Source organism: Haemaphysalis longicornis, unplaced genomic scaffold, assembly GCF_048455015.1.
Source record: "Haemaphysalis longicornis isolate Haplotype H1 unplaced genomic scaffold, Haemaphysalis longicornis Haplotype H1 scaffold_11, whole genome shotgun sequence".
NCBI lineage: Eukaryota > Metazoa > Arthropoda > Arachnida > Ixodida > Ixodidae > Haemaphysalis > Haemaphysalis longicornis.
The window spans coordinates 84,191,446-84,263,534 of NW_027526214.1; positions in this window are offsets into that span (position 1 = coordinate 84,191,446).

Sequence of the window (72,089 nt, forward strand, 5' to 3'; positions counted from 1 at the left end):
CAAAGGACCAGTTCAAGTATGATTATCAGATTGACAACATTGTTCATGGAAGACATTGTGGACGACAATGCCCGCACAACACTTAGGGAATGTGTAAAGATAATGGATTGTGCGATGTGGCTTTGAAGTATATTATTTACAACAAGAAGTAGTACTTAACCCTCTGCTGCAAGGATGATTGTATTACTGTTCAGAGTTCTAGTGACACCAAGGCCGTGCCCAATCACCGCGCAAGAAACAGTGGTGGCAGTTTTCAGAATTTAGAACATTGATACTTCTGTGCCAAATAAAGGAAGCGCTGCAGAATAACACATGTGGGAGCTCGGTTTTTATCTACATGTGTGAAAGATCTGTCGAATGATACAGGGTGGAGATGCCATGGTGCTGTAAAATCTGTTACATAGGTTTATATGGGTGTGTAGAAAGAAGGCCGAAAGCTCTGACGCTTCCTCTCTAAGTCTGTACGAAAAGGGCGCAGAGAACGAATGCCAATTTAAAAAAGTTCAGTCATAGACGTATCATAAAAAACTGATTTAAAAAGATGGTGAGGCATGGATGAAACTTTAAAAGCATAAAGGTGATCTGTGTATGCTCGCTGACGTTGTAGGTTCCACTTGTTGCACTCTACATACAGGCTTTCACCTGTACTACTCCGGATGGCGCCACACGCCAGGTGGAGCCCTGGACGGAGGACTGGGGCCATAATTTTGAGGGATGTTTTAGTGGTAGATCCATAGACAACGCTACCATAGTCCAATCGTGAACATATAAGGCTGGTAAAAACACCTAAAAGTTGTTGTTCAGCACAAAAAATGTGCGAGAAAACCTTCAGGATAATCAGTGTTTTAAACATTTATGTTTTAGTTTTATGTGTGGGATAAATGTGACCTCTTCATCAAAGATTATACCTAAAATCTTGTGTTCCTTCTTGACAGGAATAATGACACCGCGGACTCTAATGGCGGGATCCGGCGTAATGCCATGCCTCTTGGAAAACAAAACACAAGTGCACTTTCCTGGAATAAATTTAAAACCGTGGCTCTCTTCCTAGCCGGCTATCTTGTTCACACCAAGCTGGACTTGGCGCTCGCAGATGGACACGTTCCACGATTTGAAGGAGAGTTGAACATCGTCTACACAGATTGGAGAGGAAATCGATGGTGGCAGTGCCTTCAGAAAAGAATTCATTTTTGCAATAAACAAACTGCAACTCAAAACTCCACCCTGCGGCATGCCGTTTTCTTGCACATAAACCCTAGAAAGTGCAGTTCCAACTCGCACTCGAAACGTTCTTCCAGACAAGTAACTAACAAGCATGTTCATCATGTTACCCGACATGCCAAAGGACTTGAAATCGCTGAGGATGCCATACTGCCCAGCAGTGTCGTACGCCGTTTCTAAATCAAAGATTACTGTCTTACAGTACTGCTTGTGGAAGAAAGCTTCTTTTATATATGACTAACGCAACGAGTTGATCGTTGGTAAATCGCCCCGCCCTAAAGCCCGCGCCAGGCAGCTCTCGAGTAGACCGTTCTAATCTAGGAAGTACACGAGTCTCCTGTTTATTATCTTCTCGAAGAGCTTACACAGGCAGCTTGTCAGCGCAATGGGACGATAACTGGGGGGAGAGGAAGGGTCCTTCCTTTCCTTTAGCAAATCCACTACTATGGCCTTTCTCCAATAGCGTGGAATATGCCCCACAACCCATATTTTATTCTGTAGGTGTAACAGTGTTTCAAGAGTGTTGGTGTAGGTGCTATATCATGGTGTATGTAATCTTATCGGCACCTGTAGCTGAAGGTTTGCACGTGCTCAGGGCAGCCCTCAACTCAGATAGTGAATTCAGAGCTGTGAGAAGTTTTTGATTTTTTTTTGTTTTGTAAGGGCTTTCTTTCTGCAGATGTTTTGTGTTTTATGAAAGTGTTTGTGTAGTGTGCTGAACTGGACATGTGTTCAAGGTGTTGTGCAAGTGTGGTAGCCTGGTCTTGAAGTGTGTCCCCTGCTGTGATAACCAGGGGCAGGCTGTGTGTCTGTTGTCCTTTGAGCTGGCGTATACGTGTCGAGACTTTGGGTGTGTCCGTGTATGAATTATTGGATGTCAAAAAGTTGTGGCAACTGTCTCGATTTGCCTCACGGCGCACACGTTTTACGAATGCCTTGGCCCGTTTGAACAAAATAAGGTTACCCGACGTGGGTTACCGACGAAAGATACCCCACGCCTTGTTCTGGGCCTCTCGCGCCACCCTACAGTCCTCATTCCACCACGGCCTCCTCTGGTTGCACGGGACACTAAAGGCGTGGGTAATAGACTTTTCGGCAGCATCGAGGATGTTTGCCTTGAGAAGTTGGGTAGCTTCTTCAACGTGTAGGTGTCCTATGGTTGTGTAGTGTAGTTTTGATGTCTGTGTAAATGTGTTCCAGTTAGCTCGCGTTTCATTGAACTTAGTATGAGAAGATGAACTGCTTGGGCTTTTACCTAGATATATTAGTGAAGTGAGGAAGTAGTCACTGCACATATGAGTCAGTGCCCATACCCCAATCAAGACATGGAAAGAGAATTGCCGAACCGATAGCCAAGTCAAGATTTGAGTATGTATTGTGTCTTATGTTATGATATGCAGGCTGTTTCTTGTTGAAAAGGCATGCTCCAGAGGATGTCAAAAACTTCTCTATCAGGCGACCTCGGGCATCCGTGCGAGAATAGCCACGAAGATAATTGTGTGCACTGAAGTCGCCTGTTGGGATGTGTGGTTTAGGCTGGTTGTCGACCACCGCCTCAAAGTAAGAGCTCAGAAGTGCAAGATCACGAGAGATGTAGATGTGGCATATCGTTATCAACCTAATAAATAATATTACACGGACGCCTACAGCCTCAAGGACAGTGTTCAAAGTGGCAGGGTGGCATGCTAAGGATTTGCGGACGAATATAGCCACACCACAAGAAGAGTGTGCACAGCGAACCCTGTCCTTTCTCTATACCAGGTTACTATTCAAGAAATTTGTGTCCTTGGAATTCAGTATTGTTTCCCGGACACAAATAAACTTAGCTGATTGGCATGCAGAATCTCATGCACGTCGTCAAGATTATTCATAAGGCCTCTGCAGTTCCATTGAACTATCTTTTCTCTTCTCATTATGATCTTTTAGAGAAACTAGAGTGAATACTTACGTTAGGTTTTTCGAAGGTTGCACTCTTGGGAGATGCTTTTTTACCTTCTCTGGAGGTTTGGATTTAGGGACCCGCTCCTTCCACTGTAAAGCAGACAGGAAAGGTCCCACATCCTCCTCATCATCAGATTTGGAAGGAGAACCCATTGTGCTGGTCTCTCAGAAATCATCGAACCGGACCCCCAGGATTTTTAATAACTCTCATCAACCAAAAAAATTTCCTGCTTTGCTGTTCTTGGCCCATACTCGGCCGTGAGCCAAAAAAACAACCATCATCATTAGTCTTAAATTACACAAACCTGAAGTTGTTTATAGGTACAGTGTTCCGATCACAATCCCCTGACCTTTCAACATTACAATTTTTACAACATTTTATTCCTGAACACAGGAAGCGATCCAGTCACGATACAGTGACTTTAACCTCCCTAAAATAAACTCAGAAACTCTGATCGCTGAAATTCACTGTCGCCATGTGGACCTACTATTAGACACCATTTTTTTCTACGACCTCAAACAACTAGTACAGTCTCCGACATTTATTTATTTATTTATTTATTTATTTATTTATTTCAAGTACCTACATCGCCCATTGGGCATTGTTGTAGGGGGGTTACAGTAAAAAATAGAATACAAACAGCAAAATTATAACCGAACTAAAATCATGCATAACATTATACACGAGAAATCTAAATAGCCGCAGTACAGCATTGTAACAACAGCACAAAACACAAGATTATACAACGACAGCAGTAATTATACATATAAAAAATCAACAACCTCGAGAAGTACAAAGCCAACGTTAAATATATTGGCCATTTCAGTAACTCAAAATGCTGCTTCAATGGCTGTTAGGAAATTAGAATCAGAGAATATTAGTATTTTTAGCGCATTTCAGTCGCTAATAGAGTTTGGAAAAAAAAGAGTATTTAAGGACATTCAATTTACAGGTATATTCTCTAATTTTATATAAATGATTTTTCCCTTCGGACATATAACTAGGCGTCAATAAATACCGCTTTTTATTTATTCCAGTCGTACCTTGATATATATTATATAGAAATTTAAATTTTTTAAATTTCCGTCATCCACAAAGGTGGTTTCCATCCCAGGGCTTGAAGAATTCCAGAAGACCTTATTCTGAAATCGTAATTACCTGTTACAAGCCTGGCAGCCCTTTTTTGCACCCTCTCCAGCTTTTCTTTCAGAACATTCGTGAAAGGGTCCCAAGAAACACAACCATACTCTAGAATTGGGCGCACATTTGTAATATACAGGGTTTCCTTTAGTGTTTGCGGGGCGTCACTGAAATTGCTTTGGAAAAAATGAATTAGGGGTGAAGCCTTGGCTGTGGGTAAATCTACGTGACTGGTCCAATCTAGTGTTGCCCTGATTGTTACTACAAGATACTTTACTTGACTTACCTTTGGTACTACGCAGTAATGTAAGTAATAAGACCTGGATACTACCTTTTTTTGTTAGTAAATTGCACATGAAAACATTTAGTTAGGTTTAAACTCATTTGCCACTGAGCACACCAAAACACAATCTTATCGAGGTCAGACTGCAGTAATGTGGTGTCATCAACACACTTGACTGGGCAATACAAAACACAATCGCCAGCGTAAAGCCTCACTGTACATTTCAAACCCAGTGGAAAATCATTGATAAAAATAAAAAAAACAAGCATCCCCAGAACCGACCCATGTGGCACCCCGGAGAGTAAATCACCTGTTGATGATGATGATAATGGTTGCATTTTAATGGCGCAAGGCCAGCTGGGGCAAAGAGAGCCAAAAACAGATGGTTAGCTACAACAGATTCAATGTGTATACTAAAATTGAATAGCAACAGAGGTAAAAACAAAGACAATGGAGATGGCTGGTGTAGAGGGCCAGGTTGTGATTATGCATGATATGATATGAGTTTCAGAAATTGAACTTCTGATAGATACTTAAAAACACGTTTGACTGTAAACATTGGTTCATCGCCTCAGAAGTACGATGGGTGGAGTGGGATTTGTTGTCTGTAGATTTCCGGAAAGTGTTTGCGTCGTGTGGTGTGGAGTGCCTTGCATGTGATTAGTATGTGAACTACGGATAGGCCTTCTCCACACCTGCTGCACACGGGTCTCTGAGACCCAGTGAGCAAGTGTGAATGTGTTACGTAAGTGTGGCCTATCCGTAGCCTGGCTAAGGCTACTTCCGTGTGTCTGTCTTGTTTGTCTGTTATGTATCTACCTAGGTGTGGCTTTATAGTGTAGAGTTTGTTGTCTGTTTGTGTGTCCCATGTTTCCTGCCAAGATTTGCGCAAGGCTGTCCTTACCAGTGGCTTCAGGTCGAGGTAGGGAAAACACGGTACATCTATGCTACTGCGGAGAGCAGCCACAGCGGCACCCTGGTCAGCAATTGGTGAAGACACACCATTTATCACAACACATTGCTTACGTATCATGAGTTACGTAACATGAGTTACGGCCAATATTAATTCCACCATCGGTGTAATTTTTGTTTATTTTGAGGTCAAAACTTTCGACTGCTCAGTTGATATTCTTTCTGGCATAGCCGATGACAAAATTGTCATATATAAATGTAGCCTCAGGCGTATAAGCGACACAGTCGAACTGAAAACTTGGGAAACTATTCTCGAATTTATTAACGCCTAGGACGAAAGTATACAAGGTTTTCTTTAAAAAATGTTTGACTTAGTCACAGACACGTCCAACAGAGTTAATTACTCTGTAAAGATCTGTGCTAGTTCTTCACTAGAATGCATTAAAATATGTACCTCTTAAACGGAAAAAAAATATTCCAAGCCCCTCCATCACGGACGAGATACTACTACTTAAATCTAGAATAAAACGCCTTTCACGCACCACTTATGAAACCTTGTGTAACAGATTACACCACTTCGCCACGAACTAACAGCGAAAATGAAGATTTCTAGGTTCAATTTCTTTTATTTTAAAATGCATGATTTTCTTACCAAGGAGCCCAAAAAGTGGTGGATGCGCATCACCCCCAAAAGGAATCCTGTCACTAGTATAAAGATAGAAGGCAAGGAAGCTCCTGATTCCACCAAGATAGCTACAGCTTTTAGGGAACTTTTTTCGTCAGATTTTCTTTGCAGAAACAGCACAACTGAATCATTCCAAAAAAATGCTTTGATTTACCTGATATAAGAAATATTGAAGAAGGAATTTTTTCAGCTTTGCAAAATTTATACACTATGATGTCTGCTGGAACCTATGAAATCCCGAATGACTATCTTTTTCGGTACGCTGAATGGTCAGGCAATTTTTTAACAATATTTAGTGAAAGTTTAGACCGAACCGAAATACCGAAGGATTGGAAGAGGGCAAAGGCTAATCCCATCCACAAATCTGGTGACTAACTATCGCCATCCAATTATCTACCAATTATATTTGCTATGCACATGTAGCAAAGTACTGGAACACTTTATTTTGTGCCACATCAGCTCATTATTTAAGACTAACGACGTTTTTCTCAAGAGTTGGCATGGGTTCCGGCATAAACTATCAACGACGACACAGCTTATACACATAACTAATGAATTCTCCCCTTCCTATGATAATGGCGGAGAGATTAACGTTATTTTTCTTGATTTCCTGAAGGCCTTGAATCAGGTATCTCACGTTCATCTAGAAACTAAACTCCGCCAAATATTACGCAACACAAAAATAGCCCAGTTGCTGGATTGACATCTTTCGGAACGAAAGCAATTGGTTAGCATAGGCAACGTCATTTCCCAATTGACAGCAGTCCTCGCGGACGTGCCGCAGGGTCCTGTCCTTGGGCCGCTTCTATTTCTTTTTTTTAAATGATTTGTCGTTTGAATTTCCCGTGTGATACCACCTTTTTGCGGACGAATACGTAGTTTACCCTAATGTCCGATCACATGAGGATAGCCAACTGACAGATACTTATCTTGTCGGGGTTGAAAACTGAAGTACACGTTCGGAAATGACCCTAAACAGTTCAAAATACATTCAAATGACCATACACTATAAAAAGATCTCGCTACAGCATGTCTGAAGAAAAAATGACAACCCAATCAAAAAGGTTACTCAGTGAAAATACCTAGGACTTCTTATATCATCTAATCTATGTTGGAATGCCCTTATCAGCAACATGGTCTCGGCGGTATCACAACGGTATGGTTTGTAAAACAGCGATTAATGCCCTGCATTAGCAATAGAAAACATGTTGCCTACACACACGGTATGGCCATTATTGGAATATGCTTACACCAGCTTGCCCTCGCACACAAAAAATACACCGCTTGTATTGAGGGCGTTACGAACAAAGCGCTAAGGTTTATCTATCACGCTTACGAGAGGCACGTATCTATAAAATATTACGTAACAGGTCCGAGCTCAAACTCTTCTATCACGCCGCAAAGTTCACCGCTTCAAAACCCTGTTCAACATTGTCAATGGGCCCACTGGTCCACACTATGGTTACTATGTACAAAATAACAGTGTGCCGAAGACCCGAATGAAGCATGATAAGACAATTGTGGTTCCTCGGAGCAAAACAAACGCCCACTGTTTTTCTTTTTTTAAGTACCATAAGGGCCTGTAATGTTCTTCCATACGACGTAGTAAATGCGTCATCTTTGGATTCTTTTTCGCCGACGCTCGGCTCTAATCCTTGAACACCGAACTCAACCTGCATGTCTTATTTGAAACCCGACAACTGCTTCACTCTTGTTTTGTATATCTGATTGTGGTTGAGCCATTCAATATTATCAATTCCCACGTGTTTTTGGTTGTCTCTACTGTGTTTTTCTACGCCTGTATTTCTCCCCCTCATGTTTTCTTTGTTTTGCCGCCAGTGAAAGCAGTTATGGCCTTATATGACTTTATTGCATTTTTTTGTTCTGCAAAAGCTACAACGAGTGCTACGCCTTTCTTACACTTCTTTTAGTGTGTATTTTGTCACTTACATGCCCAATCGTACTGTCACGAACTTGTCTCTCACACATAAAAAATTGAATCAACTTGTTTTGTTTGGTTGTTTTTCTCGTTCTTTGAATAGGTTGCATATTTGTGTTATATGAGTGACTTATCTCATCTTCCTGTTCTATGCTCGGAGTTTGCGAAATCCACTTCACTGCTTTGTACAGTCCTGCCTTGGCAGGCAAAAGGCTGCGGGCAGTATTGACCAAAGAAATAGATAAAATAAAATAATTTTTGGGGCGCTTCCAAATGCTATTCTACTTTCGCAGGCAGCTGAGGTAATTTTTCTATTTCTGTGCAGTACCAGATTTTTTGCCACTCTGCAGGTGCGCTTTTTCTTTTGAGCTTATTTTTATTGGGTCACTGTACCAGGTACTTCCTATCATACAAAGGAGGCAAAGGAAGGGTACATGAATACTGATTAGGTTGAGTAGCTTTTGTTAGTACAACCACCATTTTTTGCATAAAAACCTTTTGTAAGTTTTTTGCTTTAGGTATTTCAAGAAAGTTTTATGTTCACGGGCAATAAAAGGTATGTCAGCTTTAATGTAGTTCCAAAATAATTTTATGGAATGCTGTGTGATTGGAAGAGGAATAGTCAAAGTGAATAGAGCAACAATGTGATAAATTACGCCGTAAACAGACGACTACAACTCAATATTTTCGGGGTGTGAAGTAAGGACCAAGTTAAGAGAGTGCATGGCACAGGCGAAAAAAATTATGCATTGCGTAACAAACAAGTTTGTGGCCAACTCAAGGAAGTCTTTTGACTGGCATCAGGATGGTGTTAGATTGACCCAATTAATATATGGAAAGTTTAAATCACCACGAAGAATCTTTCTTCGTGGTGAAATTAAGGTTACAACTAGAAGGCTAGAGTTGACTTTGTTGATAACGGTAGGGTCACAATTGTGCGGGCGATAAGAAGATATCAGTATGCGCGTGCATTACGGCGCAGATAAGTTCACAGACACAATTTTGTGCCTCCAATTGTTCCTGAGCTGATAGAACGAATTCTTTTTTTTTAATACTGGGCACCGCCAGGCGTTCGTTCATTCGTATTGCACCGTAAAACAGTTTAGGAGGAATTAGCTTGCAGTAGCTCAGTAGCTTTTATGTCCGAAGATAAGCAAGACTCAGTGAGACTGGCATGTCTGTGTTCTTGTCATCGAGAATGGATTCAACGGTATTTTTTTCGACATGTTACTCCGAACGTTAGGCAGTGCGAGTGTTATACGTGATTGAGTGGTGGATGATTGAGCGTTAGTAGTGGCTGCTCGGGAGAGGGAAGGGGATTCGGGCAAGCCTGACTTGATCGCTAGAGCGTAACTTCTAAGGCGGCGTCTTACTGTGCCACATGACAAAAGTGTCTATCATTCAACAGGAGCCTATTAAATCGTTCCTTAAACCTGGAGAAGTCGCTTTCTTTCGCATACGCGTACAACATTTTCTTGCAAGCCAGACACCAGACGAAAAATCGACACGGATAGAAATTGTTGAACCCTAGCATTTCTGCCCTGGCGACAGAATGATATATTTAACTTAAAACTGCGCAAGTTTTTTCATATTTCTGAGGTGGTTACCGTCCTTCAAACGGCTGAGCCTTTTTGCACACTCGACGTCCCCTTTTTGGATAGAGATTTGAAGTTTATCTGAGCGCTTTGAAATAACCCTTGATTGTTATACTTCCCAATTTCCTTCACGCGCACCTTAAATACCGAAAAAAAAAGGATCTTTGCGAAGGCGATTGTCAGAGTAGTCATATTTTTATGCAAGGTAATTTATTTTGGATGTGATTCTAAATATTTCAGGTTGGCTACTCGGTTCAGATATCAGGGAACGTGATTTGTGAGTTTCGGCTATTCTCTGAAGTTCGTCAACGTGACTTGTTGGGCCAGCAACCTAATTTTCTATGTTGGACTGTGGGGCACGGATTATATCGAGCTCGAACAAATTAGTGTCATCGCTACCAGTGGTAAGCTCGATGTCTCCAAAAAGCTCAATTGAAAAAAATTACGCGTTGAGACATAATAGAAAGAATTGCCGCGTTGGCTCAGTGGCTAAGGCGTTGTGCTGTTGAGCACGAGGTCACGGGTTCTATTCGCGGCCGTGGCGTGCTCGATCCCCAGGCGGTCAAAATATTACGCAACCCTCCACTACGGTGCGCCTCATCGCCTGCTTTGCGTGCGCGGGTTACGCCCTTCAATCAATCAGTCATAATGGACACCGGGAATGGCGAAATATTTTCCGAGAAGCATCAACGGTGACAGAGGGTCACGACACCACGAATTACAGTCACTAGAACGTCCGTATCTTGCACAAGGTAGGTCTGTAACATGCGGAAACAAAGCCGAGGTCATGGCCACGCTCGGTCTGGTGGCGTGACCCAAGTTGGTGCAAGAAGGAGGGCGCCTAAGTAGCGTGGCGAGACTATCGGAGGAAGTTGATCAATGTGGCCGGATGGGAAACAAGGTGGGGCAAGAAGTGGCGGGGGGTGCACTTCTTGTATCGTCAGAAGGTACGGAGAGCAGCCAGACGTAGTCCTCACAAATTTCGGTTACCTGTGATCCGGGACAGGGGTAGCGGAAGGCTTCGAGTCACAGACGAACGCTGCCGAGAAGACTGACGATAGAAGAACCTGCGCAAACAGACCCCGCGTCATGACCACAATCTTTGTGGTGCATGCGTTTCACTCTGTCGATATGTTTGATTCGGTCTAGACCTCAGCAATCAATTGGGCAGTGCGGAATCCGGGTATAGACTACCATTACGTAAGAATACTAGAGGATACCTATAATGGGTCCGTAGCTAGCCTCATACTCTGGAAGAAGAGTAGCAAAACGCCTAAAGAAAATGGTGTCAGACAAAACACAATCTCTCCAACGGTATTCATATCATGTTTACAAGTGTAATTCAGAACACTGAATAGGGAACCCGTGGTCCTAAGGGTTAATGGAGAACACCTCAGTAACCTAAGATTTGCTAATGACGTTGCCTTGGTAAGTATTTTGGGGCACAAGTTTAAGATCCTGATCACCGCACAAGACAAGCCGAGTAGAATCGTGCGCCTGAAATTTAATGTACAAAAAACTAAATTAACGCTCAATAGCCTTGGCAGAGCACAGCGGTTGTCGATTTGTGGGGAGGCAGAGGATGTTTGTAAGCGAATATATATATATGGCCAGGTAGTGACCCCTGACGCTAACCATGAGGCAGATATAAAAAAGGGTAAGAATATGGTGGAGTTTCTTCGGCGTGCATTTTCAGATAATAAATGGCAGCCTACCACTTCTACTGAAAAAGAAAGTGTATGATAACTGCACCTTACCGACGCCCACCCAAGGTGCAGAAATTGGAGGTTCTCTAAAAGGGTTCAACTTTAATTGAGGACGGCTGAGCGAGCAATGGAACGGAAGTTGATAGCTGTAAAATATTGGAAAATAAGAAAGCGCACTTGGTGAAGGCGCAAACACGTGTTGAGGACGTATTAGTTGAAATTAGGAAGAGATGGGTGTGGGCAGGGCATGTAGTGCAAACCGTTGTGCATTACGGTGAATAAGTGGATCCTTAGAAAAGGGCAGCATGGAAGCAGAAGGGAGGAACTTAAATGGGCAGATGAGAATACGAAGTTTGCGGGGATAACTTGGCCGAAGGAAGGAATAAAACTTTATTAAGGACGGACCGAAGCTGCGGGGGAAGGGGGATAATTGTTTCGGTCCTACGCTAACTTCGCCGAAGTTGGGGAACTATGGGAGAAGCCTTTGACCTGCAGTGGTCGTAGACAATTTGGGGATGATGATGATGATGATTTCTATCGTAACATTAAAAATATTTAGGTGCCAGTTTCTGGCCCGGGTAATGTGTGTAGTGAAAATATAAATTTAAGGGCACTGCTACCAACCTGGATTGCGTGATGATTGGCTCTACAAGCAATTTTACGAGGATGTTAAAAAAATATTTCTTTATTTATGCAGTTTCAAACGCACCCGCTAGCAATCATTCTTGCAAAGCTCCACATTAAATTTCCGCATATTACCCATACATCAGCAGAAATATTATTTGTGTTGCGGCGCAACTCTAATCAGACCACATCTCTTCTTTGCGGAAGAACGTTAAGCCCTGAAATAAAAGTTCCTGTACTTTGCTTACCCAGATGCGATTTGGGTAGCGTTTTGTAAAGAAACAGGCTTATACAAAGTAAACAGATATGTGTTTTCACAACAGCAAGTTGTACGCTTATATTGCTGCATCAATTCATATTCTCACAAAAAAATTCACGTGTTTATATTGATATATGTTTCATTTCTTCCACAAAAAATGTTAATTTAAACAAGATAAAAAACAACAGTAAACTTACCGCCGATGTAGTCTGTAAGTAAGAGAAACGAAGGAAAGATAGCAGCAAAAGTTATACAATTGGTGTAGCCCGCTAAGATATTATGCGTGCCAAAATTGACAAGCCGATTTTCTTCACATTATCCCTGTTTTAAAAACAGGAGTAGGATGAAGCCTGATTGGCAAAATATTATACATATGCTTAAATGAAGAGTGGTTACGCCTGTAAACGTAACATCATGCTTAAAATTTGGGAAATATCCTTCGTTATCACATATTTTTCTACCAAAAGTTGAAGGTCTCAAGTATTTCAAGTATGTGTGCTTATACAAAAAGCAGAAAAGAACAAGGGTTTCGTCCTATTTAATTCCACAGGAATGGATCGTGGATCGCAAATTGGAATTTTCTCTATAACAAAGTTGGGTGAGGTATTTAAAATATCTAAAATTCTAAATTTAAATTTCGTTGGTATTGATAACTTCAAATTTACTTTAAAATTTTACATAAAATTTCTCGGGTTTAAAATGACATGACAAGCTTTGCCAAGCTACTAAAAGTACGGCGGCAATAGTCTTTTCCGAATTATTTCCCTCTGCTTATTTTTCACATACCTTGGCAAAGTTGCGTGGCTTACTCTAACTCATTCCGAAATTTTTTTTAGAATCAACACTCACTCAAACTTAGACTCGATGCTGAGCCGCCCATCTGCGCTTACACAAACACACTCTCAGATTGAGGGCAAAACTTAGAACTCAATCGGACTCAAACTCGAAATGTATTAAAACACAAAATATACTCAAACTCAAAATGTACTGAAAACTCAAAATGTACTCAAACTCAAAATGGACCGAAAACTTAAAATGTACCCAAACTCAAAATGGACTCAATCCTCAAAATGTACACAATACTCAAAATGTACTGAAGCTCAAAATGAATTCAAACTCAAATTTGACTCAAAACCCAAAATGTACTCAAAACTCAAAATGTACTCAAAACTCGAAATGTACTCAAGCTCAAAACGTACTCAAACTCAAATGTTCTGGATTTTGAGTTTGACTGAAATGAATTCAGAATTCAAGTGGCCTCAAAACTCTCTCCTACTGGGAATTTACTCGTGCTCAGATGGGTGCCGATTTCATTACCATTCAGTGCTTTAAATTCACGTGTGGTAAAATAATACTGGAGCAAATTCGTGAGTTCAAACTCTTGCATTTGGCACGACATGACACCATAGCCCCTGTGAGGTCGGAAACAATTTTTGTTGCAGTTTTTATTACAAATATACCTGCTGCCCATGATGACTAGGGCTGGTCGCAAGCAGCCCCCGTGTTCGTGTTCATGACAGAGGTGGTCCAGGCTCGATGGTGTGCTGGGTCCCCGGTTCGAAACAAGCAAGATTAGGAGAAGATACGTGCGCTAACTGCTCTGTTCATTTATATTCGCGGATGTTTATAGTTCCTGTTCCACGCATTCTTGCTCTCCTTCCTGAAAAAAAAAAAACGCCTTGTGTCAAAGCGAACTGTCCCCGCGAATCTCTGAAGCACGAGGCATTCTTTGATATGCCTTTGGTTTTTAATGCGTAGCATTCTTTGCCGATTACCCCCCTTCTTGTACCCCCGCCATGTTCGGGTAACTCCCTCCATTTACACAAAAATGCAGATATCCCGGAAGTTCAAACTATAATCATTATAAAAGCGTAAATGTAGACAAATGATGAAACTAAATTAAAAAAAAAATAATAAGAATATATATCCAAAATGGCGAACCGTGTAACACGAGAGTTAAGGGTAGTCTCAGATTGGTTTAAAATTCAGAGATGTGCCACTAAAATTTGTGGTGTATCAAATTGAGGGTCTCGAAGAGGGAAATCATGGAGGACAAACAAAAAAATGCCTCGTTGTTTGCGGAGGCACTTGTATTAGTATTAGCACTTGTATTAGCTCTCGTAGCTCGGAAAAGCACCACGCTATCGTTGTAAGCAATTCCCAGAACAGTACCCAGATGTTAACTTCCAGCATGCCCGCATGTGAGTCTGCGAGTTCGTGTGCGTGTTCGAGTGCGTGTGCTCGTGCGTTTGCGTGTGTGTGTGTGTTGCGTCAGTCATCAGTTCTTTCATTGTGTTTGACATGTAGTCACTGGATAACTGCAGAGCCCGAGTTATTTCTTTTCCTTTAAATTGTTATTATGGGCTAGTTTGTATACCTTGCTCTGATTTCTTATTCTAATAAAATCTGTTGGAGCGCACACACAAGCTGCGCCTGCTTGTTTTTCTGAAATATTTTCCTTCTGTCACAATGTCTGTTTATGTCTTGGTGTCTCTGTTGCCTCTCTATCTCCTGCACTCTAGCAAGGAGTTAATGTCTCACATGTAATTGGCCAATTCCGGCTTCGAGTGCGCGTTGGTACACTGTGGGAAGGGAATTACGGACACGAAACGCCCGCCAGGCTTATTCATAAACAATTGTGAAAGTCGCATTTCTTGTAAGATCTGATGCCCCCTGTGAAATATGGTCGTCCACAATTTCAACGACAACAAATGTGTCGAATGATTTGCTTGTTTGTTGGGACACGGGAAAACAGAAGAAGTAACGTTTGAATGGCAGTTATTAGCAGAGAGTTCTTGAGCCAGGTGATTTAGGTTCACGAGCTTGGCATGGCTTTTGTTTTTACCCCATGCCATCCTGCCTCAATGATTCAGCAATTTGACACCAATATTTCATTACCGCATTGATGCACATCTCTAGACAAACCTTCGCATGTATATAATACAACTTCCTTACGGGTTGGCAAAGAATTTGGGTTAAACACGACCCAGCAATTGAAAATAGATACCTTTTGCTATATCCTGATACCTATAACCAGAAATCATTTTGTATTAGTCCCACGTGATCCCCCTCGACGAGACCTTTAATTTTATACCCCACACACCCTATCATGATCATACGGAATTCATACCAGTTTAACTAACCATGACTCTTATGACTGTAACCAGGACGCCTTATTTTAACGTCCGACGTAATTCCCCTTACTGAAACCATCAATTTGACACCCCACATGCATTAGTGGCGTCACCTTCAATTTAACAGAATCTAAGACTTATAATGACTATCGAATGATTAAAACCACGAAGCCTTTTTTGTTTGTAGCACGTGATTTTCCTCGTCAAGACCGCAAATTCAATACCCTACATGCCCTAGCGGGGTCACTTCGAATTTTGAGCCAATATAGGACTCACCATGGTTATCTCATGGTCATAACCAGTAAGCATTTTTGTAATCCTCCCACGTTATTCCGCTCATCAACTTCAAATATTTGATACCCATAACATTTTAACGGAGTCAATTTGATTGTTAAACCAATCAATGACTAACCATGGCTATCTCATTATGTAGCCGTACCTAATTTTGGTCCCGCGTGTTTTCTCCCATCGGAACCTCCAATTTGATGCCCCGCACACCCAGTGGCGTCATTGTGAATTTTATCCTAATTTATTACCCGCCATGACTTTGTCATTATATATACAGGAAGCACGTGACTACCGTCATTGAGACAATTGTTTAATATGCCACACGCCCTAGCGTCATGAACTTGACTTTTAACCAAATTTTTGACTAGCCATGACTACGTCATAATATTACCATTACGCATTTGTGTCCCGAATGATTAACCACATCGATACCTTGAATTTGATGACCGACATGCCCTCGCAGCGTCATTATTATTTTAACCCAATTTATGATTTATTATGACTGCCTGATGACTACAATGAGGAAGCATTTTTTTATTTACCTTGCGTGATTCCATTATTCCGGACCTTTCATTTGATACCTTGCATGCCTTAACATCATCAGTTGGACTGTTCACCCAATCTAATGCGGTCAATATTCACTCTAAAGGGGTGCTGCCCAGTCAATTCAGCTAATTCATTTGAAAGAGCAGAACAGACAGCTCCCGCCCCCTTTTACACCCGGCTCTCAGCTCTTCCTTTGTGACTAATATTATATGAAGCCGGCAGCCAGTTTCAGGCGAAAAACCAGCAAGCAAGCGCCGCGATGAGCTTTCCCTTCACCCTTTCTCACCCTCTGAATGGATTCATCAGAAGGAAAAGTTAAGACAACCATTTTTATGACCTCACCAGGCAATTATCACTCACGCGTGCAGACGCGAAAACTTTGTATGCAGCAAGCCCTTAGGGTAATGAAAGTTCAACAAGAAAATAAAAAAAATCACACACCCCCTCCCTCCCAACCGATCAAGCGGATCGCGATGGTGCCGTACTCGCAAGTAAGCTGAATTCCGAGCGCACAGCGACACATGAAACTTAGCAGCCAGCCATAGCTAGCTGCCAGGCTACTCATTTGTACTCAAACTAAAAAATGGAATAAAACTCAAATGTACTCTGAACTCAAAATGAACTCAAAACTAATACGTACTCAGAACTCAAAATGTACTCAAACTTAAAATGTACTCAACCTAAAATGTACTCAGAACTCAAAATGGACTCAAACTCAAAATGTGCTCAGAAGTCGAAATGGACTGAAACCCAAAATGTATTCAATACTCAAAACATACTCAAACTAAAAATGTACTCAGAACTCAAAATGGACTCAGACTTCCCTAGGTCTCAGACGTTTAGAAACTCAATCGGACTCAAACTCAGTCGGGCTCTGTCGGCTCAAACTCACTCAAGTTCAATTTAACATTGCCACACTAGCCTCGCGCTCACTTAAACACTAACTCACGCGTGAGTTTGAGTTTAAATGAGTATGAGTGAGTGAACTCATGAGTGAGTTCGCCGACCTTTGCTTTTTGACAATGGCATCAACGTAACAACGCCAACACGCTTCGCAAAACTTTTCGCCAACATTTGACGCCAATTTCAGAAAAAAAGACGGAACAGTTGAGACATGGGCCTCTGTATATGCAAATCTTAAACAAAGTTTGCTTGAGTGCGGACAATAAATGTTGCACAATAGGCAAATCATTTTGTGCGAACTTTTTATATAGGTGTCCATAAAAGAGTTATAAAAATACAGACAAAAAATTTTCAAGACTAAAAAAAATTCCAAGTATTCTAACGTCTGTCACCGTCACCACTTCCAGATCGGGTTCCTAAAAAGGAGATGAATGCTTTGCGACAAAGTTTTAACACCTCAGTGAGATAAAACTTTGCAAACAAAATTTATATCACAGAAAGGCACCCAGACGTAATCGATCTCTGTTCCGGTAATGTAATAAAAGATCCAGAAATTTCCTATATTTTTAAGCAAACTTGAAAAACAGGGAATATTGCGTTTCAAAATGCCCATGTCTATGCAGAACCATCATCTATACCAACGAATAATGCACTTTTGGTCGAACTTATTCTTGAAAGTATTGTGAAAATAGTCACGGCAACCAATGTGAATTTCGTCCCTCCTGTGGAAAATCTAGGTTTTTCTTAAAACCTAACCATGTAGCCAAATAATTGTCAAGCTCTATAAAAATATAAAATCATCCTGACCTAAATTGCCTGCACAAACAACGAACACCCTAATATAGCGGAAACAACAGAAATTGTGGTTTCGACAATCTGATTGGACGAACCCCGCATTTTTCCCCAATACGAATTTTTCACCGTGGCTATAGAATCCATTAATTTTGTGTTAGCAGAGACCGCCTTCTACCGCAATGATTGGAACACTCATATTATTCGATGCAAACGCTCACAAAGCTGCACTGTTCTCCCTCAGCATCAGGGGGTACATACGGGTTTTAGAATGAACTACCGGTTTTACACTTCAACAATGGCTATGTTCCTTTCTATACGGGTAATTTTAGATTGCACACAACGTTCTCAGTGGAACACAGTCTTGCGAATAAAGTTTTCTTCTATATTCAGGTACTTTATGAGATTGGTGTGACACATCTACTCGTTTACGAACGTTTTTTGCTGAAACCTAAAACCCTGGCTTCGGCCTATTTTGGGAAGAGATATTTCCCTGTTAAAACATTCTGCAAGCCCACATCGTGCGTAAGTCCTAAACCTATAGCAGGCGTGGGTCTGAAACTCTCCAGGTTTTTAAAGAAGTAGTTTCGTTTATAAACAACGAGTTTTTCTTGGAATAAAGTTACTAGGCCTTGTATTTTTGTAGGCAATCAAAAACGCTTATATCTTACGAATACATTTCTCGTGATGCAAAAATTTGTGCAAGCGTCTTGCATTATTTTTTTAAAGTAGGCTTTTAAAAACTGCAAAAACAAAGGAGGCGCATCATATTTTAACAAAACGTTTTTCGAAGGAAAATTCAATTCTCGTGCACTCTGCAAAGACGTGCTGAAGCCAAAGCTTGGCACATTTTAAAAGTAAAACGGGTTCAGATGTAATTTCGGGCTGAATATCATACTCTAATTACCCAAATAAAATATTGCCGCACAGTTTTTGTCGCAGACAAGAGGCTGTAAGTTTTCCTCCCATGCTGGACGCATCATGCTATTTATGTATCTAACGAACACAAACACTCGAACAGAGGATTGCAGTCCGGTCGTATTGGCGCGTGAGACGCCTATGACAAAATATCTACTAGAAAAGGGGTTATATCATGGGTAAGCACACGAACATTGATGCTCTATGCAAGTCTCCTCACAGCCCCGACGTGTGCACATGTAACACGCAACAGGTGCTTCGCGTGTACATGGGTACAAAAGACACCGATGAAATTGTGGGTTTGAAGCCCTTTCACCTAAAAACGAAATCCTACGAAAAAAACTTCACACCAGAAGCTCGTCAAAGTGCAAACATAACACGATGTTGGAGTTCATATGCCTTGGACTTGTTACCAACAGCCGAAGGCAATGAATGGATCCATTACTGTATACAAGTCGCCTTTTATGGGCTTTACGCTGTGCCACAAATCTGAACCACATTTCAAAATATCGCGCTCCTGGCTCTCTCCACCAATGCTTGGTAAACAAGAAGGGCCTCATAGAAGGTAACGAAAAGAAAACCTTAATGGACTATAATACCACACACCATTAAAACCCCATAAAAAATGGAGGACAAATAATTAACAATGAATGTGGATTAGTAAAACTTCTCAAACACAAGTATAGCAAAACCAATTAATCATTAATGGCAGTACACTTGTGTAAAAGCCGAAGACAGCTTTATTGGTGGATAACTTTACATTGCATTTACAAATTTACGGTGAAATAAATATCAGAGTAAATAAACCTCTCTTTACAAATTAATTTTCCATCTGCTAAATATCATACAAGTTTTAATGAAACATTTGCATACAGCCCCCTGCAAGCCACGTTACCATCCACAGATATGCAAGATTTGTAAGTGTAATGAAGATTGCTTGAAGTGCTCTCGCCGTCCAATCCCTCTTCTCCGACCGGTCAATCCCCGAATGAGGATGTAGCACGGATCAACGGCTGTCATCACCGGTGCGTGATCGCGCGGTTCGAGTCGAACCCTCTGGCTCGTTCACCTTGGACGGTTTCGCCTCTGAATCCCTGTCCAGTGGACTATGTCTTCCTTCCAATAAACCCCTTGGCAATTGGTGAAGGAGCCGGGGTTTGAGGTGAACCGTCGTACGGCCTGAAACTCCGCAGTCGGGAGCTACCAACGCCGGTCACCCCCATGGCCGCTGCCGACCAACCGCCTCCACATGTGCCATCGGTCATCTGCGCTGGGGCGCTTTGTCAGCGCGAACCGCCGTTTTTCAGCGGTAAAGGTGACTGGGACGTTGAAGATTGGTTGTCTTCTTACGAGCGAGTTAGCGGTTACAACAAGGGGGACGACGCTACCAAGCTGCAAAACGTCGCATTTTTCCGAAAAAAACCCGCGATCTTGTGGTATAACAACAACGCAGCGACCATGAAGACCTTGTCTGACTTCAAGAACAACTTAACTCTGGCTATGATCGACCCGCCGTACGGAAACTGCGCGCTGAACAACGCATCCGTACACGGGCGCCACAACCGGGTGAGAACTTCACCAGTTACATTGAAGACGTTGTGGATCTTTGTCTGCACGTCAACTCGTCCATGTCCGATGATGCCAAAATGAAACACATCATGAAAAGAGTGGACGACGACACCTTCCACATGCTTGTGTCCAAGGCCCCCCGATCTGTGACTGAAGTGATTGGCCTGTGCCAGAGTTTTGAGGAGCTGCGCCGGCAAATGGCCTTGGTTCGCCATTCATTGCCGACGACGGAATCTCTCTCGAGCCTCATGTTCTCTTCGAACGAATTGCAGCTCGATGCGAAAATCAAAACATTGGTCCGCGAGGAGGTAGCACGTCAGCTATCGCGGGTGCCATTTACTGAGCAGGCTTCGTCCAGCCTGCCGTCTACTCTGCAGGCGACCATCCGCGAACAGGTTGCCGAGGCCCTATACCTGCTAACGTCGCTACCGCAGCGGTCGCACCCCTGGCCGTTCCGCAGGTAGCAGCTACAGTCGCGGCGCCGCTCACAGCTACAGTCGCTGCAGATCCAGCAGTTATGCCAATCACGTGCGCTGACTGTATCGCGCAGCCAGTGCACCCGTCTTTCCGGACATTTCGGCCAGCGATACCAGCGGTGGCACCTCCCACTTTGCGGCCCGCTACCCAGTTTCCACCGACCAGACCACCAGCTGTGCCGTATGGGAATCCCTGGCGCACTCCCAACAACCGGCCTATATGTTTTTCTTGCTGCTGCCCCGGTCACGTTGCCCGTTACTTCCGCCGTGTCGCTTCATCCCCTCGTGTGCCCCAGACGTCTGCCTACGCCGCACGACTACCACGTCGTAACGTGTCCTCAGGAGCACCTCTAACCTCGTTTTTCGCCAACCGTGAGATCTTCGAAGGCCGCCGATCGCCGTCACCCCGTCGCCGCTTCCTGTCCCCCATGCGCCGCCACTCCACCCCCACTCCTGAGGTAAGCTGATTCGCGCAGTTCCTGAGGAACAAACTGCATATCCGTCGAAATACCGAAGGCCTCACGTACCTCCACAAAATGTAATTGACGTGTTAATAAATGGAGTCCCTGGGCTGACGCTTGTTGATACCGGAGCAGCCGTGTCGGTCATAAGTGCTAAACTATGTCGGTCGCTGAAGAAAGTCACGACTCCACTTCTGGGACTTTCTCTCCAAACGTCAAGCACAGAACACGTTGCACCTGTGGCTGCGTGTACTGCTCCAGTCACCATTCAAAATGTTCTCTACACGATTGAGTTCGCCGTCGTGCCCATGTGCTCACACGACGTTATTCTTGGGTGGGACGTTTTGTCGAACCAGAATGCCATAATTGACTGCGCCCGCGCCGAAGTCGAATTCTATTCGCAAAATAACGCTCCGACCCCAAACGATTCCTCTACTAACGGAAAAAAGCTGGCCGTGGACGAAGACGTGGATATCCCGCCGCAAAGCTCAGTTCTCGTCGCCCTTTCCGGCAGTACTCTGGCGGATTGACCTGTTCTATTTACGCCATCACACGTTCTCGTTGCTCGTAAGGGTTTGCCGCTCCCGTTGGCTGTGCGGACACTCTTTTGTGGCCGCACAGCGATGTTTCTTTGCAACAAGACAACCCGTCCATTCAGCTTGCTTCGTGGGGAAACTGTCGGCAATATTGAACCTGTCGACTCCGTCTTCAGCCTCGACGTTTCCGAGAACGCTCTTTCACAGCAGCTACATTCGCTGAACGCGATTGATCCCACCGATACGCCCACCTCTGGCGACATCTTCCAGAAGTCCATCGCTTCCGATTTAGACCCCCGGCCACGCAAAGACCTTCTGGCTCTTCTTAGAAAGTTTCAGTTTTCCTTTGACTGCAAGCAAGCTCCTTTGGGCAGAACATTTACGGTCGCCCATCACATTGACACAGGTACCCACATGCCGTTGCTACAGCGACAGTAAAGGGTGTCGGCATCGGAACGTGGCGTGATTAGTGAGCATGTTGATGATATGCTCCGACGTGGAGTCACCCGACCTTCTCAAAGCCCCTGGTCGTCGCCTGCGGTGCCAGTTTCGAAACAAGATGGGTCCCTCCGATTCTGTGTTGACTATCGCCACCTCAACAAGATCATAGATAATAGAGATTGCTTGAAGATAATAATAAGATAATAAGGCAAGATAATAGAGATTGCTTGAAGTGCTCTCGCCGTCCAATCCCTCTTCGCCGACCGGTCAATCCCGGAATGAGCATGTAGCACGGATCAACGCCTGTCATCACCGGTGCGTGATCGCGCGGCTCGAGTCGAATCCTCTGGCTGGTTCACCTTGGACGGTTTCGCCTCTGAATTCCTGTCCTGCGGACTCTGCCTTCCTTCCGATAAACCCCTTTGCATCAGCAATTAAATCTGCGGACGTCCAGAAGACATCCCCTTTATTGATATTATTATATATAAATCTTGCTACAAGAACAAACTTTCCTGAAACAAGGTTAATCTATTGTAAATAGAACAAGTCAAGGTTGTTTTAATAACTGTTTATTGCCTGTAACCTTACTGGTACATAGACTGGATATTTTAACGAGATATATTTCAAGGGTACCTATACAAGATATATATGTGTCTAGTGTATATCTTTTTCAAGATGATTGCCAAGAACATAATTTCTTCAACCTGTGTCTAGAGTGCATAACTATGATGTACTAGGAGGGACAATCATGCTAAAAATATACGCTTTTTAGACGTTTTATATAACCTAAGTTAGTTATGTTGGCAAGGCTGGAATGGTGTTCTGGGCACAAAATACATGGAGCTCTAGGCCAAGAGTGACATGGATCACGTGGACCCAGCGGAATCCTATCTTCGCTTTAGGTCTAGTTCAATCAACGTCTTTCCGTTAAAAACGTCTGAAATAGCACCCCGGAACGTCTAAACTCCAGCGTAGTTGTGGTCAGCGCTTGGCATCAGCGGGAACCAAAGAAATTCTCCGGAACAAAATCAAGTTGAGGAATAGCTAAAACACTAGGAAAGGGTGAGCAAATACAATCTCTGGGACGCAGCCGCGCAGTTAGCCTATGTAATGTTTCATTTCGCTGAAGCAGCATCTCACTTGTTCGAAAACGATGAAACAACCAACGCTACATGCGCAATTTTCGCTGAGGAGGTGAAGAAATGTTTGACAACCCTTTCCCCACAGCAAGAAGGGCGAACAGACGCTCGGGCAGCGTTCACCGGCGCCAGGCGAGATTTGTACGACATACATACAATATTACCCTAAACTCGGCCCCCTTGTAAACACGACCATGACTTAGGATGAGAAGGGGGCCCATTTGCTAAAAGGTATAGCAGTAGACGCTTACAACTTCTTGACTACAAAGGAAAGCCTACATTCCCCAACAGATGTGACCAACACCTGCACGCATATGAGACTGGGTCTCTTCGGTAGATTTGCCCCAAATTTGGCCGTATTTCAACTATAGCCACTGTTGCCACGTTGTAGACTGGTTGAACTGATGATATGTCATTATTGGATCGGAGTATGATATTAGAACAGCTAGGCCAAGAAACTGCAGTATTTGTCACAGATATCTTAGACATGTAATCAATTAACTTTGCGAATGCCCTACAGACATCCCACTTGATAAAAATAACATTTTTTCCACGTTGCCAAGGCTACGAAATTCCCATCCAAACAACGTCAAACCATGGTAGAAAGGATGTGACACGGTGGTTTATACACTGTTTATGAAATGCTACCTTATAGGTACAATGCATGAAAAATGTAGATGTGCGTATGCACGACAATAGTAACGTCGGTATTACATTCTGTTAATTTTTCTGGACGCACATAAATTCGTTCAATCTAGATCTAGATTACTGTATATGATGTTGCTTGAAGGGGAACGTATACAGTCAATCTTCGCTCCTTATAGGTTACATTTCACCTCAGCTAGTCAAGCTTTAAAGGCTGAGATGGCGTTGTTTGGATAAATATGAAATATTGCATTGCCGGTTTATTTCCATTGCTGGTGGCAAACTCTCACCTAATTTTTACAGTAACGAGTTTCATGTTCCTAATGGGATTCTGCTGTGTTAAGCAGTAACCGCCCTTGCTGCGCACTAAATTGTACGCCCTAATTTGCCGATGGCCACATCGTGACGATTGCATATAATGGACGAGTGTAAGCATGTTCTTCAAGATTTGACAATGCTGATATTTGCGTGGGCACTGGACGCCACTTACCAGCAGCGACCAATCAGAGCTGCTGCTGTAACACTTTCATTGCATTGCCAACGAGGCCGCCTATGTGCTGGCCCAAGTTCCCACAATGAGTAGCCGCAGCAAGCCACGTTACCCTTGTTGAGCGTTCCGTTCATTGTGATAATTCTGTAGAGTTTCTGTTAAGGCGAACGTTGTATTTGGATATGCACTTCCCATACCATAGTTGCAATCGACACTATCGAAGAATAAAAACGTGGCTGTAATCAAAATTTCGCAGCATAAGTAGGACAGATCTTATTGCCGTATCCCTGATATATATGGTGACGCTGCTACATTGCACTTCAAAACTAATCGTAAAGGGTATGTTATGAAATGAAGTGCATCTGCAAAATATTGCAATACAGTACATCTTGAAGGTGGAAGAGCTCACAAAAGCGGGGCGAAAGTAGAAAGAACAAAGACGACACGGCACTAACTCGTCTTTGTTCTTTCTACTTTCGTCCCTATTTTATGAGCGCTTCCATCTTCAAGATGAACAGCTACCAACTAGCCCAATTGTCCGTTCTACTGCAGTACATTGCAATACAGTGTTGAACGTTGTAAACAGCGTGGTAGTTTAGAAATTGGACCATTTCGAATTGGTAGACCTATCAGCGTAGAGCACGCTCAAGCACCTCCATGTAAGGGCCTTGTCAGGCTGTAGGGCCTCATCAGGCCTTTTGCCCTCCAAATTATGTGTATAAGTACTTTCACCTCCAAGTGCTTTCCCTCACCCACCCTGTAAACGTTGCAACGCGTGGTGCATACCTGTGTGGTTTACAACCGTTTTGTATCAGTCAGGACTGAGCCCGTCCCTGTCAATAATGCTTGAGTTGCAAAAAAATTCAATGGAACCACAAAACCCACTCACAGGTCAACACGAACATGTGTCCAAAAGCAAACGTGTCCTCAGAAATAGGCGCCTATAAGTACCATAGAGCCTGCACTGACCAGCGTTATCACCTTGGAGAATAAGGCACCCTCACCAGATTGTTTGGCTAATACAGAGATTGGGCCAGAAACACGGTTACACGAGCCCTTCCGTAAACGAAAGACCAAATATAATATTAAAAGAAAATATATGACATGGAAATCGCACTGTTTATTATAAAGTTATCAAATGGATAAAAAACAACACCAAAGTTCAGGTAATAAGTTTGGCACTGGCTTTACAGCGTAAAATAAATAAATATTGAATATAAAAAAATATTTTTTTTTCCAAGTTTCAAATGCAAAATGGGACATTGCATAACGTAACATGATACTAATTGGGCAAAAGGCACGGAAATCACCCTGATAATAACCAAGAACCATTATTTGAAATTTCAATATAAAAGACATTTGTTCATATCGTAAATAGAACGTAATAAATCAATGACTATAAAAGATATGTATCACGAGCTAATATATGCTCAGCTAAAAGTAAAACTACACACAAGCACTTTCAAATTTGGGAAAAATAATGGTTCTATCAGAAATTGCGTTAAGAGTTTAAAGAATGCTCTGCATCGTCGGAAGCGTGAGCAGAATATACACAATTATAACGGAAAGGTAAAAAGGGATTTGAAATTGTTGACAACTTCATCGCAGGGTGACTGCAGCCCATCTGGAGGTTTTGGAAGGTAATTCAAAAATATTACTAAGGTTTTTTTATCGAATAATGGTGTAAATAAAAGGAAAATCACCTTATTCTCGAAAGAGGCCAAATACAATAACCTCAAAGGCATGTCAATGTCAGTCACTCTTTAAAACCTATTACGTCTCCTTCACTGTGCTCCTTTATGGAGCTCAAGCCCGAAAACAGTGCAAGCGAAACGAATCTGTTTATGAATACGTGGGTCTTCCTAAGAAGCAATTTCCCAGCACTACAACCATGCACAAGCAGCCGCCAACATTTGCAGTCCCGGTCAAGATGAGCAGTCAAGATGCAGTCTGTTTATGAATACGTGGGTCTTCCATGCACAACCATGCACAAGCAGCCGCCAACATTTGCAGTCCCGGTCAAGATGAGCAGTCAAGATGCATTATGTTTATGAATACGTGGGTCTTCCTAAGAAGCAGTTTTCCAGCCACTACAACCATGCACAAGCAGCCGCCAACATTTGCAGTCCCGGTCAAGATGAGGCTGAGCAAGAAATACTGAGCTGGGATGCACGACCCCTTTAAACTTTTCTCTCACTGAGATTGCATGATGTCTTAAACAATGTTTTGAATCGCAAGGAACAAAAATTTGCTACATTTGTGCTCGTGGAACAAGTGTTGCAAAACTCTGTATTGCAGAGTTGTGCCAGTATCTGTGTTTGGCTGTTACAACTAAACCTCTCTAAATGGCCTGTAGTGTCAATCAATTATTCCGACTTTATATTGCATTAAAATATCAACGTCAAACTCTTGTATTCGTGATTTAGAACGCTGTAAAGTGGAATAAAAGATATAGAAACAACGAGGGTGGCCGATTTAGCCCAATTACAATTGTCAAAATTTTGCACGCATTTCGGTGTTGTATACCTTTGCCGAATTTTGTCCAGGCTTTAAAAGCAGCTTGATTTTTCCAAGGGGTTCCCTAAAAACACCATAAATTGGAGAACACGAGACAACAAATTGCGGTGAGGGGGCTCACTGGTTACCACACTACCAAAATAATACTCATAAGCAACTTGTCAAACTAGATGATATTTTTAACTGTTCGCTGTTGTTTGTAATGACTGCCACCAATTTAGACTGTGGACGAATTTTAACACTACCTCATAAAAGAAAAAAAGCTTCCTAAGGTCGGCAGCACAAGTAATATAGAGGCAATGGGTGTGGGAAACAAAAACTGATGTTTTAATACGGCTGAACCAAACAGTTTTTTTCTCTCAAGGTGTGCCGGCAAGCTGCAAATTGTAATTTCAATAGTTTAGAGTGCACAAGCAATATTTTTATGATTTGGTAAAAACCCTTCTGGTTTGGCAGAGCGGTAATGTGCATAAGCAGGATTCGTCTCTTTAATAATCCGCCTTTATTATACGTTTAACTACAACAAATGGCAATGCATAGTGATAGGGCAAAATATAAAATGTTGGTGCATTTATTGCAGTGGGGATTCACCTCGAGCCGCATTCTGGCCGGAGAATCGAGATATAAAATAATCGATTGCGTGTTTAAACATTGAATATGCAATGCAACATCGACACTTGGCTTTTTTCTTGCCTATATTTTAAATGCGGCTCAAGATGTAGGGTGAAACCCCATCCTACGGTTTAGCAGTACGGCATTTTAGCCACAAAGCAGCCATGGCACGTTCCCAAAGTCTAGACGCGTTAAACATTGAAAATATATACTAAATCCGGCGCTACATTACACAAATAAGAAATTAGAAAATAAATGAAGTTACAGGCAGACCTGTATTACTACTTAGGTTTGTTCCCAAGATTGCTATTCCTTGTGCAACCCTTCAAATATAATAGGGCAGCCTAAATATTTATAGGTCTATCAAATATCATTGGACCGTATGAAAGTACGACGGAGAATTAACGTCACTGTGTTATTATACCATCAACTGGTGAGTGTCTAGGGGCACTATTGATGACACTGGTGCCATATCGACTGCTGATGCTCTGGGTACAATCACTGCAGCTTGAGAATTTCTGAAATAAAACATTACTTTTTGTGGATGGTAATTAAAATATGCTGGACCTCATTTTCAATGTGTTGCTAATAGATCGAGCTAAACACGATACAAAAAAAAATACATAACATACCAGAAAAATTTAGACATACAAGATTTATTTATTCATTTAACACACCATAATATTGTTCAATTCATGCACCGTCACCTACAATACAAAAAGGCTGCTTTTCATTATGTCATCGGAGGAGGCGCGTTGCTCCAACATCATTGTCGCCACAAATGTAAGGCTTTTCACCAATCTTGAAGTTGAGGCCAGATGAAAAAAGACGAGGTAGATGCATGCTCCCTTCTTTCATGCGCATAAAGGCTCGCTAAGCATACCCTGTGTTGACTGAACCACCACACCTAAGATTCACACAATCTGACTTCGTCGAAACCCCGACATCTAGAGGTGGTTCAAGGACAAAACAAATGCTGAAAAATTAAGGACTTGAAAATCATACTTTAAATTTGGACGGTATTGAACGGGTCTAAAGAGGGTTCCAAACGAGGGTTCCAAACAGAGGGTTCGACTACTATCCAGGGAGTATTCTAGGTAAAGCTTCGTTTAAAAGCATTGAGCATTACCAAAGTTTATCGTTTAAAAAAAGGAACGTCAATCAGTCCTGGAGGATGTACCCTCTCACAGCACCTCCAGAAGGATTTAGGAGCTGTGACGTCTCCAGCCAAGAACTTAGAGATTCCTGATAGAGGGCTCTTACGAGTTGCGTGCAGCCACTGTTTCGCACTCGATGGTACATCGTGCTTTTTTTAGCAAACGATGGCCCAGCTCAGCCTCCTACAGCCGCTACCGCTCAGCGTGTCTGGTCGGTGGACTGCCCGGATCTAACGGCCGTGAGGCCATGCATGCCCCTCTTGTCGACTGTGCTCCCGTTGGCACGTCAATTTTAGAATAGCGGAAATTAACGCTTCAAGTGAGATATTTTGGGGAGGGCAAGGGTGCAAACACAATATGCTCGCTCACGGCAGTAGCTGACGGTTGCCACCGACGACTACCTGTCAGCCAGCGTTTCTGCGCTCGGCGCTGTGACGGCGAACTGGCCCCTCCGAGGTACGAGAAAAGGCTTAGCATCGCCGCAGTTATTCACCACCGCACCAGTTATTTACCTGCGCCGAAGATCACCACAGCAGTCTTTCGCTGCCCTATCACCTCCTTTCACTCAATTATAAACTGATTTTCACCAGTAGTCCCGCTCTGGAGGGCATTGACAAGTTTTAGCTGCTGCTGTGCGTTCCGAGCCGTGCATATACTACACCGTGAGCTCGTGGTCGACCGTGCAGGAAGATGCTCCGCGGTGGAGCGTGTAGCAGCGTTTCCACATGCAGGGATGCTCCGCGTCTTTCGGCAATATTTACATCATGTAAATAACAAGCTATGTAAACAAACTCTGCTAAACTACTGTCACAAAAGGAGGCGATCGACATTCGTCCCTACTGAGATACGCCTTGCCTCCGGTGGAGGAGCGGCGCTGGCCGGAAGCGCACACGCGTCTCCCCCTTAGCCGACAACGCTCATTGGCTGCGGCATTCAAAGAAACTTACCAATAATGGCGCCGTACTGTTCCTGTTCTTTGTGCGTCATACACATAGCACTAGAGCTTACTGTAGCACGTCAAAGCGAGGCGGCTTGGCAGCGAAAAAGCGGACGGTAAGCTAGAAAAGGAAAAAAAAAACATCTTTCATATCTTTTTGTGCGTGCCCTGCTTTACGTTCATCTTTAATACGGTAAGCGTTGTGGCGAAGGGGTTCTCTAGCGACTGCGGGATTGAAATGGCGACCCTCGGAGCCCTATTAGAGCCTGTTTAAACGGCTCGCCTGCACTCTGATCTATTTTGATGAAGATCTGCCGCATCGCAATATCTTCTTCCTTTTCAGTTGCACCCTTCATCAAATTTCTTGTGACTTGCTGACAGCATGGTTAGCTGGTCATATTCACGAATGTTAGCCTACAGAGAAAGTGAAGATAGGGAGCACACTTGAAAACATTGCCTTTCAATGAGCACTAGATTCAAAGTTTTCAGGGAGTATTCGCTGTTCAAAGATACTAACACATCTACAGCAGCCGTCTCCTGCAGCATTGCCACTTCGCTTGATCTGTACAGTATCATAGGACTATACGCATTTGGAACTGAGTCAGCGCACAAGCAAGCATCAAACCATGATTAAAACGTGCCTTTGAAGTATTGCGAAGAGATCGCTTTTTTGTGGGAACGACTTGCTCTGAAAATGATGCGTGAGAAAACAAAAGTTTTATTAAAACCTCACCAAACCGGCAGCACTTCGCATGGAGAATAGGTTCGATGAATCAATATTTTGTCCAGTAAACTCAAAGTTAAAAGGCTGTTGTATAGTTGCTAACGGTAGACGAGTGTTAGCTAAAAACATCAAGAACAGGCTTGACTACATTTCTGCATTTCTCAGTAGCCACATCCAGTGAAGATTCCAGTGTGCCATATTTATCTGCATATTGTCTCGCAGACCATCGCTTTACAGTTGCACTCTAAGAAACAGCTAGGAACTCAGTTATTAAGCAAGCCTGTTATAGGCTGAAAAGGTAAAAGTTCTCACACTTTCTCACATGCGCATGAATGTCGTGTAGGAGTATTACCGACAGCCGATTGGTTAAGCATAACCGTAAATTAGCAATCGATATTAAGGTGATCGCGGGAGAATTGATAAGTAGTTCTTTCAAGCCGATTTGATGCGGTTTTAGGAACAATCGAAAAAAAAAACATATCGTACACGCAGGCCAAAAGTAGTAAATATGTTTACCCCCCTCATCAGTAGAAAAGCCTGAAATGTATTATGTGCCATCATTTCTCATTCGGAAGCCTGCCTCATTCAAGTCTTTTTTGTTTTGTTTTGTAACAAGCCAACACGTCCATGAAATATGATAACAAACTGCAACCCTTAGGATAAAAACAAAGATGTGCTAAATTCTAACCAATGTTTGAATTTTCGATGACCATCCCTTTTCTTCTGGTTAGCTCTCGATATAGCGAAAGGGGATCCCCCATCATATTTCTTTCATTTCGAAAGGTTTACCTTCAGCATAGATAGGTGGGGGCGGCTGTGTCTAAACGTACGCAAACAGAAAGTTTTCACTCAGAAAGTCTGAAAAAGCTTCGGTGATACGGTAAGAGAGCGAGAATCTTTGGGTGTGGTGCAGTCGATCGCAGAGTGTTGAAATCGCCAATAACAACAAACATCTGCTTCCTTGGTGTAGCCATCACGTTTGCAATGCAAGAGACGATGTCAGCCAAAGAGATTGGGGTGGACTTAGGCGAGGTATTGAAGCACCCGACGAACAACATTTTTAGTGATCAAGGTTCATTTCGAGCCTTATTGACTCATAAGCACTTTCAATGTCTTTTCATTTACCAGATCTAAGAGAATTATCGATGCCATAAGTGCAACACAACCTCTTGTTTATATTGCCCTGAAGTCCCAGTCACTGCGGAAGCTGTTGTAATTTGTAGAAAAACAGTCCAATGAGGTAATCTTATTGGACAACCATGTTTCGGAAATCAGAATTACAGCAAACGAAGGCGAAATAAAATCTAGAATAGTCTTTTGGCTTAGGTCGAAGACCAAGAGCATTTTTGCCAAGTATGTCCAAAATAAAAACCTTCAGTTGCAAGTTGCATGAGTTGGTACGTGTTCATACTTAATCACAGCGCGAAGGACGGGACAGACAGAAAGATCAACCACTGGACAGGTGCTGATTCTCAACTAAATTTATTGAAAACCCGCAACAACCATTTATACTGAAGGAAAACAACGCCGCACGTGTTAAAGAGCATACAAAAACCAAAGAAACCAGTTAAAAGTGCAAACGGAAACATGGCTTATTTTTCGTTATCCATGAACTGGACCTTTTTAGCAGTAAGCACCACTGAAGGGTGGCTCACACACTTATCGCCCCTCTTGCTAATGTGATAGGCTTCAACTATCTCACGGTGTAGCTGCATCGGGTGCTTGGTAAGAATATCAGTTTCGTTAAACACCGGTTCGTCGCCGCACGTTTGGCAGTGTGAGGGCAAACGCGGTCGCGGACGTTTGTTAAAAGAGAGCGCATACTCTCGCAATCTAACATTAGCACACCTACCCGTCTGCCGTATGTATGATTGGCCGCACCTGAGAGGGACTCTGTCTGTCTGTCTGTCCCGGCCTTCGCGGTGTGATTAAGTATAAACACCTTCACTTTCAATGATTGACTCGGAAGGATAGAGCATATCATCGCGCAGAATCTCTCTTATTGGATTGAAAATCAAGCCCCACCGCCACCTCCAAGGGTCGTTCTGAACGCGGATTGCGAAAAATTCTTTGTTTTCAGCTTCAGGCAGACAAGGGGAGAATATTTAAGAGATTCAATGTGCTTATTGAGGTCAGCAGTGGCAGTGTCAGGGCTTACCTTTCAAACAAATAATGTCGTTTGATGGTGAGGACGCTGAACCACCGACAATGTACATATATATAACTGTGTGGCGCCAGGCGATGCTGGCCTATTCCCATTTTTGTTGTCCATTCACCTAATGTGACAATTGTCGACGAGGGTCGGGTAGCATCGCAAACACGTTCCTCCGAAGTGCTTTGAAGAGCAGGCAGTGGAGTACAAACTGGAGTGGTCTCGGTGTCACGAGGGGTTTCTTGAGGTATAGGGGTTGTCAGATGTCGAGGGGCTCAAGAAAGCTACAAATAAAACACCTGTTGGGGACTTAGCAGGCATGCTGGTCACACGGCGTGTCAGCTCCTCACGCAATAAAAGAACCCCGGACACAACGGAGGCGACGATTTGAGTCTGCTGCTCAGCTCCACGGGAGCGGTGTTTCAAAGGCGCTCATTGTCTTCTCGCATTTGGGACACTTCATCGCTCAAAAAAGGAATTTTCTTCATCGCTTTGTGCAGAGGGTGGCGGAGACCGTTGACTTCATCATCAAGGCCACCCGGAAGGGGAAGAGAGGTACTGGTCGCGCGACCACTTTGCGGCTGCAACGTTGCATTAGAGGAACGCGTTTCCGTCAAGTATGCCTCCATCTCGTCAGTAGGCGTAGCGCCGAGCTAGACCGAATTGGTGTGATCATTGCTTCAAAAGTTGCAGCAAGTCACCCAGCCACTTTACGAACTTTGCGCGCACACGTTATTTACAGGTTCAAGTGATGGAGCCGCTGTGTACCAAGGGCGGGAGCTGCGGAAGCACCCATTCCGCTGTGCGCCATGGTTAAAAATCAATCAATCAATCAATCATTTATATTTATTGTGCCCAGGAACAGCCGTGAGTCCTTGGTGCTGGCACACCGATTGATACAAGTGAAAAAAAAAATTGATAGATAGAACATTTTCACAGCGTAGAAGATAAATGAGTACCGAAACTTTTACAGTGTATATAAAAACAGTACAAACACTACAAAACGTAGATTGCATATACACTACATGCAATGAACACAAACAAAACTGACAGGATACTGGAGATTTTGTAATTACATCGTACAGATAAAAACAGAACATCTGCACACTACAGATAAACGTGTAACGCCGTGACAGCAATCCATAAAATGGAAACAAAATAGTCATATAAACAGCATACTATCCATATAGTAAGGAAAGCAGGTAAAAAGAAGTTACTATAACCAGAACAAGATCCATTCAGTATGACAGAGCTAAGAAATATTCCATTTGGTTCCAGGTAAGAGAATACGAGTGAGCGTGTCAGCGATTGAAAATTGTGCAAGTGTGTAAAACGAACTTATTGAGGGAGCTGTTAAAAATATCTAGAACTTCAAAATAGAAGTTACACGTGCCTTGCAGCCTGAACAGCGTGCAATGTCGGTTACAGGAACTCAGAGTACGAAAAAAAATGACATTTTCTTGTGGTTTTAAGACTATGGTTAGATGAAGCTCAGTAAGAAGTTCCGCACTGCTAATTTGTCTATGTATGAGATTAAAAAAATAAAAGGTGAGGTGCGTTGCACCTAGCCAACAACCATATGTATTACAGAAAAAATAAAGTTAAAACATTACAGAAATGCGAGAAAACAAAATAGAAACAGGCAAAACAACAAGCGTACTGTTGCAGGCGATTTCACTATGTCAGCAAAAACGTTCAATGCACGTTAAATATACTAAACACAAGTAAATACTCCTTTAAAATGTTAAAAAGTAAAAAATACGAAATGCACGTGAAACCCCTCAGCAAATTGTCAGACAGTGTAAAAAAGAAAAAAAAAATGCATTGCGTTTTAACCATTGACACTCATACCTGTAGAAACTCAAGGAACACGGAACCAGGAAACGCGAAACGAAATAAGCAAGAACATGATTTTTACATAATAAATATGACACTTTTAACTGCAATGATTAGAAGGATCTCAAGCTACAACCGTCCTAAATTCATTACCGAACAAAAAAAAGCTCTGAGATATATCAAGATGATTGATATATTCATTATATGGAAATTGTGTTCTCCGGATGGTTGTGAAATATTCCATTCAAGCATTTGTTCTGAAAGTCCGAAATGTTTGTAAACATTTCTTCGTCATGTTGACCTTGATAAGTGTAACCAAATCATCGCACACAAAGATTGAAGCCTTTTGATGAGACACTTCTGAAAAGCTTCTTCTAGAGTGGAAATGAATGGTAACGCTGCAGATCATGAAAACGAAAGAATCAATTTTATCAGATTGTACGAGGTCTGCGGAAAAAACCAAATGATTCTTGCAGAAATATTTACTCTATTGGCGCAATAGTTATTCTCAGTGGGACTTGGGTTTTTCCTAGTATTTCGTCTCCGGACGAGTTCCCCCCTACTACGGAGTATTCAGCAGCTACTTAGAGTGTACTGCTCACAAATGTATAGGTGGCGGTGTCCTAATTGCTGTAAAAGAATCCTTTGGGTGCATGAGACGTATCGACTTATAATCCGAAACCGAATCCGAATCTGCGTTGGTTGAACTGCAGTGTTTCGTAAAGGTAGGTTCTGTTTGCCGCGTTCTCTGTTTCCCTAAACATGATGCCGTATTCTTCTAAATTGCTTTTAGCGTGTACGGAAAAGTACTTAGCTCTCCCCGCATTCACAAACTCTTAATTGGTGGAGAGATTAACATACCAGGTATTTTGTAGGACAACTTTTCTGTGTGTCATTACCACAATTACGCATAGCAAATATGTTCAACTCTGTTAATTTTTTCTCTATTAAAGACTTGCACCAATGCAACACCGTAGTTAATTCGCTAATGAAATGCTCGACTGGAGTTTTTCAAACACCTACATTCAATGGACCTGTTACAGTGAGCTCAGGTTGGTGCGCCTTGATCACCGTTATCCTCTTCTGATATTTGCACCCATTCAAGCAAACAATCAGCTAGAATTCGCCAAGTAGAAGTGCAACAGTATAGGTTCACACCTAGAGAAGACGTAGACTTCTATCATTATCTTGCAAACTCTGACTGGCTGCAAATTCTGGACAAACGATCACGGTAGAAGCCCCAATTAATTTTCAATGAATGGTATGCACCATATATTCCCATTAAAAAACTTAGGGCTGCAAAATATCCCTCCTGCTTCTGCTGTGCGCTCTGGTCGGGCCTAAAAATAAAAGACCAAGCCCACATAAAAGCCTGAGACACCGTATTCGAGACATGGAAAGCTGAACCCGATAAAACCAATCTATCTGCAAAAAGCTGTACCCCCGAGATCAGTAAAAGTTGATAAATTTTGTTGAGGGTAACCAAATGCGACGCCTAAAGGATTTTGGAAATATTCCCATGGAGGGCGAGCCCACCGGAGGCATAAAAATATGTCTTTATTTGACTCCGAAGGCGAGTGTTGCAGATGTCTCGGCGGCTTCTGCCAAGCACTTTATTTTGGCTTTGAGACCGTCTGATAGCACTACTTCAGTGGATACTTCCTGGATGTTTGGAGCACAGCGAAATATAAAAGTAATTATTGATGATCTTGCCTTTAAGGTTCTACGCAGCATGGAGCCTTGGCTTGCATACGTCCTTATGGCGTCCCCGTGGCCTTACTGAAAATTAAGGCATGATCTAGTCTCGGTTATTAGATCAATATTTACAACAGCCTGAAAAACGGTACTTTTCTCTTGCGCTGTAAAATTGCAGTTCTTGTTCACAAATCTGGTCCAGAAACTGACACCAGAAAGTAAATGCTGATATCTCTCATTTGTGGGGTGTCTAAAATATTTGAATCCATTCTTCATAGGTTAGTATCTTCTTTATTCAAGGAAATTCTTATCCTAAATCACTATGGTTTTACTGCAGGCCTTTTTGCGACCCCGAATAGTGAGAACTTCATGTACTCCGCATCGACAGCATTACGACATCACTAAAAGTCATCTGGAGGTCATTTGCAGTGACCTTCGGTGAAGTTTGCATTCAATACAACTTTCAAAACTTACTGAGTGTTGTGTTCGTGCATCGCTCGTAAAATATCTGAAGGGCTACCTTCCTGATCGACACTGCTACATCAGAGCCAAAGGCTTGTGTTTGTGCGTGGACGCGGTTACTAGCAGCGTTCCATTTTGCCGTGTCCTGGGCCATATTTTAAATTCTCCGTCTGTAAATCATGTTTCCATGGTGGTAAAAAACACATCATTCCTTTTTTATGCGGGATCTACTAGTTTTCACAATATTATTCGTAGTTAAAATTGTGGGACGAGTTAAGCAGTCTTGCAGAATTAGCAGCTCAATTAGTGACACATCTCTGCATACCTAAATAAAAATCTGTACACCTACCGGTTTTTATGTGTGGCGGAGTTTCCACTCCAATTTTTCACGTGTTCGATTCGTTGTGGGTGCGGCATTGGTATTTTATTTGTCAGCACTTTGTAGAGGTGCCTCCCATTTGACTTTGGCAGAGACAGAATTATCAGCCGTTAGGGCAGCCCCTGATATGATTTCAAAGGTGCTAATTCAAGTGTATCGCCCTGCTTATGATGGCAATGCTTTGTTTTTGTTGAATTGGATACTTTACTTTATATTTCTGGCGCTGTTAATCTATTGTGTTTAAAAGGTGACATCAACCTTAAAATATTATGTCGCGCCCCACCTACAGAGCAGAGTATTTGGGAGTGCCTTGTTGGTCTGGTTTTCCAAGCGTACTAAATTTTGGTACTTGCGAGGAGGTTTTTTAAATGCGCATGCATTTCTTAGTCGAGCCATGTCAGGCGCCGTGCGGCGTCCACGCGCCCGCAGGTGTTATCTCTCCGCTCTCACCCCCTCTCCCATAGCAACAGCTGCGAGTGCGCACGCTCCTATCTCCCCTAGCAACTGGAGCAGGTGGTGCGGGCGGATCAGCAGCGAGTGAGTGGAGAGGAGGAGCGCGCTCGGGTGTGTGAGGGCGCTCGCATCGCGGGAGCTCGGCGTAGCTCAAGCGTGTGTGGGAGAGTGTAGGTGAGGGTAGGCGCGGTGCTTCGGTGCTTCTCCTCTCGACGCTCGCCCCACTCTCCCGTTTGCTCGGTCGCAGGTATATATAAATGGAATGTCGGCCGGCAACCGTACCTCGTGCAAGAAGTGTAATACAATCCAGTTCAAGCATTACACCTCTCGCTGGAGGTGACGTCACTGTAGTGGCTTCAACGTCATCTTCAACAGGAGGAGAAGAAGAAGCGGAAGACAAGGCTGCGAAGCGAAGAGCGCGTGATGCCGAACGCAAGCGCTTGAAGCGAGCTGCCGACGTCGAACTCCGTGATCGGGAAGCCACTGCGAAACGCCAACGCCGAGCCGAAGACCCTGAAATACGTGTTCGACATGTGCGTTCGCAATTCCTCACGATTCCCTTCGGTGTGGTGGGGTGAATTTTTTTACGGTGAACTGGTTGAATCTTGTTCAGATCATATCGCTTTAAGGGCCAAACTTACTTATCCCCAAACTTTGGCGGACAAATACTTTGTGGCATGTGGCATATTGGCTAGTCCCTCTGCGCTATTTACCACGTGCACACGGTACTTGTTGTATCAAGATATACGCTTTTTTTGTAAATAAAAGTATGTTTGATCGTTTGATTTCCAGTTTCAAATGGCCGGCTTTGACCACGGATAGCTCGTGTTCTAAAACTGTTTACGGATGTTTGTGAGAGAAACTGAAATGGTTTTAGGCTTAACGTACATTTTCTGTGATAAACAAGCAGCGTAAAGATTACGCTTGATTAACCGGGGATGTCATGTAACGTGTGTCGTATAGGGAAAAATAGAGAAGCGTGTAAACCAAGCACCTAAATATGATGGCACTGCGCACGCAGTTCAAAAGTGCCCGAAATAGAGTTGTGGTCCTTTAAAGAAGTACTAAGCGTACGCATATCTTTCAGATATTCAGCTTGTACGCGAAAAAATCACGCAAAAACAATCGGTATTTCATAAGGAGCTTGCTGGGAAAGTCTAGTAATCCTGATGTATATGAATATTTTGGGATGATGCTGCAGGAGTGGTCGAGGAATTTATTCCTATGTTCAGAATCAGTCTCGATAATACTGCGGCTATGCCTGATTCTTGCATACTAACACTATCCTCTTCTTGACTGGCGTTTCTGCCTTGCCTTTACCAACGGATCTGAAACTTATGCTGCTCACTTTGTGAACTTGTAAGCCCTCTGGTTATGATAGAATAAGAGTAGAGACGCGTCATATAAACTTCTTTTTTTTCACCAAATGTTGGTATTTTTATTCCTAATATATTTCTAATGACGCAGACATTATACACAATATAAACAGCCCCTCTGTAAAAGAGGTCCGAAAGAGAAAGCTCACTCGTACAGGGCTATTTCTTTCTGATGATAGTTTCTGAAGGTCTGAAAAAATACCCATTGAAAATATGTCTTCCTTCTAGGAAAAAAATATCTGTTAGGCCAGCTCAGCATAATGGCTTCGTGACTGGTGTGGTATTATTTCTGTATTAGAATAATGTGCCGATGACTTGTTCAATGGTGTTGGTAGTAATTTATCCACTTGTGCTTTATTTATAGACCTGTCTAAAGCTTTCGATTCCCTGTGTCACAATACACCTTTATAAAAATTGTAATTAGTCGTTTTCCGTGGTCACTTCTTTGATCTCTTCAATTAGTATCCCTTAGAGCTCTCTTAACCTTTTTTTATTGATGACCAAACTAATTTCAGTAGAGCCGTATCTCTACTTCCTGGTATTCCACAAGCCTGGATTTTATCGCCATTGCTCGGTAATGTTTGCATGACACAGTTTTCTGTGCAAATAATAAAATGCACTGTTTAGCAGTATGCAATCACACAGTCCTGGTCACTAAGCCGGCAAATTGTAGAATGGCAATAAACACTCTTAAAAATGACATCATCAATTCTGTTCATTGGCTCTACGAAAACTCTACTAAGAAGTTCTCGTAAAAAAACTTGATCTGTTTTCGTAATTTATTGCAAACGACTAGGGTTAGCACTCTTGTTTACAAACATGATCACCATTGCACCTCCTTTGGGAGAGCGAAGTTGTATATTTTGTCAATTCCAATAAATATATAGGCAATACTTTTGCTTCCGGATTGTCTTAGCATGACCATTTAACATATTTCGGTAAAAAAATCGGAAAGGTGGCCCGTGTTCTTTAAAAGATAATCTTTTCATCCCTTCGCTTCAAGAATCTCATTGCGTGTATGATCGCCTACAATGTAATGAGGTATGTGGTAAACATTTTTTTTGCTGGTAATTTCGGGTTCAATGTTTATTTAAACGATGTGGATGTCCACTGACTTACGGATTGGCTTTATCAGACGTAAAGAATTTATTGAAGACGTTCAATTTACCATTATTTGATGCCTAAGTAAGTTATACAATGGCTGTTACAAATCTTGGTTTTGGCGACGGTATATCTGAAGGGTCATCGAATATTACTCCAGCCAAATACTTCGTGAGTGTTTTGAATTCGGAAGATTCCAGAAAAGACTCGACAGTGAATGACAGTCATGCCTTGCCCCATGTCGGAGGTGCACACAGAGGCTCTTGTGCGAGGTATACATCAATTGTGCAGCCTCGCGCTATTGCAGGCGTTCCACATCTTGATGTGCATCGTGGCAACCTCTAACAGATTCGTAAGGCTTGTGCCCGTGAACGTTGAGGAACGCGTAGGGATGACCACCGAAGGTTACACACTATAGGAGCACTGTATTGCAAATATCGATTAAAGAGCGCCTGGTAAAGGCACAACAGCGATGAAACAGATGGGCCACATGATTTCTATTACATATGTTGAAGGACATGGGCGAAACATTGTAATTTTCTTCATAGTGCAGATACATGTTTTAATCAGAGAGATCTTGAATAGTGTGATGCCGAAAACTATGTGATGCGTGACACATAAAATAACAGCTCCTTCGAACTTTACCGGGAAGGATATGATGGGTTTTTGGGTAAATGCCAATGTTGCACTTTTTGACGTTGATATTTAAAGTACCTGGTGGCGTGGGTACATGTCGTGGGTACATGTCGCGAGTACATGTCGTGCTTGCACGTGAAATCGCATTACAGCTGATTTCCGATTGCATATATCATACGCATAGAAAGATAATGACACTGTTTAAGGAAGCATTTTAGCCATTTCTAAGAGATTCATGGTAAATAGCGTATTGCTGATTACTCTTGCTTGTGTCACGCAGCGCATTACGGGATTATAGGATGTCAATTCTTCAAGTGTGGACATAAAAACCATCCGTCCGCGCATAACTCGCTATCCACTGACGGAACCGTCCTCCAATCCCAATAAACTCAAGGGCATCAAGAATGTCATCGTGAAAGACATCATCAAATGCCCAGTTTGTTTCAGGAACAAGGCAGCTGTAAGACAAGGGCGGTGTTTGTCATTCTGGACAGTAGCAACAAGGTCAATAACGCTCTGTAATGAGGAATGTCCTTCGCGAAAGCCTCTCATGGCGTCTGGGTACTAGCCAGGCTTTGCCAGAAACTATTCCATATGAGCAAAAACCATACGCTCTATCACTCTGCTTACGAGTTAGCCAATGCCCCTTGCCTGTACGGCAACATGTCTCGCGGGGACTTGGCAGGCTTCAGGACAGCCACTAAACAACTTCTTTTCCAGTAGCTTGGAAGAGACCCCGAACCCAATAGAAGTTGTAGCGGTCCAACCGAGCCTTATTTTTTTGCGTGCTGAAGCGACAAAGTGCACGGTACTTTATTTCATCTGCCCCAGGGACTGTAGAACGAGCCGACGCAGAAAGCACTACAGTGAGCTCGTGGAGCGGCGAAGCCACGAGCTGTCACAGTAGGAGGAGGACAGCGTTATATTAGAGACATGCCTGCAGCATTGCCCCTTCCCAATTGAATCAAGACGACTTCGGCATCATCTATGTCCATGCAGTTCTGATATACAGCCAGAACTCGAAATGGATGCAGCTGAGAGAGGCCATGCACGAACAATCATCCATATCCATATAAGTGGCTTCCGTGGGTGTAATCTGGAGCAGAACGATCTCCCGCGCTGTGAGGCAAGCTTCTCTAAACAACGCTGCACGAGTTTCTGGGCTCTGTGAGATGTTTTGAGATGAGAGATGGCTTTTGTCGGGTCTGTACCTCCTTTCAGGGATGCGCTGCGTGATGCATCCCCGATTGCCTGGCCAATGCTTAGTTCCAAATCCGTCACTGAATCCAAGCTATTGTTTGACAATAAAACAGACGACATAAAGAACTACCAATCAGTACAATGTGGTACCCGTGTACGGTCTGAACCTTCGTTACAAGTGAACGGAACTTATGTGCGCACGTGGTCACTCCCGTAGTAGTCAACATCAGCGCACAACGCGGATTCGCATAAAAGGCATTTAGATTGAAGTGCGACGTCTTGGCAGCTACTGTAAGTTGCGCCCTGAAGACTATCGGAGAAGCATCATTCAGAATGTCTAAATCATGATGGCGGGTAACGTTCGCTAGACGTCACCCTCTTGTGGTGTTTGCGATAGTTCCCCAGATCTCAGTGTGCGCATTCAAGCCACCTACAATGACGTGAGGTCCAGCGCAGCAATCTGTAATCATGTCCAAATGCTTCTCATCGAATTGTGCACGGGGTGACACATGTCCAGCTATCTCTGAAAATAGGTTGGTCTTACACTGCACCGTGACAGCAACATATTCTTTGATGTTGTTGGCGGGAATTTGGTGCCTAATATAGGTCAAGTCACGTTGAATCCAGGCTATCACTTTGCTGGAACTTCCACTTGCGTGCTACAAAAATATTTGGCTCACATACCTCAATATTAGGGAAGTGGTAGTTTTAACACCCTTTGCTTGAAATCTTCCTGGCGAGCATTAAGACCTCGAGCATTATATTGGAGAATGAAGGACTGACGACTTTAGGATCATTGCTCTGGTTGTTGGTTGAACGATGCCAGAAAGGGCTCCACGTCATTCGGGATTTCACCAGCTGTCTGTGCAACTGGTGGTTTGATGAAGAACACTATGAAACGCAAGGCAGCCATGAGCTGCTTCAGCATCACCTAGATTTGCTCATCTACAGTCAAAACTTTTCCCCTATGTTTCTACGTATTCGGTTGCTCCTCTTTTTCATTGCGTTGAGTATGACGCTCTTTCAGGACTCGAGAACACGGTTTTCTTGACGCTGCTTGGCTTGTACACGTCAAGGTAGCTCTTTTGCGCATGCAGTCGCTTTTGAAGGAAGTGACAACTAAGGTTACTTCTCTCGGATGCCGCTCTACTTGCAATGGCTCTCGTGTGGACTGAGTCAAGTAAAGAAGACATGGCAGCTCAGGTGACGATAAGCATGGCGAACCGACTGCACGGTCCTTCACATTTTTTGATTCCAAAAATGGCTACGCTGGAAATGCTGTTTATCAGATGGCTTTTGAGCTTGTGCTGGAGACTCCGGCCGAGAAATGAACACCTTCATTTGATGGTAGACGCTTTCGCGGCCCGGGTATCCCCTCTAGATGGCTGGGCTGTCACCACCACAATTTACACCCGTGACGTCTCTCTTGCAATTCATAAAGTCATGTGGGCCACCGCAACGTTTGCAGATGTGCTAACCTTAGCAGGATTTCGCGAGGTGTCCACAGCGTTGCCACTGGTGACGGCATGTACGTGACTTTGTTTAATCGGCCACAATGTGCCTTGTAAAGCCCAAATTGATTTTTTTTCGGGCGTTCGGAGCTTGGCGGAAACGTCAGCACAACCGCGTCGGTGCGAACAACTTGCCACTTGTCTTGTGAAGAAGGATCTCGCCACACAATGTGCCTTAATTGGGTGACCTCCTGCGGCTTGAGATAGGTCCAGAGCTTCTCTTCTGTGTGCCACTTGTGGACGCCTCGGATGATGCTTGTGTACTGCACATAGGAATACGGCGGTTGGGCATATACATCAACACCACCCAGCTGGTTGCATCGCAGAAGTATGTCCACTTCTTGCTCTGTGGTCACATCGAGTAGTAAAGTGCCTTCATCGGTAAACCGACCACGGTTTGGTGTCTTGCCGAACAAAGACTACACCGCGGAGAACAGGGCAATTGGGTAGTCATACCTATATTCTTTGCCCTTGTCACTCGGAGACAACAATACGGGTATACCAACAGTTCTCCGCTTGAGCTGACACACGACTTTGAAGCCGTCCTGATCGTTGTCAGCCTTCTTCGTAGTATTATCTCCTTCTTCAGTAGCGGTTAGTTGATCACAGGACGAAGCACCGCCAGTGAAGTCATGGAGGTCGCCTTGACTGGGTCGCTTACATGCTGGTTCCACCGATGCTGATTGGGTGTTGTTTTCTCCTGTTGTACCGCTTCCCACAGAGGCAAGGCAGCAGCCGTTCTGCAACCATTGCTCACCTGGCTTGATTTCCGTGAACGTCTCAAAACGGTTGACTTAGATGCACTCCCATGCGACGCTTAAGGACTATACCTCCGTGAGGACGCCGGCTTTCTTGGGAATGTTATTGCAGAGAGGACGAGAAAACACGAAAATTACCGGATCTGAGGCGCACAAGAGTTCATCAGCAATATTCATCTTCTTTTATTTTGAACCGTACGATGTTGGCATCTGCGACCATTTTATTCTGCAAAAACCATGTGTATAACCTCGAAGCATCCCCGCAGACCACGCCCACCGCATTTCTTCCTACGACGTTCAGTGCCGTGATAAATGCTTTTGAGAAAAAATGAATGCCAACGACGGTAAGGCGAAATCACGAGAACGACTTTTTAAGTGGGCGTTTTCTAACAATAACCAAAACTCCACTATATGTCATTGTACAACACACATGCCAAATATTTCTCCCAAGATTATAAAACTGCGGTGAATTTCGAAGCGGACCACTTACACGTGGGACGTTGCCTACATTTATTAAAACATTCGGCATAAAGTGAGAAAAAACCGGGCACACATTTACAAATAAACTGATTGGCAAATAATTGGCAACCCGTTCGGAAAATTTACAAAGAAGCGGATGTAAGATTCTGAGCAGTGATCGTATAATAGTTACATGCCAGCTAAGGCTCAACATCAAAAGTGAAAGGGTGAAACTCAATAAAAATAAGAAACCCCGCATGCCTCAGTAAGAACAAGATTTTAACATTTAAAAAAAAAATCCCTTTGAAACAAATTTCTGCTTCTAGAAGAGCACAACGAGGTCAGTGTAGAAGGGGAAATGAGAATGTAACATCTGCATTTAGTGATCAGCAGCAGCGGATGTGGGAATAGCAGCACGTAGACAACAAATTGGAAAACTAACTCTGAAGCAATAGGAGCTTGATGTTGGAAAGTTGGTTGAACAGAGTTATGAAACAATAGCGCAAGATGTGAGACGAAGGAACACTGCAAACGCACGGGTGCAAACGTCCAACTGAATTTTATTTCAAGAAACAAACGTTTATGAACAAATGGGGGAGCGAATTACACCGCAAGCATTCGGTTCATGATAATTTTTCCTGACGCATCAGATAGGCTACCTTTTTATCTGCAAATGCCACATAGAGGGTTAGAATGCACGTTTCGCCGGCCCTCGCGATATGAAAGGCTTCCAGTAAGACCCTCTGGAGCTTGTCACTGGAACGTGCAAGAAACTTCGTGTCATTTAGCACCGGCTAGCACCTGAAGCGCTTGCAATTGTCCGCCAAATTTCCCCCAGCAACAATAAAACACCCCATTTATGTGCCCGCGCCCCTTAATTGTAGCACCAATCTGTTTGCTCAATATATACACGCTTGTAGTCCAGTGGGATTTTATACACAATATTCTTCCTACATTTCGTGTACTGCACTGCGTATTTTTTCTGTAATATCAAAATCTTGTGATCACAGACGCCAAAACAGCTTCAACAACAATTAGCAAGGCTCAACAAAGCAGGATTGCAGTCGCAAATGATTCCCATTGTGACACGCCTCTGCAGAAACTAAGAAAGATTGGCGTGAACAAAGAAAACGCTGTTTGACAGAAAAAGTCTGCATGTGATTCCGTATTGGCACAGGGTTTCGCACAACCTTATAAGGTTACCTAAAGGCAGAACATCCACGTAGTTTTCGGTGCACCTTGCCAATTTGCCAAGATATGCATGATGATGACCAAGACGAAGCCAACCCTTCTCTTAAAAAACTTGCAGAGCAGTGCATGAATTGTACGAGGAATGTGGTGTATGAAATCCCACAAGGCTGAAGACTTGTTTATATTTGGCAAACTGGCCGCTGCAACAATGAAAGTGCACGGGAATATAATTGGGCTTTCAAAGATGTTGCTGGGGGGAATTAGACGGACCATTTCAAGTGCTGAATTTGCAATCCGGTGATGACTCGAAATGTCTTGCACGTTTTAATGTCAAGCTTGACAGGGAGATACTAGAAGCCTTTCATATCACGTGGGCTGGCGACAAGCGCATATTCCCCGTCTGTGGGACCTGTTGATTAGGAGGAAGCCTGTATGATGCAATAGAAAAAATCATAATGAGCCGACTGCATGCGGTTTATTTTTCTCCCCCTTATGTTTATTTTATAAACCTTTGTATCTTCTAACAAAATTTATTTGGAAGTTAGCGAACATCGGTTTGCAGTGTCCCTTCGTCTTGTTTATTGCGCTATTGTTTGCTAAGTATTAAATAAAAATAAAAAAAACGTTGCAAAGAATATTCAGACGTAACAACCTTAAAGTGTTTAGTACGGGAGATAATATCGAACTAGCCGAGCTGTCAAAACCGATAAAAAGAAGTAAAGCAAACAAAATCCCTGCGTAACATACGGCCGTCTTTTAGGGAAAGCAGCAGATAGAGGGAAGCTTGAAAGCAACACAGAGAGAGCTAGCCATGGGCTAAGACAGGATGCTCGCAATCATAGAGGAGAAGGGTAACATCACGCACCACTTGGGCGAGATAATAAAGGTAGCGGAGTGATTATACACCAGGCGGTATGCCGGCTACGTTATAACAAGGGAAACTTCTGAGAGTGCTAGCTTCTTTAACTAAAGATGAGATAAGAAAGGTGGTCAGAGGCATGAAAACAGAAAAAGATGTAAGTGACGACTGCTTAACAGTAGATCTTTCCGTAGACTGCTCCGGAAACAATCTCTATGCTATTTTCGGGATGCTTGAAGGCTAAAAATTGTTCACAGTAAAGGGAAATGTCAACATTATCGTCATTTATAAAGAGAAAGATCATAAGGACTATAAGAATTACATACTCGTCAGCCTACTCTCCGGTTTGTACACGGTTTTCACCTAAATATATTTAGCCGCATAGATGACAGTCTGAATTTCCAACAGTAAAGAGAGCAGGCTGTGTTTATAAAGGGGTGCTCTAACTTAAATAGCATACTTGTGGTCAATCAAGTGATAAAAAAATCTGCAGAATACAAAAATCGCTCTACACGGCATGATAAACTTTAATAAACTGTTCAATTTTCTTGTCACGGCAGCCATTTAGGAAGCAGTAAATGACCACAGAATAGAGGAGAGAAATACACGTCTCTAAACGACATATAGACGGAATGCACGTGTAGGATAACCCTCCACAAGCAAAGTGATAAATGTTTGGCCCAAAAGGGAGTAAGATAGGGAGATACCATCTCACCAAAACTATTCACAGAACTTCTGGAGGGGGTATTTTGAAAGCTTCACGAGCAATACCTAGGACTAAGGAGATTTTTGGACTAGTAAAGCTATTTGACAGAGTACTGCTGAGTAAGAATAGAGAACTCCTGCAAACAACGCTTGAGGTATTTTGAATCAGTAAACATGGCCTTGGGACCAAAATAAATGGGAATCATTTTAAAGTAATCACAATTAGGCATGCGAAATAGGTCCTCTTCAGCTTAGAAAACCAAATGCAAAAGAAGTAAAAGAATAAAACTACCTTATCCTTATAGTGCCTACCCCAACCACGCAAGAGAAATTCCGCACAGAACTGGTGTGGGTTGGTGAGCTCAGGGCAAGCTATATCTAATAACGAAAAGTGCGCTACCTCTGTTACTCGAAAAATCTACAACCAGTTTATTGTACCGGTTATGACAAATGTTGCAGAAACTTGGTATCTTTTAAACAACTACAAATCACACTCAGGTCATCTTAACGGACAATTGAACAAATAATGTCGAGAATAGCAATCTAGGAGTGAAAACAAGCTACCTAAATCAGAAAACGAACTTAAGGAGATGTCATGGTTTAAATAAAGAAAAAGGAATGGACTTGGGCTGGCCGTGTAGTGAGGCGAACCGACAGCAGGTGGACAATTAAGCAACAGAGCCGATACCAAAATATATGTCTAGAAGATAAGGACGGCCAGTAATTCGTTGAAAGACTGGAATAAAAAAATTCATCGGTAAAATTTGCACTCGGGCAGAGCAAATCAGGAGCAGCTGGAGGTGAAGGGGAGCAGCCTTCATCCTTCAGTGAACCTGAGTAGGGTGATGACGAATAGTATGATGATAATGAAAATGGAAAGCAAGTCATTTCACAATTTCTGAAGAAAATATATATTTAGGGCAGTGAAGTTGCTACAATGATTTCACTTACATAACCTTAATCGAAGGATCTATGTCTCTTAGGCTATATTATTTACCGGGTGCATTCGACCTACTGCTTCATACAAAACGTATTTGTTTGCAATTTGCGATAAAGGTTTCTTCTCGGGCAAAATGCAAAATAAAAGGGTAGGGGTCGTTGCTGCTATGTCAGTTGTTTTATTTCGTACATGTATATTGCAGATAAATTGACTTTAGCTATATCTGCTCTACCGTATTTTCAAAGTCACCGCAGATTTACTTCTTGAAGGTTACCTGGGGGTTTGCCACGTGACTGTGGAAATTTTGTTATCGTCGAATACGGCTTTTTGGTAATATAAAGGCGGAGGCAGTAATAAATAAATTAGACTCAAGATATACTTGAAAAAAATTTGACACTCATAGCAGTTTTGTATATTGATACTATCAATTTGCTTGGTAGTTCTACCTCTGGAATGAAAATACAAATGCTCAACTGACAAATCACTGGCGACCCTGTGCAGCCACATATGCTAAGAAAAACTGTCGCAGCTTGTTCAAATGGTGCGAGGCGGGAGGAACAGGCGAGCTGAAGGCCTTTCTCCCTTCATCGGAGACGCGGCTGTTTCACCCTAAAAAGTGTTCCGAACTTCCTGCTGAAAGTTGTCGTTCAGTGGCACACCCGAGTCGTTTTTTCGGCTTTCTTTTGCATGTTTGACAACGTGGACCATGATAGCACGACGAGCGCAAAACTGCTTCTCCAGGTTTTGTGAACCAGCTGTCGGTAGCGCGAGCTGTTCGCTGCAGCCAACTTCCCATGTGAGTGTACGTGATCTAGCGAGTAAAACAGCACGCACAATATTCCGCTACGAATTCCGGGCTGAGTGTCATCGAAGGAGCTGTTGGATGTTGCCGGGCACTCGTCATGAGAAGCACACTCACGTGCGCTCGGTATTTTCGCTTTTTATGCTAGCCCCTCACAAGACGTAAGCCCATGCGCAAGTCTGAACGATGCTGCGCGCTCCTCACGTGACGCACGCTCACACGCGATCTTTTTTTCTGCGCTTACTATGTTTTTTTCTGTGCGCTCCTCACGCGGTGGAAGCCCACGCGCAAGCCTGTATGATGCCGTGCGCTGTTCACGAAATGCACGCTTGCGCAAGAGCGGAATATCTTTGGTATTTTTTTATTTTCGTGGGCACCGCAACCAGAGCCCAAACAGCCCCGCAGTATTTCAATTTCTTCAAAGCATCAAAATCTCACACGATGATTTAGATATACACGCAAGTTTTGTAGCTATAACTGTAGTACACTCGTGAGTTCATTACGTAAGGCACGAGAAATGCACTGACCAGCAGAAAACCAGAGTGTCCACAAATCACATGTATAGCTCTGTAAATGTGAAACATTATTATATTATGACGGTAGCAAGCGCAAAAAACATGACGTAATAATATTGTTACGGGGAAGTGACTATAATTGGAGGCTTGGTACAGCGGTATACAGGCACCGGGCAAGACGAACAAGGCTGATGTTAGAGAGAGACGTGATGATAATGACAGGGTCAAATGATGATCGCAGTTAGTCGCGTAGATTGTCCACCTTGTATGGTGGGTCCTGCAGTATGCAATACAGTATGGCTTGAGGCGGGACACATGCACAATGTTAGTAGGCGGGGTTCTCTCGGAAGGTGAAGGAAGGACGGGGGTGATCTCATATGTTACGTCTGTAACCGAGCGGAGAACACGGTAAGGACTGGTGTAAGGCGCAAGCAGTTTTTTGAAAGTCCCACACGATGGTATGGTGTCCGGAGAAGGACCAATGATCCCGGAGGGAAGTGTACTGGCCGGTGGCGCTGGTCATATCTGTTCTTCTGAGAGGCTTGTGATGCGTGAAGACGATCGTGGGCGATCTCCCTTGCAAAAGTAGCTCGGGTGATCGCATCCTGAGCGTATTAATGGGACAAGGGGGCAGAAGGGGCAGTAATGTGTCAAGGGGCAAAGCAGGCTGACGCCCGTAAAGAAGGTAGAAAGGGAAAAATGCCATGGAGTCGTGACGGGAACAACTGTAGGCGAATGTAATGTAGGAAAGGGCGATGTCCCAGTTCCAATAGTCCGCTGAGACGTAGGCAGACAGCATGTCCGTAAGCGTCCGGTTGAGTCATTCGGTGAGTCCGTTTGTTTGCGAATGATATGATGTGGAAAATTTGTGCTGAGTAGAGCATTTGCGCAGAAGGTCGTCAACAACTTAAGATAAAAAGTATCGGCCACGATCGGTGAGCAACTGACGCGGAGCTCTGTGGTGCAGAATGACGTTGGCAACAAGAAAATCGCCAACATCGGTCGCGCGAGACGTAGGCAGGGCACGGGTGATGGCAAAACGTGTTGCAGTGTCCGTTGCGACGGCCACCCACTTGTTTACGTACTTGGATAGAGGAAAAGGGCCCAGTAAGTCCAAACCTATACTGAAAAATGGCTCAAGGTGAATTTTGATCGATTGAAGCTGACCGGTGGGGAGCGTGGATGGTGGTTTCCGCCGTTGGCAGAGGTCGAAGGCGGTGACGTATCGTCTCACGTATTTGTATAGGCCGGGCCAAAACAAGCGACGTCCCACATGGTCGTACGTGTGGGTTATCCCGTGATGGCCAGCCGTGGGGACATCGTGAAGCTGGTGCAAGATGGCCGCACGCAAGTGCTGAGGTATAAGAGGCAGCAATTCGGGATAGTCGGCGCGGAAGTTGCGATGATAGAGGGTGCCATCACGAATTGCATAGGCACGTAGAGAATGGTCAGCTGTTCCCTATTCAAGACCGTCAAAGATAGGGCGTAATGATGCATCACGGCGCTGTTCTTCAGCAATGTTGAGGATGTCGGAGATGGCAAAAAGGGAGACATCCGAACTTGCTCCGCTGAGGTCTAGATGGTCCACAGGATTCCGTGACAGGCTGTCGGCGTCCTGGTGTAGGCGACCAGATTTGTAGAGCACAGAGAAAGTATACCCTTGAAAGCGGAGAGTCCATCAACGAAGCCTGCCCGTGAGGTCTTTCAAAGACGAAAGCCAGCAGAGAGCGTGGTGGTCTGTAATAACACTAAATGGCCTACCGTAAAGGTATGGGCGGAATTTGGCGACGGCCCAGACAAGCCCAAGACGCTCCCGTTCTGTGATGGAGTAATTCCGTGCGGCTGGAGACAGGAGACGGCTGGCGTAGGCCATGACGCGGTTCTGACCGGCCTGTTTTTGTTGCAAAACCGCCCCTATAGCATGGCCGCTTGCGTCGGTTGGGACTTCGGTTGGTGCCGATGGATCAAAGTGGCCCAGAACGGGTGGCGACGTAAGGAGAGCGATCAGCGTAGTGAAGGCTTCATCCTGTTTGGGGCCCCATGCGTAGGTGATATTCTTTTTAAGAAGGTCTGTGAGAGGACGCGCAATGTCGGCAAAATTCGCAATAAAGCGACGAAAGTAGGAAGAGAGGCCGACGAAGCTCCGGCGATCTTTGGACGACTGTGGTTTTGGGAAGTTTTGCCCAGCGTGAACTTTATCGCGGTCACGTTCAACGCCGTTGGCGTCGACAAGGTGTCCAAGAAGGTTAATTTCGCGGCGACCAAAGTGACATTTTTTTAGTTTAGCTGAAGTCCTGCACGCCGGAACGCTTCCAAGATAGCCGAAAGACTGTTGAGGTGTTTTTCGCATGTAGGGGAAAAAACAATCACGTCATCGAGGTAGCATAGTCACGTCGACCACTTGAACCCATGGAGTAGCGAGTCCATCATTCTCTGAAAGGTAGGAGGGGTGTTGGATAGGCCAAACGGCATTACCTTAAACTGGTAGAGGCCGTCGGGTGTAACAAATGCTGTTTTTTCGCGGCCGGATTCGTCAACAAAAATTTTCCAATATCCAGACCTGAGTTCTATAGATGAAAAATATGCGAGACAGTCGTTATGATAATGACAGCGTCAAATGATGATGATCGCAGTTAGTCGCGTAGATTGTCCACCTTGTATCAATATACCAAAATACCCTTTGTTAATGCGAAGAAAGATTTCAAACAATTTGAACGATGTAGAATTATTTATTTACCAGCAAAAGAGGCATAATGTCTGAGTTCAGCGGAAACGAAAATGCTGATGAAGGCGTTGACGGAACCAGATGGCTCAACGTTTGCAGGTGTATTTGTTGTATATGGTACCTTTCACAGTTTCTAAAATTGAATAACGTACTTACACTTTTCGGAATCTGTACAGACGAGAAAACAAAACAAAAGAATTGAAGTGGTACAAGTGGAAAAATAATTTGCGCTTTTTTAACGGAGCCCTTTTGTAAGGGCATTTTTGCCTTAAAGCGGGTCAAATCTAAATTTTGATTACATAAAACCAAATATTTTGAATTCTTTTAAATTTTCTTACAATAACACCCTTGCCGAGCCTTCTAAAAACAAGGAGCATGACTAAGAGATTCTCAACAGAATTTTTTTCTTTCTCTAATGAAACTCAGTAACCACTTGTCAGCAGTAAAGGTTTCGTTTCTTTGCGGAATGTCAGGTTGTTGCGAAACAAAGACCAGTCAAAGACAAATGTTTCAGTATGTAATAATAGGTTCCTCTGTCAGAACAAACTTTCCAAGTTACTATTCCCATCACAGTATGGTAAACTTGCAGACTACCTAAAAATTTTATTTGCCACATGTTAGTGAACAGTGCAGGATACGTGTCCGTCTACTATAAACGAAACGAATGTGTAAACACGACTACTTTTCTGTCCAGCACTTTCTGTTAAAGAAGGTTTAGTTTCTTCTGAAGCTCGATATATTTGTAAACAGACAGGTGACCGAGCAGTTGTTTGGGTAGGGACAAAGTTGCTTTTCATAACCAAATCAGGAGCGGTCACCGTGACTGCTTGAAGTTAAGTATTTTGAATTGACCAACGGCGTCTGATAGACCTGTTGTTGGCTGAAATGCAGTCTTGTGCAGAAGCCTACCAAACCAATCGAAGGACAAACTCAACCCACGGACCTCTACCTGGATTAAACGATTTCTTAAGGAACAGAAATGAGTAATAAATATGAGGTTAGAGCAAACCATCATAGTTAGGATGTAGGATTTTCCAATAAAAGCATTGTTTTATGCCTAATGTAAGAAATATATCTGTTGATATACTAATTAAAAAGGCAATGATTTCTCGCTCCCCCGCCCACACATCTCAGACTGCCTTTGATGCAATCAAGGCTTTTTTTAACAACGCAAGTTATTGCGAGCAACTTTCCATGCCAGTCTTTATGCAACTCAAGCTTTGTGCAGCTCTGTATACAGCAAGGGGCACTCGATAAAAGAGAGCTAGACAAACCACTTTTTTCGACTTAAATGCGGTCGCATGTGACAGCGGAGTTTCCGCTTTACGCCACATCATTCAATGGAGTGTATAGCATCAGTTACGTCTCCCACAGCTGTCTATTCAGAGGACGTTTGGAGAAGTGGTGATTACAGTCTTTGTTGACGGTTTTAACTTCCGTCATAAAGCAGCGACATAAAAAATTATTCAACTACATTTCACAAGAAAGATAGCTGTGCTGTAAAAAGAATAATACTTGAAATAACCCATCGGTAATTTAATAAGGTAAAAATATATGTGGCCACATAACAGACAGTATTTAGTCTAGTCAATTCAGATCCTGCTGTAATAGAACATCACTAAAAAACTCATGCGGATGATACCAGCCTGTTTTTGAATGAGCACGTCTCGTCTGTTTTTTGTGCCATTATATTATGTGCTTAACAGCACAACATGATCGACTGCAAAAAAAAACCTATGTGGATTTAACGCAGTAAATCTACACCTAGACACATATACTATCTAGTGAAAATGGCAATAAATTAATAGCATGATAAAACCTTGAATGTGAAGTGGAGTCTTGACTCTGGGGTAATAGTTATTTTCCCTTCGTTTTTCAATACGGCTGCCAATGTGAAGTTCAAGCCATCTCCTTAAGCGCGGCACTTTAGCCACTAAGCTGCTTTGGGGTGTTAAATAAATCTTAGGCACGTTGAAGATAACAAAGAAATAAAGAGAATGCTGGGGCCTTGCTACACAAACACATCACGGGGAATGCAAAAGAGACAGGTAGACCAGCACAAGTTCTGCGGTTGGTTCTCACAATTGCGCTTGCATTCCAAACCTGAGACTCCACCTTTCAAGGCACGTACAACCATGAGTAAACGTTTCATCTATAAACAGTACACTACAGAGCATCGCATCACCCTGCCCTCAACTTTTTAGATGCAATGCATCTCTTTAACTTGCCTTGTCCCGCGTCCTTGTCGCGGCGTAGTCCGCATCCCTCCCCCATTCTCCTCGCCGCAGCAGCTGCGCTCTCCGCCACTCTCACCGCAGTGGCATGTGTGTGTCAGCTCCGTCAGCGCCCAGCTTGCGCTCGGCTTCGCTTGCCCCCGTCGCCGTGCCAGCTGTGTGTTAGCGAGCAGCTGGCAGTACATCATCTTCCTTAAACAAAGATTACACAAAATTACACAAAAATTACACAAAATTACACCATCTTCCCGCCAGGGGAACCATGGGGTAGATGCGACGCATCAGAGGTGAACATGCTGCGTAAATAGGATGCACAACAACAGCAATCCACACGCTGACATCGCTAACATAACGGAAACGAAACGGCAACCCACGATGCGATGCATCTACCCCATGGTTCCCCTCGCGGGAAGTTGGTGTAAATTTTTTCCACCCAGAGATCGTTCATGCTGTAGGAGAGCGAAAGGTTGAAGGTTAGACCCATGCAACCCTACGTCTGGGCCAGGTTAAGCAGGTTATGATCACCAAGTATGCGGCAGCCTGAAAGATGTTTAGTATCACTCTCTGTTAACCCAGCAACTGGTGAGTGTCGGTGGGCCCTATTGATTTCACCGGCGTGATATCGAGTGCTGCGGCTCTGGGTACCGTCACTGTGGCCTTTTTTGACCCCATAGCTGGCAACACATGTATCAGAAATATCAGCGCTCACAACACGTAGGCAACCTTACAAAGTTGGCTGTCCGAGCTGCCAAATTTTGTATAAAGAGTGTAAATTCAATGCATACACGTTCTTCTCAGCATTATCGTACTAACGTAGACTAGACATGAATTTAACAAAGTAATGTTTGCGTCAAAGACAGCAAAACAATGTAGAATTGGAACTCATATACATCTTGCATGTGTACCACTACAATATCCCTGAGCTGTACATCTCAGATAACATCCCTTCAATAGCATATAAAAGTTCCATGAGAGGTGCATTCTACGTTATCCTTCACATGACAGGGACGAATTTTTTATATTTGCAGCAACGTTGAATATACGTAACTTTGACCGCAAAAGCACGTCTCCTGGACATTTGAATTGTCAATTACTGATATATTCCGGATAACTGCAGCCGGTAGCGGGTTTTCAGGGGTATTATAAAGTGCATCTGAAAGGGCAAACAACAAGAAGGTCGCTTAGCGCGCGATTTTTTTAAAATGTTTTTCACGTTATTTCCGCATGTTTATTGACGGAGACACAACGCAACTATTCTAATATATTAGCCTGGCTTGCCAAAGAACACTGGCGCGCTGTTGCAGAAAGCCCAAGAGAGCTCGTTCCGTCGTTTACCACTGCTCAGAGGAACAAATGAGTGATATTGGATCTTGCGTTATACCTTGAGCTAAAACGTTGCAATCACGCGAAGCACGCTTGGCTTTATCACCGCGCCCAGTTGAAGCCTAAGTGTTGAAAAAGCATGGCATGTGCAAACACACACGGTGACCGCCATCTGGAATCGATTTGCAATTTTTAGTATGTTACGTAAAGTAAATAACCCTGGTATTTTGTTTCAAACTCCGGCTTGGCCACAGCCTTCTTTCAAAGGTCGCCCCAACAAGAGGGGCACGAGGCGGCTCCAAATTTCGTCGTGTTCTGTTCTAGCAATTAATAGTGCTAGCTACATGGATCGAGGGGGGCGTCCGAGCAACTCAGCGGAAGCCCTAACGAAATAACCGAAAGAGTTACCTGAGCGTTGTGTATGCTTCTCCTCCCAATTCCTGCTAGTGGTGTCCGATTTGGTTTATGTGCGAATGGCAGGAGTACTATCATAAATTGCCCCAATCCAGCTTGTCATGAGCGTGTTAGAACATCGCCGAGTGCGTTTTCTTCATTGAAATTGTGTCATGTGCCATCGATTTTGTTTTGACAGTGCATAAGGATACTGCCATCGGAAAATCTTCTTCTCTTAGGTGCTCCCATTGACCGGACCGAAGACCTCCACGGTCGTGGCAGCATTGAACGAATAAAGCCTGAGGTCTTCGTTCGTTCAGTGTTTTTGCTGCTAAGCTTTGCTACTGGAACATCAAAGGCCATTAACTTCGTGGCTGCGACCCTACCCCACTATCCAAGTCGGCGCCACGGTTGGGTGTAACCAAGAATGATTTAGTTTGCATATATACAAAAAGTAATTTGCTGTAGTTTTCCTCGCTGTGACAGGCTAGCAATGTCACCTTACTCGGCTGCGCTTCTCGCGTCCTCCGGTATGCTCTTCCCAAAGCAACCTCTTCAGGATACCTCTGGCAACCGGAGAGCAACGTTGTGAGTCTTTGTCTTCAAACTTTTAAATGCAGAGCATTTCAGTAACTCACGATGTCACCCGCGTTGACGTCCGTAGTCCGCACCGTCGTTGTCCCTACTATGTAAAAAAAATACTATCCGGCGCAAGGTTTCGATCCCTCGACCCTGCGGGCGGATCGCAATGTTCATGGTGCTCTACCCACTGCGCCACACAGCCGACACAGAAGGGGACGCTATGAACGCGCCTTATATCGTTGACTCATTCAAATTACTGCTGACGAGCGCTCTCTCGTCAGCGGTTGCCACAAGTGCAACAACATTAACGTAACGCAAACTACTTAACGTTGTGCGCCTCCGGAAATGCTCTGAATTTGATCGTGCCCCTCGCGAGGGGGATGTTTCACAAGCCACCCAGCAAACAAACATCTACCGACGGGAAGTGCAGGCTGCCAGCATGAGCAAACCGTAATGCCCGACAGATGGCGAACCAAGTCCCGCAGTTTATAACTTCGCTTCAGTACACGATTTCTATCGGCGTTCACACAAAAAAATTGGCCGCCTATCTGCTCCTTTCGTTGCAATTGCCGTCAAAAGACGAAAGTCTTTATCGGCTTTTGCGAAGTGAATGCCTCCCTTCGCTTTCCCGCTCACCTCTCATGTTGTTCCTCTTGCGTCGCGCTCCTCCCAACGCAAAGAGGCCAAAGGTTTGCTTAAATCATTTTAAATTTACCGCGTTCCACTGCTCCAAACCGAGTGTTTCGATGCGAACGCTGCCGTACGGCGAAGACGCGCGTTAATCGAGGCGCCCTACTTCAACGTTTAGAGAACCGCGTTTCCCTACTCCACGTGCGTTGCAAGCAGAACGTGGAACCTATCTAGTGGAACCTTGCGTAACTGTTGCCGGTTGATTTCTTAAAATGGCGCCAGAAGCTATAGTGGCGCGGGCGACAGCAGGGGACGGCGGAGTGAATTCTTTTTTTTGTCGACGGTACGCAAGACGACAGAACGATAATTATCCTCAGCGAGTTAGACGACCTGACCTTACGGTAATAATTAAACAGATCATATAAAAGCAGAAACAAGCAGAAATAAACGCCCAAGCCCGGTTTATGTGTTCATTCTTGTCAACTTTGTTGAACAAGAACAAGACTATATGCAAATATAACAACGGAAATAGGTACACAAGAGATACTTACAGTGTTACTTTATTTAAAGTTCATGAATGTTTTTTTTGATAGTAAATGATATTTCACATCTACTGCAGTAAACCGCCGCATGCTGTTACCCGCGCCATCCGCTGCCAGCATATGAGAAATCACGCACATACAGCAACAGTAGGTTCATCTAGCTACGTCCGACTTTAACGATGCGATGGAAAATTCATTTATAAAGTCTTCTTAAACCACTCTGGCACATTGCAAAAGCGCCCGCCACCAAAAGACGTCCACGTAGTTTGCGTCAAGCCTTGCTAGGAAACTTGATGTTCTGTATTGTTTTAAATGTCGTTTTATTGTAGCATCAGGTCGATGCACTCGTATAAGAAGGTAAGGTATCGAAACATGGATTATGTTTGTTTACTTCTGTGTTGTGCTTTTTCCATCCGAGGCTACTTTATTCATTCGGGATTGCTTCGCACTTACGTTACAGGACTAGAATATTCTTTTTTATTATTGTTTCCAATGTCAGTGGGCGGTTCCACAAAAGAGCCGCCCCAAAAGTGAGGTAAACACAGGGCAGACATGGCGGTTTCGATTACCCAGCGCCAGTAGGCGAATGTCACCACATTGACTGCTTCTAGGCCACTTTTTAGTGCTTGTGGAGTGCATGCTCTCTCGGACAAACGTTTCATGCTCAAAGAAAACCTGGGTACTTCTAAATTACTTGATAATAATAACGATTGTCTGGTATAGCACACTGCTAGGAACGGTGTCAAGAATGACACAAACTTTTATTGCACTTGAACAAAAATTAGAGTTGGGTAGATGCTTGTGGAAGTAACCTTAGTTACATAATTATTGTCATATTTCAAGCTGCTTCAGGAGCGCCACTTTTTATAGTCAGGGCTAGAAGGACCTGCTCCATTTATTTAAAATCACTGAAGGTAATTACGTTGTTCTCAATAGTTTCAGAATATTTTATTGCCTCAAATATTACCTCAAAGGGATAACTCCATTTGTGATCTCAGCATATAGCTCGCAAACATGTGATATTCTCTTTTTGTTTGAGTGCTTTATATAATATTTATATCTCATTTCAGTAAAAAAGCCTAGTGCAACATCAACGCTCTTTAAACCAGAATATAGGGCTCGTTGGCTTGCTGCACAACTAACACACTGGTGACTTCTCAGGATTGCCGAAGCTTCTCCAGGCTTTGTATCTTTTAAAACGTTCGGTGTTGATTGCTGTTGGAGGTGCAGAACGAATAGAGTCATCAAATTTGTTGCTTGTTGCGTTCTTCTTTTCTCAAGGCGTGCGGCAGAGTTCTGGAGCCCTCGCAACAATTACCGTGCTTGGAGGACGTCTGTATTGTGAAACCTGCTGCATTCAAGTACATGGGGCATTTTTTCAGTGCAAAACTAACATTTGGAGATTAACTTCTTACGTGTTTAAATAAATGTACTCTGCAGCTTAGGGAATCTAGCTGGAGAACACCAGAGTGTACAATGTACCAGCTCAATCCCGCCGTAAAACGTTCCCTATACCGTAACCACTTTCGTTCATTGGAAGGCTAATTGGTGGGGAGAGTAAGTACTACAATTGCATCTTTCCGCTTTGGGTATTGAATTCCAACGCTCCTACAAATCGTCTTCTTCTGAAAATGTCATGTACAATTTGGGACCATATTAAAAACTTATAAAGCGCCCTTGCTAAGTCAAGACCGCTTGGAAATAGCCACTCTTAGAAGCCTTCTATATCAAGAGGTGCTGCAGATATTTTATGCTCATCAGAATACCTGCGTATGGCGATATAAAAAGGGCATTATAAAAGTTTTCCTTAAATATCAAATTGAGTGTGATGGCAGGGGATGAGGCAGCAACCGAAGCCCAAAAATCAGTACTGTGATGGTCACTGAACTTGAAGCACTTAGTGGACGCTTAATACTTGTATAAAAAGCGCAGTCACATGGTAACACTACGCGGCTTTAGAGTGCTAAGTAGGATTGCAATAGCATTTAGGCAACAGAGAAAGTAAACACGTTGTGGATTTCAAAACTTCTTTTCCTCTTGCGGCTAGGGTGGAGGATCACAGCCTTACACTCCTCCTTTGATGCGCAACAAAGAGCATTGACCGCAAAGTTTGGCATTCTGCTCGCTACGCAGGCGTAACCAAATGGTTACAATGCTTCGTTTTGTGACATTTTTGTAACTTCTATTTGTATGGTTCGGGGCCCACAAAACGCGTACTTGTTTGGGTAGGGTATCACGCCGGTACGTCATTTTCGCTCCGAAGACATTTGGCTTTCAGCCAGAAGTGCGATTTTGTGAAAGACGTGGAATAATTGCTTTCTTCAACTGACTTCGTAGCGGTGATGACGACATGAGAATTCCCCCAAAGCAATATAGAACATAGGGTGCTACGCCGATGCGCCGAAAAACGTACTTTACATTGGGTGCAGCGACAGGTAAAAAAGAAGAGCTTAACAAACGCAAAACAATAAAAAGCTCAGCTTACGCCTTTGTACTTACATATGTCCTACCCAAGCAGCACGTGATATCACGTATGTTATGCGTGAGAACGCGGCGCCCATCACCGCGCAACTTTCAGAAATACCATAAATACAAAGTTTGAAAGTACACTCTGTTTGTCCGCCCTTTCGCCTTCTGGCTTTATTCTTTGTGTGAATGATTCTCGGTGCCTAATGTTCGCGACGTCACCACTCCGGATGCAAGTATGTGTGCCGTGTGTATATTCTTTCACAGCAATTGGACTTCGGGAGGCAGCAGTGAACTTGTCGTTGGTCATAGCTGCGCTTTTCCAAGTTTATGCAGCAGAAAAGAAGCAGCTTTCAGTTTGTTAGCATAGCGTACAAGCAGTTCGTGCGGAATGCATAGGTGCAGCTTAAATTTGCGATATGCGCAACGTCGATGCCTAGTCACTCAAAAGCTTATTTGCGCTATTTCCAAGAGGGTTTAGGCATGCCTCGTTCGGTGTTGCCGTCCTGACGGTGATATCCGGCTTGCTCTGAGTATAACATTAAGCTCACGCTGTTAGCATTGCCGGTTCCTGACGCGTCTCTATATAGGATATCAGCCACAGCTAAGACGTCCGCAAGAAGCTGCTGAGACTCCTAATAAAACTCAAGTACCATGGTAAATCTGACTTGACTATTGTGCCGAAAGTCTGCATAAGTAAATATTCTGTGAAGGTGTACCGTCAACTAGTCAATAAACAATTTTCGAAGACAGCGAAGGAACCTTCATATTGGTGAAGGGTTCGTGATCATAACTTCGCCCGACAGCATTCTGACACGAACGAAACAATAATCACGGGTATAGAACTAGGCAAAAACAAACTACATGTAAACAAATACTAGCTTCAAGAGCAAAGCGAAGCTCAATAGCACACTCCATGAATTCATCAAAATATTAGGGCGCTTTCTCAGCACTCACGATGATGTGAGTCAGGGTGCTTGATCCAAGCACTTACACCGTGCAATCCAATAACACAACAAGGTTATGCAAAGCCGCCCAATAAGCTTTTGGCAATAATGTTAATGCATAGTCAGTAAAAAAAATGTCGCGTGTAATCCAAACTACATAGACCGTGCCATAATGGGTCAGTCGGATTAGCGCGGACTTCCTAACCCCAGAGAGGAAGATCCAAATTGGATGATGGCGAGCGTTTTATTTTTTTTTTCACTTCGCTCACGATATCGTATTCATCTGGGCAAGTTGGTGGAACGGAGACGACATTATTGAGATTGTAAATGTTTTCGCCTAAATCTCACAATGCTAATTGGGTTTTACATACAACTGCACGGCCTCCTAATTGGTGCCGTCGTAGCAGCACAACCCGCAGTGTACACTGAAACCGTTATGACAAGTCACACTTGGACTGGCGAGGAGGTTCAGCGGATGATACATACGACGCGGCGTGCCTTTTTTTGCCGTACGATGAAGCAGGGTGTGCGTGTAATACGTACAGCTCCACACCACATGAGATTGTGGGGGTGGCTTTGCAGCGCTCAACTGCCTCATGCAGCCTGTTTCGCGCATCTGGAGAGCTGAGGCTCTGAAAGCTGTAAATCTGCACGCAATTTAAATTTGGGAAATGTAAGAATAAACACAAGATGGGCTTATGATCATCAATAATTTCTTCCTTATAGCCACATACCTAACTAAAAAATTGAAAAAAAATTAAGACATTTTGGATAATAATTTTCCCAAATAGCACTTGGAACCTATAGCGGCCGCTTTGGCCCCTGATCCCTTGAAACAAGAAAAACAATTTTACCTCCAGAAGCCCATTTATAAAAATACTAAAATCTTTCATGAAACACCCTGTGTACGAGAATGGGGTGTGTCCAAAGATAGCAATACATTTTATGAACGAGACCTCGTAAGTCCCGTGACGACTATGCATTTGCCTTGACATTTGACCGGTCAATTAACGGCAGAGACATAACCCCGTTGGTAGCGTGCCATCTCAAGACCACGTCGTGTTCCAGAATATTATGTTGGTTGTTTCTAAGCAGAAAATTTTCCGTTGCTTTTGTATCTAGCGACCCATCATCAAATTCGAAATTTATTTCTCGTTAGCCAATCTTTCATTCTCAATATCCGCTAAATTGAGTGGCTTCGCGAGCCTGAACATTGTTTAAGCGTTACTACGCCTAAATGCATTTACGACATAGCCACGAAGTAGGGAGCAAAAGCTAACCTGGTTAGCGTGGTGCCGTTATTAATTTTACAGTGCTTTTCAAACCTCATTTGCGTTTTTTGTGAGAGCTGCAATATTTTGTGTGTTCCACAGGTAATAAAGATTTCGAATTTTACATTGTTCTCCCGACAAGCCTGTGATCCGCGCCGGCTTTAAAATTTGTGTTAGTGAAGGGAAGGTTTTTTTGTCAGCCACCTTCACAGATCGTATTGCTCTTCTAAGAAATGGAAGGGTGAAGCTGGGCCTGAAATAAAGAATGTGTTTCGAAAGGGTAAATTACGCATAGAGCTAACGGGTTGTACCTAAAAGTGACGACCACCAGCAAAAGGGGACGGGCTGGACGACATTTTTGGGAGGTCGGGGTTTGGTGTAATGAGCTGGAATGGGTTGGAATAGTATAAGTTGTCTGATAGTGATGCTGTATTACATAAAGCGAGGCTTCTAGGTACGTCAGAGAGGAGGCGCAAAGGGGCTGGGTGTACGAGGACTGCTGCGCGGATATTGCCACGTGACTAAATCTGACAGCAATAAGAAAAGAACAGCAACACCTGGTTTAATTCACTTGAACATATGTGAAGGAGAACCATTGCTAAATGAGGGAAGGTATTTTCTGTATGCGAAAATATAAGAATGCCGGCAGGTACCAAGGACAAGACGCAATACAAGGTGCTGAAAAAATCTTTGTGAAAAAAAATGATGACAATTATAAAGCTAATCACAAAACCACGGCAGCATACGTGATGATGCATATACACCTGGAAAAAGCAGGTAAAAAAGCGAAGTGTGTGCAGGCATCCGTGCTGCGTTCGATGTTTAGTATAGCGAATACAGTGGGAAGGAAATCCTGTATGTACAAAATCACTGTGGAGTAGTTGTAAATTGGTTGAGGTTTTTAAAATTTGAAAAAAAAAGATTGCCTATGATTTGTTTGTGACGAAGCTAAAGGCGACGCAGTTGTCTCGAAGGAAAACACGTTCTTTGTAGCGAACTTGTGCTTCCCTAACAACTCGAAGAATAACGAGGCGGCGAAGCAGCAGTCAACAAAGAGACGTGTGCAGAGGCGCGTCGGCGAGTAGAGTGCTGCGGCGTCTGCTCTGCGGTCATTTATCTCTTGGCGCGACGTCTTCTCAAACAGTCGAATTGCATCCAGAAAGCAGTAGATCATAGAATATTATTGTACGCTGGTGTCTAGTTTATGACAATCTCTCTATCACGTGCAGTGTAAAGAATAGAACATGCGCTTCAGTTGACCCCCAGATAACAGTGGAAACAAACTCCGTGCAGCGGGTCGGCAAAAACAAAACCTAAAGAAACAAACAAAAGCCTGACTCGTGGCATTACGCCCTTTCTAAGCGGGCATCCACCCGATGCTAGAACTAGGTACAGTCTCAACAAGCAACTAAAAGTATCATCTTGCGGGTAAGGTTTCAGGCGAACCACGTGGGATATGTCGGGCCGCGTGAGTTGTCTTGATGTTCCAAAATCTCCGTCGGGGATCACCTCATAGTTAGGTTGGCCAACAGGTTGTAGAATCCGGTAGGGTGCAAAATTTCGTCGCAAAAGCTTCTCAATGACTCCTCGTCTTCAGACGGGAGTCCAAACCCAAACACAATCATCTGGGTGGTACTTGGCGTCTCGGCGTCGAACGTTGTAGTGTCCGGTATCCACCAGCTGCTGGTCCCTGGTGCGAACTGGAGTGAGCTGGAGGGCATCCTCTGCACGCCGAAGGTTTCCTTGGATGTCGGCGTTGACGTCGTCGGCTTCTACGTGCGGAAGCATGGCGTCAAGAATCGTAGTCGGCCATCGTCAGTAGGCAAGGTTTAAAGGTGTCGTCTCTATAGTTTCCTAGATATCCGTGTTGTACGCAAACGTTATATCAGGAAGGACGTAGTCCCAAGTCTTATATTCCTCTTCGAAGTACATTTTTTTCCAATCAAAATATCTTTATTCCAGAAACAAAGTGGAATGGCTCTCAGGGCTAAAATACGAGTTAGGCAGCCGCACGGGGCCCCAGAGGCTATTGCAAGACATTTAGGCGACACTGGACAATGATATATTATGAAACAAAGCGATGTATATTTAAACTGTAGTTCAACCGAGCACTTACTTTGTAACAATACGAAACACTTTGCAAATAATACCAATTTTACACGAGTTAACATACACACGATCTATTTGTACAAGCAGGATAGCACAGGTCTCAACGAATGGAGTCAGCCAAGTTCACAAAGCATTCGCGCCGACTCCTATTTGTAAAAATATCAGAGCACCTGTATCTAGTTAAAAGGAATGAAAGAATATACTGAATCATTTGTAATTTATAGTTAGTTCGAAAGCGACGTATCATCGAGAAATCTGTTTTTCGTGTGTACAGGATGACTGTGTTGCTTTGAGGATGTCAGAGTCGTTACAAAATTCTGTGATATGCCTGATGAGAAATAGTATAAACGTAGTAAGCAGAAATAGTACATTTTATCCGCAGGAATGACCTTAAAATTGCGAAAATAATTTAGTGTTGGGAACAAATATGAAACGTTTGCAATATGGCAGATAATATTTTCTGCAACATGATAATTTTTGTCAGATTTGCCTGAGAAGTTGTTGACCAAACTAAGCTGCCATTATATATATGTGAAGCAAACAAAGCATGATATACGTTTAGTTTCGGTTGAAGAGGAAGGAATGAGCGGAGTCTTGCCAGCGCTCTGTTAGAAGAGGAACGTTTTTGCAGAGGATGGAAATGTGAGAGTCCCAGCTGAGATTTGACAAAAAACTCACACCCAAAATATTATGTCATTCAACAATTGCAATGTCCTGCTGTTCATATTCAATGCCATTTTGAGTTTTACACGCCTTATTTTTTTCACAAAAGAATATTACTTTCTTTTTAAGGGGTCGATCCTGATGGGATTAGAATGTGACCATATAGGGAGCCTATGAAGAATGTCATTACAATCTTTAGCTAGAACGTCTAGGTCAGGTCCTGAGAGCAATAGAGAGCTATCGCCAGCATATATCATAAACTCACAGTTTTGTCGATTGTAATGATGTCGATATATATATATATATGTTGAAAAGCAAGCGCCCTATGACGCTGCCTTGTGGTACGCCACGTGGACAGGTAAAGAGCTGACCTGTCGCTGCCTTTACAAACACTGTATTTTTTCGTGCAAATATATTTGTCGAAAAGATAAAGGAACTCGACGAATACCATAGACAGCATATCCCCGATCGCAATCGTGACGTCAGACGTTTTATTAGTGCGTGCGTTTTTTGGTTTTGTCGATTATAACGATTTGTCGATTGTCAGTTTTGTCGATTGTAACGATGTCATTGATATATATGTTAAAAAGCGAGGTTCCTAAGACGCTGCCTTCTGGTACGCCGCGTGGAACGGGTAAATGAGCTGATCTGTCGGTGCCTATACAAACACAATGTGTTCTTCCATGCAAATATGATTGTAGGAAAGATAAAAAAACGCCATGAATACCATAGACAGCATATCCGCGATCGTCTTGTCCAGACGTTTTGTTGGTTCGTTTGGGGGTTGTACATAATCGTTCTTTGGTGATCCGTTTTGCTGTAGTGTAATATTCCTTGCACGAGCTCTGCAGTGATTTGGGACTTCGGAGGCTCGATGTAGGAGCACAATTTTATTTATGAAAACGTCGCGACTTCTAGTGAAGTGCAATTCGGAACAGCTGCGGTCTCTGCCTAGCGCATCATATAGTCTGTTCCTACGACAATCAACTTGTTCTCGGATCGTGACGTAGTGAACGGGCTCAGAAGGCCCATTCCAATTTGTCAGAAGGGCCTCGATGGGAAGGCGATCGGCTGCATAAGTCTTGGGTGTCTGGTCGGCGACGTTTTTTGTTGCTGGCAGTCACGGCAGCTCCGAACGTAGTGGGTGACGTCAGAAGCAAGGCGGGGCCACTAGTACTTCGTCTTGAGTTTTTCAATAATGTGAGCGGTGCCGACATGTCGAGAAGACGGGTTTTCGTAGCACGCTTCGAAAATTTCATCACGACGTTATGCGGGAATGAGAAGGGTAGAATTCGTTGAGAATTTCTTGAGAATGGTTAAAAATTAGTTCTTGTTCCTGTGCTGAAATTTGCTTTCACGAATACAGTGTTTTTCAGGCTGAATGCTTGAAAGTTTCGTCTAAAGGGCCCCGGCACGCGGACGTTGCGTCTTCCGAGGTACTCGAACATGACGCGTCAATCGACGTCTTGCGACGTCTTTGCGGGAATGTTGTGGTGGTGGGTAGACGAAGGCGCGAGACAGGCATTCGGCGTTGGTGTTTCCTACTGGATTGAGACTACTGTAACGTTGAATTCTTGGAGGCGAAAGCTCCACCCACCCAGCCGCCCAGAGGGGTCCTTCAAATTACGGAGCCAACACAGCACATGGTGGTCAGTCACATCCTTCACCAGTCTTCCATACACATATGAGCGAAAGTTTGAAACGGCCCAAATGATGGCCTTGCACTCTTTTTCGGAGGCCGAGTAGTTTTTCTCCTCCTTCTACAGACCACGGCTGGCACAGGCGATTAGGTTTTCGTAAACACTTTACTTTTGGACGAGGATGGCACCCAAACATTTATCACAGGCGTCAGTGTGCATTTCCGTTTCAGCATTTTCGTCGAACAAATGCTTTCTCTGGGCAATTTCCCAGATGAAAGAGGTGCTATCTTTCGTCAAGCGTGTGAGCGGCTCTGTAATTCTTGCGTTGTTTGCCACGAATCACCTGTGGCATGCGCACAGTCTGAGAAATCTTCGCACGCTCTTCTTATCTTTTGTTCTTGGGAAGATCGCTATGGCCTAAATTTTCGCAGGGTCAGGCAGAACTCCCGCGGCTCTGATGACGTCGCCCAAAAAGTTCAGCTACTCGTACGCGAAGTGCACAAATCAGATTTCAGCGTACGAACGGCCTCGAGCACGCACCCCAACCTTGCAAGGTGTTCGTCGAAAGTCCGGGCGAATAGCACAAGTCGTCGAGGTATACTATACAGGCGTGCCACTTCAGGCCAGCCAGACCAGTGTCCATGACAATTTTAAACGTTGCTTGCACCGTGCACAGCCCAAACGAAATCACCTTGAACTCGTATAGGCCTACCGGGGTTATGAACGCAGTCTTCTCTCTCTCTCTCTCGTAAACTTCAATTTTCTGGTTGCCTGTCTTCAAATTTATCGAAGACAAGTACTTTGAGTGGCAGAGGTGGTCGAGGCCACCATGGACCTGTGAAAGGCGCTAGAGGCCCTTTTTATGATCTTGTTGAGTGAGCGGTAGTGAATGCAGAACTTTAATGTGCAGTCTTTTTTCTTCAGGAGTAGGACCGGAGCAACAAAGGGGATTTTCTATGGCTCATATAGCCGCGAGCATGTCTTCGACTTGCGTCCGGATGGCTTCCCGCTCATCTGAAGACACACGTTACGGTAACTGTCGGGTAGGTCGGTTTCCATCTTCCGTTATAATTCGGTGCTTCGCTAGGGGTGTCTGACGCAACTGAGTTCCAGGAAAAGTCTCGCTGTAACGACAAACAAAAATCCAGTAATTTGTCACGATTTTCTCCGGGCAGCGCCTGGTTTACGTCGAAAGGATGCCGAAGCTTGGAAGAATCCCGGCGTGCGTGTTCAGAATGGGCGATAGCATTCAAGAAACATGTGTCTTGCGTTCCTTCAAACAAAGCAGTTGCAGCGCCCTTGTTAACACGCAGGTACTCCTCGATGAATTTTGTGACCAAAACGTGGGATAGGCATTGCATAAAGCGCGCAATGCCTCTTGCGAATATGATATGCTCCTAGAATCTATGATATGCTCTGATACTTTACAGGAATACATGTAAGAGAGATTAGGTGATAATAAATGGGTCTGAGTGATTACCAGACATAAAAACAGGGACTACTTTTCTTAGTTTCCAGTCTTATGGCAGAGTACCCTCGTGAATAGACTGTGTACAATATATTTGTAAAATCTGCCGGAAAATGGCGCAAGTATGTATTAGCATTTTCACTGGTATATTGTCAGGCCCGGAAGAACCAGACATTTTTGAGCTGATTGATTATGTTTATGATTGCTTCAGTAGTTATTTAATTGAGGCATCAAATCACAGTTAATTCTGGGTAACAGAAGAACGTTGGTACGAGGTTCTGTGGAGAAAACTGAAGCAAAACAAGAACGTAGGAGATCAGAGCGTTTTCAGAATGGAATAGATACTTTATCTGTTAAACACGTGTTTGAGCTATACCTTCATGATTCAATATTTTGAACTTTCTAACATCTTCTTGTGTCATACGCCGGATTTTTTTAAATAAACGGTGTGTTTTACTGGAAGATCGATGCCGACGTATAAGTATGAAAAATTGTATTGGTCTTTCTTGCATTCGTATGTAGGTGTAAACACTTGTTACACTTATGACTTCCAATCATTCGGGTTACATCGGAATTTTGGCATGCATGTCAAGTTAATTTTACATTTGCGTATGTATGTATCTAATGTATCTGTGCGTAACTATGTATTTATACAATGTTGAAAAAATGGCAACATATTCTTTTGTCTATGGTTGACAACGAAATGCTCTTGTATGTACTGCGCTCAATGTTGTCCATGTTACAGGAGGCAGGGGCCTCGTCAAGCTACCGCTGGGTGGCTTTTTCTCCCGCCTCCTTGTGTACCAAAAAGCGTGAAATAAATGCAGACTTGAAATGAAAAAAAAAATGAACATGTATCCTAAAAGGATATTTTATTGTAATTTTATATGACTGTTTCTGTTTGGCATGAGTATTTGCAGACTTTTTTGCATTTCCACGAAGGATATTGACAATGTCCTGAGTGGGCACGGCGCAAGCCTGGCGACAATGGGCCTAAGCGACCCATTGTTGTTTTTGTTACAGGTGAGGGATTACCACTCCGTTTATGTTTACCGGAGCGCCAGCCGGTGCCTTTTGCTTGTGCCGTGCCAACGGTCATTGATTGCCGTGGTTTATGATTGTTTTGTGAACCTTTTCGCTTGTTGCGGCGACGTTGAAATAAATCCCGGGCCAACCATAAAGGAAATGTTGCAAATACAACGTAAGGATATGCTCTAAATAAAGGAAGCCATGAAATCTTCTGCAAATCAGTTGACCGAAACCAACAATGGGCTGACAACAATCGAAGGGAAACTTTCAGATCTGTCATCCACAGTCAACCACTACGTACAAAAAGTGAAAAACTTGGAAAAAACAGTGGATGAATTTCTTATGAAGGTAGATGCCCTAGAGAACAGGAGCAGACGAAACAATTTGGTCATTTTTGGCGTTCCGAAAATGGACGAGACGGCCGAGGAATTCCTCGAGGACGTCATTTCAAAAACCATACTCAAAGACAAGAGAGGAATTTTTTTTTTTCAAAATGAGTCAAGTTCACTTTAGGTAGAATTGAGAAAAACGTTTTGTGCTACCAAAAAAAAAACGGCGGCTTCTACTGATATAATTTTTTTCCACGGGGTACAAGAAAGAAAAAATCTTATGTGAGCACTGACCCGAAATGATTAAAGATCGTATCTGGCGAACATAGGTGTGACAAAGAGTATTTGATCTATTTTGAATAGGGAGCGGTTTATTTCACAGGTTCTTGGTGTGAAAACTGCCGGTGAAGTGTTATTTAAGGAAGTTTCAAAATAATATGCATAATTCTAGTACGGGACGGTCATTTTGCAGCTGCAAATCCTTGCTGCATTGGAACAGTCACTGAATGACGACACCACCACTAGGTGTGGACAGAAGGAGCGTCTTTTAAGCAACATACGCACTGCTCTAGTTCGTCACCTCTCCTTTCTTTATCTTGCAATCTCTTGAAAACGTCGGAAAAGTATTTCAACTCCTCATGCTGGGGCGAGAATTCTCCAACGTGTTTAACGAGAAGGACAGTGAATAATTTCACCTTCAGGGTGTTTACGCTCTACTCGTACAAGTCACACCCCTCTAGGGCACCCGAAAGATTTTTCTGTTTGCGTAAAACTGGAACAAAATTTGACACTGAGAACCGGTAATATGGTACTGCTCGAATTTCTCAGCTTCGTCTGTTGGGGCTCACCTGCATATGAAAAAGGGAGAAGGGAGGAGGCTTCTGCACTCAATAGGCCCCTTTCAGACACGCACAATACACCCATTCATAATTTCATTCCACCATGGCGCCTTCGTCCATTATCATGCGACCTGGCCTTCACAACAGTAGAAAAAATAGAGTACCCCAGAGGGCGATTCTTCAGCCTTTCCTGTTCCTGTAGGACAAATACAGGGGTGCAGAATTCTATAGCGACGCGTCGAAAATTGGTTCTACTGTCTCTTGTGCAGCGCACCGACTAAATTTTAGAGTTATCAACACATTGAACTTTCATAATAGTATTTACACGTCAGAAGCGTGTGGCATTTTTCTTGTTTCAAACCAGATCATCAAACATAAAATTCCAAAGTCCTTTGTGTACACAAACTGTCTGGGCGTTTTGCAGGCATCGTCATCAGGAAGGTCTTCTAAAAACTATGTGATCAATGCTCGTTTCAAGGTAATAATGGCTGCATTATGCCTCAACTCTTGAAAAAACTGAATGCTCGGTACAAGGGCAGTGTGGAATCCCTGGCAATGAGGCCTCAGATCAAATGGCTGGTGATGCTGCTCTCAGGACTACAGTTGACATTACAACAGTACCTTACACCGACCTAAGACAAACATCATACGAGAGCTTCGTAACACATGTGAATTACACTAGATTCAACGAACAGACAACCAACTACATGTAAAAAACCACAAACAAAACGATACATAACTGACTCACACAGCAGATACACTTAAGTTGCTCTGCCTAGGCTGCAGATAGGTCACATGTGTAACGCACTCCCACCGGCTCACTGGATCTTCGCAACCAATGTAGCAGGTGAGGAAAGGGCCTATCCGTAGTTCAAATACTAATCACATGCAAGGCACCTGACACAACATGACACAAACATTTCCCTGAAATATCCAGACGACAAATTCCTTGGCACCCATCATACTTTTCAGCCGGCGAAGCAATGTTTTCTACTCAACGTATTCTTAAGTTTTTATTGGAAGTAAACTTTCTGCAGCTCTTATCATAACATGTGTCATCATTCTGGCCCTATACACATGCCATCTCAATTGTGTTTGTATTGCATGACTCCGACTTCTACTCACAGGTTTTTTCTATTACCTCTCACGAACCAACAAAAATTTTCTGCTTTGCTGTTCTTTGCCCATAGTCGACTTTGATCAAAAAATACCCAACCATCGTCATCAGATTTTCATTACACAAACCTGAAGTTGTTTATTGGTGCAGCGTACCGATCA